General features: G+C 44.2%; 1 protein-coding gene across 2 annotated transcripts; it reads right to left on the bottom strand.

Moving 5' to 3' along the window:
• Positions 1-1,865: 1,865 nt before the first annotated feature.
• On the bottom strand, positions 1,866-51,840 carry LOC118788430 (tumor protein p53-inducible protein 11-like). 2 transcript variants are annotated; one of them, XM_036544424.1, is made up of 8 exons: positions 51,715-51,840; positions 41,333-41,452; positions 18,852-19,046; positions 9,796-9,854; positions 9,481-9,529; positions 8,438-8,534; positions 6,225-6,326; positions 1,866-5,792 (listed from the first exon to the last, which is right to left on the bottom strand). In XM_036544424.1, exons 3-8 carry the CDS (start codon positions 18,978-18,980, stop codon positions 5,659-5,661), a joined length of 570 nt encoding a protein of 189 aa, XP_036400317.1. In that variant the 5' UTR covers positions 18,981-19,046; positions 41,333-41,452; positions 51,715-51,840; the 3' UTR covers positions 1,866-5,658. The 2 variants fall into 2 exon arrangements, with proteins under 2 accessions (XP_036400317.1, XP_036400319.1); XM_036544426.1 differs by lacking the exons at positions 41,333-41,452; positions 51,715-51,840 and adding an exon at positions 20,079-20,149.
• Positions 51,841-53,808: the final 1,968 nt, after the last annotated feature.

Below are 53,808 nucleotides of genomic sequence, written 5' to 3'. Positions count from 1 at the left end.
TCAATACACTCCTCAGCAACACTGATCTCTGATCAGTCCTTAGCAAGTTAACTGTTTAGTAACTGCTCCCCTCACCCTCAGTCCCTGATCAGGGTTCAGCATTTATTAGGGAGGGTTACTGGGAGCTGTTTGTATGTTTACCCCCTCGGCCCCTCCTGCCACTGAAACCTGGGGCACCCACACACTGCTTCTTTTGTCCATCTCTGGCTCTGTCTCAAGCCTGTCCTTCCCCCTGGCTCCCACCACATGTGCCCTTGTGATTGGGCAGAGAGACTGAGGGGAAACTACCTTCCAGAATCAGATGGAAAACAAATAAACACAGTACACACTTGCCCAGTTCCCCCTATGGCCAATGGCTTATTTTTAGTCAAGCAAAAGCCACGAGTAATGAAGGGGTTGGCAACGCAGCTTTCTGCCTGCATAAGTGAGATCACATCATTGCCTCCTCACAACATGTTTAAAGTCAGAAAAAAAAGAAACGCACAGCTGCTTTCATTAAACGATGAAGCACATCAAAGTTTCCCCAGTGTAATGCCGTGTCTACACAAGCAGCAACACAGCGGCACCTGAGGCTGGCAGTGGCTTTTTTGTGTGTTAGCATCACCTTCACTCACACTTTAACTTGATTCCTGGACTAGTCTCTGCTGTCTCACATTCTAATATTGGATTGTTTCCATTTGCCGGGTTGACACATGGGTTAACAGCCCCAGCAGACATCAGGTGCTCTAAAAGATGTCTGTTTGTTCTTACATTGCTTTGAGGTGCAATTTGCAATAGAAGGATGATAGATGTGTACCCCTTTTTCACACCGCCTGTCTCGCTTTTATAAATATCTATCTAACAGCAAATAGTACTAGAGCAATTAGAGTACTAGAACTATTGGAGTACCTACAATGGTGTTTTATTTTCCTGCAAAAATCTTACAAAACTGCATGCAGAGAACACTGAACAACAGAGGCAGCACAGTTTGATTCTGTATACTGATGTGCAAGTGAATTACCTAACATGAAACCGTTCATTTCCTCCTGACAAGCAGAGTTGACCTTACGGTATTTCAAACAAACTTATCATTGTGGAACTCTGCTTGAATGCCAGTTGGGTCATGTCATTGCTATCAACTAGAATGAGCTGTAATTTGAACATGGCAGAAAAAGGAATGCACTGCAAATTATATACCCGTAGCCATTACATTTCATTAAGCTTCTATGTTTTTGTAGTTTTCAGACCTTCCACATGGGTAAATACATAAAGGCAGAGTAAGAGGAAGTTAACCACTGATGCTGGTGGTATTAGCTGTGGAAACCATAAAGTAGACAAAATCTGAAGGTGCTTTTAAACACTTAGAGTTGACACTACACTTGAATGTAGCCAGTATGAACATTGTGTAAAAAGCCAGAAAAGTTGTTATCTTTGCACAACACTGCCCCCATAGGTAAACGAGAGTATTACATGTCTATCAAACATTCAGTTCTCAGCTTTTGAGAAACTGTGCTCATTTGTGACTCATTGCAGAGTTTATCTTATTTTCGGTGGCATTTAACAGCTTGATGTACAAGTGTGTGATCAAACGCTGTTTACAAGTGAATGAAAATATCAGTTCACATATAAGACTTAACACAGGAAAGACAGAGAAGCTTCAAAAAAGAGAATATTTACTTCTTGGAATACATACACAATATTCCATTTGCTATTTCCAAAAGTAGGTAAGTACAATATGTCATTTAAATTATCTTCAAAAGCAAAGCCAAACAATGCAACTCTACAACAACCATTCTCCTTTCAAATAGAATATATACAGATACATTTAGAACAAACAAATAGCAGTTCAATAATTACAGCATTTATACAGTTTGATTTTTGTCCAGATACAGCTGGAAAGCTGGGGTTTTCCCAGCTGTACCATCAAAGTGGCTGCGATAGATGCTCTGAACACAGCTAACTCACAACATTCTCACAACATTGCTGTAACCGTGGAGTAGCGTTGTCAAACTGCTACAAAGTGATAGCAACGCTATGAAAAAGTTACAGCACACTTTAGCTAGGAAGAGACCCCAGAAACCAACAGAGATAGTGAAGGAGGGGAGGCAGGTTCAACACATAACAGCAGAGTGGAGAAACACTTTGTAGCTTCCATTTCATTTAACCCTTTTGCTAAAGCAGTGACATATCACCCCTGAGTACTGATGCCTTGTGAATACAGTTGAATGAATGGGTTTAGACAGACTTCTCTATGTGCTCTGGATCCACAGTCCCACTTTCCCTGTGAGTAGAGATGGTTTATGAATACAGTTGAAGGAATGGATTCAGACAGACTTCTCTATGCGCTTTTGACTCAGGGAAGACCATGAAGCCCCAACGCAGTTTCAAAACAAATTTTTATGGATATCTAAAGAAACCAAGGAACTGCTAAATTAAAGCTTTCCTGGAGACATGACGTGGAGGTTGGGACACACAAAGCAGTAAAGTAGTGCCAATTAAACGCCACACTCGAAGCAAGCCCTGAATTTCCCGTTTACGACAGGGGCGCTTGTTGTACAAACCAGAACATCTGCGCACTGCAGTAGGTGGAGGCAGCCAAAATAACTACTACTCCTCAACTGCTTTCCACTCCTCCTTCCAAAGAAGCCACTGAATGTAGTCATTTTAATAAGCCACCCATATCATAAAGAGACTCCAGATGCTCCAGTGGTTAGCGGATGGCTCCGCCGCTGGGCTTAAAAGCTGGCCCTGAGCTATGCAGGGCGCTGAGGTCCCTGAACGTGAAGAAGCTCACAGAGCAGAGTTTCCTCTTCAGCAGGGACAGAATCACCTCCCACCACAACAGCGATGAGAAACACCTTCCTTTAATTAGGTGTACGAGCCGAGCAAGGCCGCCTGCTACTTAACATTAGCTCCATATGAACAAATAAAACTACAGAATTTTGATAAAGCAAGTGACTTCATGGTTCTGTCTTCATGCCTGTCTCATCAGCTCCGAACCTGCATTCTCAGTAAAACACTTGTAACCAGTTTGGAGGTAGATAGCACATCACTTGCTCCTGGTGGCTGGATCTTGGGTGACTGGAGTCAAACTTTACACTTCAGCTCCTCTCATCAAGACTGCTACATTTCAGTAGTGGCTGTGGCTACGAGGAGGAATCAGTCTCTTACACTGGTGTGCGCATCATTTAGTGTCCAAACTATAAACCCTCCATCATGGCCCACTCTGTCTGTTGATCCTCTGCTTTAGTTTTGGTGGTTCAAGTTAATAAGAGATATGCTACTATTACGTACTTGAGAGACATAAATGCATGCTATCACCAAAACAGCAAATCTAAAGACCACCTTTCCATCTAAAAATTTGACAATTTAGGGATACAATGGGGTTACTGTACCCACAACGAAGGGAGTTTTTCATTTTGCACAGCCTCAAACAAATAAGAAGCTATTTTTCCCTGTGCTTTTCAAAACAACGCCAGCACCTATTTTGTACCACTATTTACATTCAGATGAACAAGTACAAAGGTAAATTTGTGCCGTCTTCTCTCGAGTTTTAAGGCAAGACGAAAGATATGTTGTGTCTGAAAGGTCTGCTACATTGATAAGTGTGTGAATGCTATACTGTAGTGAATAAAACAGTACAGTTCAATGTGCTACACCAGACATGCTCAGCGCTTCAAAGTACAATGTTACAATAAGGATCAAGCTTCAAAAGTTCCTCTATCTTGAACCATGCTACTCAAAGTGCATCTAACCACAGACACACACAAACACAATCCAAGCGAATGCTGAAGCCACGAAAGCATGCACAATTCCAGTCTGTATTCGAAGGGCAATTCAGGATCATTAGTTGGAACAGAACGTCAAGATATGTCTATAACATCATTTTCCATTTGCATTGCCGGACGAAATCTCGCAAGCACAAATTTCCCGTTTTACAGTTTACAGTCTCAAGCTGAAGACAGAGCCGTGCTCGTTCTATGTTTCTAAAACCAATGTTGGCGGCTGTAACCTTTCACGAAACATGTAATCCAATGGCTCTCGGCGGGTGGGCGTTTCGATTTGGTGAGATCGCTCCCACTTTTTTAAACCGACAGAGAAAAATCCGTGATGCCTGACCTCACAGGTATTCTCGCTCACCTTTCTCAGTCAGAATTTTTAGCGAGCGCTCTCTGCTTTAATCAGATACAGGTTGCTTATCTCAGCCTCTCGTCTTTGAAGAGAAGCATCTTTTCCAAAGAGATTTCCGTCAGGGTGATCGTCTCATCATATATTCTGGCTAGCTCAAAGGTGTGTGAAACACCTTGGGAAATGCGGGCACATCAAAGCCTTTGCAGAAATTCATACAAATAAATTCATTACAAGAAGTGCCTCAGTTCAATACACAAGAATGAAAAACAAACCATAGAAATATGATATTAAAAAACTAAAACACAAAATAAGAAGCCATTTGTTTCTGTTATGTATACATAGCACAAAAGTTTGAATTGTGGAAACAGGACTTTCACACTGGAGAAGAAAAAAAACTGAAATGAGACATGTTTGGGTGACAGACTCAATGAGCACATTTTGACCTAACATTACCCCACAAAGGGAGGTGGTCTAGGTTCAAGATACTAGTTTTCTGCATTACATCCTGAGACCACAAAGAAAACATATTTCTAACCTGTACGTTATGAATACTACTTACAAAGCTAGCTATTTCATAAGTATGAGCAGTCCCCAAATGTTCTGACTGTGAATTAAAGACTGATTCCCAAAGACAAACAAAAAACTTGTGGCACTGAAAAAAACAATCCTTTAAATGCCCTTGTTCTCTGTTGCACTAACATCTGTAATAACCAGCACAGAAATACACAACGTATATTGTACAATGAAAACAAACATTTGAATAGCAATAAATCATTGTTATTACAGAAAAAGGCTAGCAGGCAATTCATAACATCAACAGGATTTCATACTGCAGCACAACAAAACAGGGCTAGCACAAAAAAAAACCTTCAACAACAGCAAACTAGCTTGTGTGACATACAGCCACTGCAAAGTTGCAGTGCCTTACAATTTAAATCATACAATTAGTGCTAAGTGCATCAAGTAATGATAACAGATATACTAAAGCGACAAAGTAACACATAGCTAGTTTGGGCTGCATTGGCAGTGAGCTACAATGTTTTGTTTAGCTGACTACATCATCGGTGATGACCACTGAGTTGTGACAGACATGGACAGGGCACTCTTTGAATACAAAAGGCAACACAGTCAGACCAAGCTAGAGAAAGACAGTAGAGGTCCGGGAAGAAAACATTGGCAGTCTTAAAGTATGTATTTTAAGAAAGCCACATGTTCTTGCCCCTATCGCAAACGTGCACATCATATTATCTTCTACCTCCACAGAGAGTCCTACGTGCTGTGCAGAATCAACAAAAGCAAAGAGACCAGACACAAAGACTTGTGGTTACTAACTACATCAGCTTTCAAACTGATATTTGCAGTTCTGGTATCAGTGAGAAAGCAACTGTTAAGAGTCAATTTAAATAGAGCGTGATTTTAATTGGTCCCTGGGGGGGGTGATGGTCTGTGTGATGGTGGACATGCTGCTCGCTTTCCATCCAGCCTCTTTCCTCACTGCTGTTTCAAATCCATATCCCGTGACCCGTCCCACAATGCATCGGGAGAGCCTCAGATCTTTTTGGGCCGACGTCCTAGGTGGTAGTAGTAGGCAAGGGTGACGATGAGGAAGAGCACTTGACTGAGGAGGAGTAGGATGGCGGCATTAGACACAGAGCCAGTCTCCATAAGGATGATGGATGTCACTGCAACGACACAAACAGCATGTTTCCTTTAAATGTATTCAAATGTATTAAATGGGTTTAACTGTATTAACAGTCACAGGCAAGCAACATGCCGTAGGCCCATCCACATATTAATAGAGATGCTATCATGTTCTCTTTTTTTTAATCTAAACCAAACACAATGCCACGTTGATGGACTGCAGTAACTCCATGATAACTTACTTAAGACAGAGAGGTGCTGCCCTCTCTGCCTTTGTCTCTCACAATAGTACACAATTGTAGAGTACATTGTACTTCTAGGTCCCTGCCACCAGAGGGCACTGTGATTACAGGTAATAACAGCGCAACACGCAAGGACACACTGCGAATCAGTACAGAATTTTTTTCACAGCTTTGTAACAGTAAAAGGGGGCCTGAGGATTCTCCTCCCTGCACAACAGCCTTGGCACTCACCTAAAAACTGCACTCCGAAGTAGCAGGCTTCCGTCAGCAAGGTCCACTGAATGATGACCTTCTCAGCGGTGTACAGGCCATTCCACATGATTAGTGAGATGCCTGTGGAGAGAAGGAAGCAAAGGGGTCACACAGAGGGCCCTGTACTAAACTTTCTGCTAACTGCAGGGTTTCATATTTCATAGAAAAAAAGAGGATCATGTATCACAGCTGAAGATGTGGTCATGGTTCTTTATTTTCCTTGCAGTATCCTACCATAGGGAAAATTCCACAATATGGGAAATGAGGGGTGTCAGCTGGGGTGGCAAGGTCTTCTATGTAGCTGCCCCCCTCCACAAGTGTCCATATCCCTCCCAGAAGAAAGCTGAACAACCTGGCTCTCCACAGTGCCTTCATAGCGCCTTCTTGTAACTTCAATGCATCCCAAAAATGTCCGTCAGGACTGCTTATCATCTCGCAGTAAATTCACTTCATTCTATAGTGCATTTGTTCAGATGCCGTCACCATCGATTTTGGTTCGCCAACAGGTGTTCTTTTCCATTTGCTTCTCCAACCTGTTCTGCCATGCAGGAGGTTTCTTCGGTGGGCATGCCTGAATGGGAGGGCAAGCAGAATATACATACATACATTTCCCTCCTCCTTCCAAACGCCCCCCCTGCCACCCGCTGGGCGCCATCTGCCCAGAAGATTATCTCCACCTCTCCTTGGTGCGTAGCTCCGTCCTCTTGGCCATTGATTAAAGAGGCGCTGTCCAATCGGAGACCGTCTCACACCGGCTCACACCTTGCGGCTCGGCAGGAGCTCAGGACGTGGGTTTGGAAGCGCAGGAGACACTGCATGGATGCCACCCACCAGGCAGCACTGCATCTATAGATAGGAAGGGCGCTGTGCACGTGCAGCTGTACCCCAGGAGGCGTCCCCGTGGAACAGTCACAGCAAGGTCTGGCGCAGCTCCGGCACGGCAATGGCGTCTTTGCAAAAAATCACCCACGCCGCCTACAGCGTAGGAAGCACTGGAAAAGGCATCACTTGTGTATGAAATCAGTAAAAGTGCGCCTTCGCTTTTGTTTTTGCAACACTATTGTTTGAAAAAACTGCAAGTGATCAGGAAGACCTCCGCCGAGATGATGACTGCGAGCTCAGCTTCAGTTAGGGGGGGGGGGGCTGTTCCCTCTGATTCCATTGTGGCTTCGCACTCCCATAGGCTCTAGCCTCCCCCCCCCCCCCCCGTCCCTGGTGTGATAAGTGGTGCCTTCGGGCGTCACCCTCGTCCCATGCCGTCACAGCACTTCTTATTGCCCTAGCAAAGGCTACTGTAATAATCACTCGCATCTCCAATCCAATTTCTCACTCCTGTCCCCCGATGCAGGGAGCAGAAAGAGGGCACTGGGAATAATTGCAAGGCACACTCAGATTTCCGTTATGTGCCTTCGCGCTTGCCGAGGACATACAGAGCCCATTTTACAAATGATTAAACAAGGGAGCTGCATGCACTTGTATACATCTCCTCCTACGGCCTCTTCCAAACACAATCGCAGATCTGATCCTACTGCCATCCTGCTCTGATGCTGTTATCTCTGTCAAACGTACAGCAGTCCACCCAACCAGTCCAACCCAGTTCAGCCATCATTACACAAGAAGAATGAATATGCATTTCATCACCGATTTTCACTGCCTTGGAAGGGCTGAAAGAAGACTGTTGCATGATGATTAAATATTAAATCGTGCTGTAAAACATTAATGAATAATCGGATTCTCTGGTTCAGATTTTGATGTGATTTGGTCATTAATAAATGATTATAATCATTGTACTTAATGTTGTTTAGAAATAATGCGACTGGGGCAAGATTAGTGAATTATTTTATCTGTTACAGCAATCAGAGGTTCTTACAGATTCAGTGCTAAATGATTCCAGTTGAGCGGATCATACCTCTCCATTGTGCTCTAAGGGATACAGCAGGAACCAGAGCAAGAGTACACAGAGAATAGCAGGCATCAGAGCAGGAGTCCACAGAGAAAAGCGAGAACCAGAGCAGTACACATTAAATTGTAGGGATCAGAGCTGCGGTATACAGAGAACAACAGGAATCAGAGCAATAGTACACAGAAACCTGCAGGGATCAGAGCAGGGGGACACAAAGAACAGCAGAAATGTACTGGAATGTAGAGGCTCAGTTTAAAAATGGAACTGCGGATGGAATGGAACTACTTACTGAGCAGCGCTCCTCCAAACAGTCGAACAGAGACTCTTGTGGCAGAAAGTTGATCATCAAACACCACCTCATAGAGCTGGTTAGGGAGTGCCAGTGCCTGCAAGAAATGGAGCAACGATCAGACATTTAGGGTCACTTGGGATGTGTCTAGGGGGCACAGTTTCACGCAGTGTGCTTTTGAACTTCTTGTTCTCCTATAAGTAGAATGAAAAAAACAGTATGTTCCATAGTTTAAACCCTGTACAGGCAATCAAATTTAAGCGGTCCCTTAAACATTCAAATTAATTAGCAAACTGTACCAACTTTAAAATAATGCATGCTTGGAGGGGGACGAACAGGGGCAGTGCGCAGGGGTACCCCTACTCTTCTGCAGGATATCAGCGCTGCACTGGCATAGAATGTCCTGCTTTGGCCCCAGTTAGCGGCCTCTCTGTAACGCACGGCAGAGCAGAAAACATCTGTGTGGTGCGGAGCAGTCTAATTAGAGCCGGCCTGGACTCCCACTGCCTATCACAGCCCACATCCTCTCTCCTAAGCTCCGCGCTGGACTTCTGGGCCAATTAAGCCTACACGGCTAATGCAGAAGGCAGCCCTGTCTGACAAGGCTGACGGCCTTTCTCTTAACGCTGACATTCCGACTGCTCATCAGCATTGCCCATCGCAGCCAGCTGAACCGGGAGGAAAAGAAAAGCTCTTGATTCCCTACCGCTTCCAGCCAATGTGGGAATCTTTCAAAAAGGGGACAGAGGGTAAACACGTCTATAAATGCATATATTCTCGGTAATCATCACATCTAGTTCCATCTAGCCAAAGGCAGTAGCGATCAGAGAACGGCTGCCGCATTCAGATCCCTGGCAGAAGCAGTGCTGTTTTCCCCTAGCGCAAGGTAATTAAACAAAACTCCCTTCAACGAATGGATATGTCAGTTATAATGTACATACATAATGGGTAGGGAAATGGATAGTCTGAGTAAGGTTGGCTTAATGGCCTGTTCCTATCTTTATACGCTCCTGTACTCTTAATACAGCACCTCCGCTACTCACCATTAAAGCCATAAGTGTGAACATGACGGCTGAAAAGAGGATCCACATCCTGCAATGAGACACACTTTAGAGCAGAACAAAGCAATAGTTCTCTAAAAACAGCCGCAGACACAAATGTCACAGCAGCGTGTTGCCCAGAGCACAGTGAGCGCCTACATGCATAAGGGTAGACATTCCCCCATCCATTTTTTCCCACTTAATGTAGTCTCCAACGGGCCCTGTTGATGCCGTGACCTGAGAAATCGCTGCTCGGCACTCAGAATTGTCTCTGACCAGAGGTGTCACTGTTGCTTCAAACAGCAGGAGTCCTCTTACCTGAGCCCGACCGGCTCTCGCACGGCAAATTTCATTTCGTTGCCAAGCATTTGACTGATCTGCAAGACAAAAGGGGGTTTTCAAACTTTAAACAGCGCCGTGACTTACTTACTGCAAACTTCATTTTGAGAACAAAACCTTTCAAGACATATCGATTCACTATCCATCGATACACTATACACTGTACCTTTCTTCTTCAATACACTGTTCAACACAATATTGAACATTTTTAATTGTAAATAGGCTGTTGAACACAGAGATGAGAGTGAAAATTACTGAGATTTTTTTTTAATTAGAACAAGTTCATTTTTATCTGGGAGTATTCACAGATGGAGATTAACAGGAAACAGACATTCCATTAATTAGGTCTTCCAGCACTGTATGTATTAATAGAAACCTATATTTAGCCTCATAATTTCATTTAGTTACAAATTATGATCACTCATCCATTCTACCACCTTTGCCAATGGAATTTTGCGGAGAAATTAGTTTTGAGGTTGCAGTCTATCGGGGCAGTCAGGGTTGACATCACCGCTGCAAACGTCATGGGATTGCACTATCACATAATTGTGTCCAGAGTAACGGCAACATTTCTGAGCGCGCTGATGACAGTGTACTGTCTTATCAACCTGTATGCAGTTTCAAATCTGTACATCAATAGGTCTCCTTATAACACCACACAGCTGTATCGAGATAAGAAGCCGTGGCTGTCAGAGACATCAGATCAATGCATGCATCATCACATGGAATGAGATAAAGTGTGGACGCTGACAGCCATCAATGGGGAATTGGCATTGCATTTTGGTACAATCTGAAACACCAAAATGAAAAGAAAACTGATTTTACAGTGAATAATTCCATTGCGATCAGTCAGATAATCATTGAGGTAAATGTTTATTTAAAAAAGTTGACTAAACACAAGCACAAACTTTCCTGAGTCTTTGAAATAAATTAACAACGAGAGCACACGATTTTTCAAATAATGTTACCATCCCTGGACTGAGTTTCCAAAACCACTGTCTCTCTACAAAATCGTAATACCCTGGATATATACAGTATGTGACCTTTATTCCAGATCAATGAACGCCCAAGCCTTTCATTTTTCTGCATCTCTTCATTTCATAAACATTTGCATCCAAAAGCCTGCTGTCTCTGCCCCTCCCAAGGACAGGGACACTGATAATCACCCCCGTTTTCAAACGTGGTGACTCTACAGACAGGCAGACATACCACATCCTCCCTGCCATATATGAACACTAGCAGTAACTCCCACCAAATAACACCCTGAACAGGTAGGAATGCAAACCCTGTGAATAATGAAGGACAGCACAGCCAGACCACAATCTTACACAACAGCTATTAAAAAAGACACAACACAACTGGGCATCGAACTACATTTCCATATAAATGTGGACTTTTGCCCTTATCCATTTGCAATTTCCTTCCCAATACAAACCATATTCAAACAATGAATACTCACCAGAACAGTGATACACCTCATCAACTCCCTAAAAAGGCACAAGGTCAAAGGTCACCCAACTATACAGAACTACATCCCATTATAATGCAAATGTTCATCCTCCCCGCTCTCGTTCAGGAATAATTACAAAAACATCACTGCTCTTCCACGAAAAGCGATGGTGTCCCCAGAGACCTCTTGCTTTACCGAGCTTTCATTTCCGTACCTCTCCTCTCTGTCACTGTAATTCCTTCACCTTCCATTTAACCTATTCCATCAACCTATTCTTCTTAGTTGTCATTCTCCTCCTGTCCTGTTTCACTCTTCCCCGTCTTTCCATCTCTCTCATCATCTTCCTCTGCAACTCTCCGTACCTTTCTTTGTCATTTTTTTATCTCTTACTATCTTTCTTTCCCTGCAGGGGAAGGAACTCACCACATACAGTATGTCGTTCAGCCAAGTTGTTCCTATAGTCTACTCTTGTGTTATGAATTCTCTTATAAAAATGCAAAATAGGTAAATAAAAAAAGCATATAATTAGAATCGGAATCAAAACTAGTTTGCATATAAATTGAGACTTCTTCAGGGTTCCATTCTCCTTTGCTTTTCAATGACATTTTCAGAGTACTGTTAATGTAATGGCTTTTTTCCACCAATCTGTGTCCAGGTGCACTTTAGATGGGCCACTCTGTGATTGCTACTCACAGGTGGGTAGTGCTGAAAGCAGGTAGCTTAAGGCATGGCTGGTTATGTACATTATTAGTTGTTGTAGCCAGGGTGTGACTGCACTACATTTGGCTGACGTAGGCATGTTTGTCATACCATGATGAAAGAGGAGGGAAGTTTGGGAAAACTCCCATGTGATGCAGTGTGATCTGCCCCCAGCAGAATTTGTTTTTGGTAACTGGATCTGAAGAGAACATCAAAGTGAACATCGAAAATGCCCAGCCAGACAGAGACATTGATCGCTGAAAAGGAGTTCACCTCTGATGCCCTTTGGGAGCTAACTGCATGTAAATTTAATCTGATGGAAATGCAGTATATTTTTGGACTTGTACCCCCTGGGGTCATCAAAGTGTTGTTGAACATTGCTAATGGAAACTAGCGGTAAAGGGGAAATGAGTGCTTTTATTGTGACAATATTAAAATACCTATTCATGGGCTCCCCAGAAAAGAAAGTGGAAATATGGACAAAAACACTTTGGAAATGCATGCTTAGAGAAACATTTTCTGGGTTCCTCTGGCAGCAAGTACCATTCTACAGTCTTTCTGTGCGTCGGTGCACTGTACAAGCAAGTCAATGTGTTAGAAACACAAGAACACTGACATCGCTAGCAAATTAGCAAGAGGATAAGAGCAGCCTTTACTGTTTTTCACTTGGGCAATTTTCCATGACCTTCCATGGGTGGTGGGATAGTTGACCACTTCCCATGACTTTCCTGGGTGGCAATATTTTGAAGAATTTTCGAAGGACTGTGGAAACTCTGCTTGTTGTGGGGACTGAAATCAGTGAACCGCACCAACAGTTTGAACTGTTACCCTTCTACACCTGTAAGAGTAGCATAAGCTTTGTTGTCTGGCCTCCAGGGCACAGCACATGGGGCCAAGAGGGAATGCGGGACACCACGGCTAGGTTTTCTCAATGACTGCGCAGTAATGAGCTCCAGCCCATTTACTTCGACCTTGTGATCATGTTGTGAGCCAGCTCAGAGGGAAAACACATCGTGATCTCGGTCATTCTTCCCAATGCTTTGTCAGTAAGACGTGATTTTTTTTCATCAGCATTAGCATTCATCAGCACCGTCGTCCCAGACGTCTGCAAGGAGCCTTCACACAGAAACGACGCACAAGAGACAAAATATATTCTAATTTACCTCTGGTGAGATTGTGAGGATCTGTGACCTCAAGGGTCCTGCTGAACAGCATGTGACGAAGCCTGAGAGTAACGCTGACAGGAATGGCACGGAGAGAGGTGGGAGTTTGGGTCACAAACAAGACTGATTTACTGTTCACATTTCACAACATAAACAAACAGAAAATGACCTCAACTTCAACCCACTTCATGGGTAAGTAGATATGAGGACAGCACAGAACTAAGGGTTCTGGGACACGAGAGGCCAGGAGTGTTTGGCTTTAAGGACGTGCACGTCCCTACAACCCACCGTCACATTACACCCCTGCCTTATTTGTTGTGAGTGACTCCACTGTGGTCTACAGGGGAGCAAGGAAAGGGCTACACTTCCATAGGGAGGATATGATGTGTCAGTGGAGGGGATTCCAGGACTACAAACACTTTCCATCAGCCCAGTCAATCACTGGCCTTTAAAGCTAGCCGGCAGCCACTGGCACTGCCCCATACCTGGACAATGGCACCCTCTGTGCTATCCAGGCTCCAGTTACAGACGGCTCTTTTTATAGCTCTTCTGCCCTCTATTCCTCTTCTTGAGCAGCAATATGGGAGAGCCAGGATTGATTTTTAAACTATGACAAAATAGCTGGTCATAAAAATAATTCAATCTAAAAGACAAATTCATTACATTTGGTCTACCTCAGAGTCTGAGGCAGTGTAATAACAACATGAGGCAGGCTGGGAAAAAACTGATGTTCTGCTGGTATGGCAATTTAGACAATTAAGCACCAAATTCAACTGTTTCGCATCACTATGTCGATATCAAAAGCCCATAATGCTCTAATGTTTAAGATTTATTCAAAGGGGTTGTCACATACACTACTGTCCTCCCACAACCACAAAGTCTCATGTTCAAACACGTCCTTTTCTTTTAAGAAATGATGCCATCATGCCGTTCAAATGAGTGTTCCCTACGAGGTATTGATTCAGGTCCACATTAACACTCAGTTAATTTCCCCTGACTATTCCTCCCACTCACGGTAACTGTGCGTAAACAATACCCACCTGGTTCCAAGCAAAAAAAATCTTCCCGATATTGCATTATAAAACCAAGGACATAAGGATCCACTAAGACCCAACAGAGACCTCTAAATGTTGGCATAAACATTAACTTTAACAATATATTACATTTTTACATTGTAATATATTACATTTTACAATGTAATACATAATAATATTATATTTTAGTGCAGTGTCCCTGTGTCAGCACCTGTGTTTAAGCTTTCCAGGCTAAAAACAGTAATTAAATACACAGATCCTCACACACTGCTAATCCTCAGCATTCGCGCATGGTGAGCCGATCTCTCCCAGCAGGCTTTCCCATTTATTCAAATCCCAGTGCCTGCTGGGTAAAAATGCAGGACAGTTTTAATGGAGACAAAGAGGTCTGACATGGTTTCAGATGTGGCTGTTTGTTTGTATGCCCAAAGGACAGGGTTGGGTGTGCAAGAAAACAGTGCTAGGGTTATCATACTACTTCAAGAATGTACTTGGCTAATATTATTAAATTTATTGACAGATCTGTAGTCTAATGCATTCTGCTTTCAAATGTTTTTTTTTATTATGTTTATATCTATGTTACATATTCCTTAAAATGGTGACTATATGTTGTGTTGTACTTTAAATAAAAAGAGAATCACTCATTTCTAGATAGTGTCACCTATATGTTTAGAGTATTTGTCCACATTAAACACACATAAACAAGAGAATATGTCATGGCCCACTTTTTAAATTATGGATACTACCTCAGATAAGTGAAATGCAATTTGTGCCCACTGCCCATTAATTGGACCTCGGGTGTTTGCCAGGAATAATTCTGCAAATCTTATAAAAGCAACAAAATAGCACACAAAATGACAAGCATTACTGTTCATTTCGTGACTCATTCCAGAAAAAGGGCAGAGACAGATGCCCTAAGAAGTTACTCTTGCAAGATTCAAACCTAATGAGAATTACTCACTAATGATTGGCGGTAAACTGATTTGTTTTATAAATTGCTGTTGGGGAGCTAGAGGTTTCATTTTAAGACTTACTGATCTTTCGCCTTCCCATCATACAGCATGAGTCATTTCAGGGGCTGTTTTACACTGTTTTCCAATTATTCAGCACCAGCTACTCGGCAACAGTTTGTTATTAACCATCAACAGTGGACTGGTGGAATGGAAGGAAAAAGGACTACACATAACCCTGCTCGGGAGAGATTAAAGGAGAACGCTGCCACGATTTATTTTCAGGAGGAGAAGAATTTGGGATTGCAAAATAGAAATGTTTTTGAGGAGAGAGAATCTCTTTGCAGAAAAAAAATCTTTGCAGAAGGATTACTTCCACTAAAATCCTGCAGTGCTTCTGCAAGGAGCTGAAATTGTGTAAGCATTGGTTCTAGCTGCTCAGTTCAGGTCCACTGGGACTGCAGTATCAGCAGGGTTTTGTTCCCACCCAGGCATCCTGACAGACACTTAATGTTCGTCTAAACTCTGAGGAGTTTAGTTCAAGGGTTTAGGAGTGCTGGAACCAGAAACCTGCTGGAAAAAGCAATAATTAATATGCAGCAAACTGAACAATATGACAACAAGAACAACAATAATAACAACTACTATATTGCTCTCATAAGGAAATTAATGCTGATAGGTCAACTACTAAAACATAGGGCTGAATGACACAATACAACTGTGACTGAAGCTGACCTGTCTCGCAACCACATCAAAACGCAAAGGTTTATGCATAGCCCATAGGTCCAGTAATGCCAGACCAGGCAGGGGGATGACACAGCATAGGTAAAGAATGCTTCTCTAGGGTCCAGAGAGCAGGTCAAGAGGGATTTCAGTGCTGCTAGATAGCCAAATCACAGTGAAAAGGCCATACTCATTTAATTCTGCTGAATTCGCCCTTCTGAAATTTATCCTAAATTTACCCTCACTGGCCAATGAGATGAGACAGCTGCTCAAAGGGGTGGCTTTCTTCTTTTTAAGGGGGGCAATGACATCCATAACACTGGCCAGGAATTCCTCACAACCACCTTCCAAGCAACAAGAAAAATACCTCTATCCTGTGATGCTGTTTCATTCAGATTTAATGGGGAATCTCTAAACAGAAACCTCTGTAACTCTTTTCCCTGCGATTATACTGACAATACACAGTGTATACTTAATGGAGACAAAATCTTGTTGGGTTGTCTCTGCTCTCCAGCAGCGGAGGAAAAAAAATGGGTCTCATTTTCACTGCGGAAAACATTTCACAAAGGCACTGAGGATTTGCCAAGCACAGTCTCCCTGGTGCTGAGAAATGTACAGATCCACATTAAAAGGGGATGAGAAAGAGTCTGATGCAGAAAACTGTCTGAATGACAAAATGGCTGTGATTACCATGTCAACTGCTGAGATACCTTTCAGCTGGATGTCAGCCTTTTCCCGTCGAACAAATGTGAGTGAAAGCATCTGAAAAATTTAAAGCAGGAAACTCTCCTCATAAGCAGTCAATGTGCATGGACAGCCAACCATGACTGTTGCTTCTGATCAATTATTGAGGAGCCAGTGCAATGTGTCTTGAATATACCACAGTTAGAAGAAAAAACTCCAAAATCTGGGTTTAGGAATAAGAGATAGTTCAGCACATATTTTTCAGCCCCAGGGGATAGAGTTTGTTATGGTTGAAGTCAAGCACACCAAGTATTTCAATCAGAAATCACTCATATTTTGCTAAAGCAATTCTGTAACTTCATTTAGCTGCTCTTTGAAACTTACGCTCTGATAGCAAATCCCACACCTGGCTTCAGAAACAAAATATTCTCATAAATCAATATTTCAGTGCTGCTTATGTGAGTGTGGGTTCTTGGCTCCCTTGTCTGGCTCTTTCATCTATTAATAAGGTCTGCTTTGATGGCTTTGTCATCTTAATTCCTTTTTTCACACACACGGAATAATCCAGTCCTGTAAGAACTAACATTACATTACTTCCAAAACATTAAATAAGCGCATATGCTTCTTTGTTGCGTGCTGTCCTTAATATTCGTTGCTAATTGTAGCAGTGGGCACCATGTGCAGTGGTTTTCCTGTGGCTACCTGCTGCAAACTCACTTCGACATGGTGGATCAATCACACCCCATGGCAACCCACTGCAGTGGCTCCAACGCAAAAAAAAAAAAAAAAAAACTGGGGTGGCTGAGAACAGAGTGAAATGAATTCTGGGTTTCAGAGGCATGGAGGAACCTGATTCATCTCGTCTCAAAGAGACGTGTGGGGGTGTCTGCGAGCGGTGGGTAGAGAGATGGAGACGGGCTTCAGCGGGCTCTGTGTTTACTGCATCCACGGATGCCGCGTGCAGGATAGGGGCGGGAGGTGGGGGGATCAATGCCATGGCAGCGAGCCAATCACCCACGCGGAGCCGCAGAGCAACAACCAATCACTGTCAGAGAAGGGCAGGCTGCAGCACTTTATGTCTGCCTGCTTCTGGGGGGCAGGCATTGTCACTATAACGGCAGCGTATTAGCAAATATAAGTTTAACCCAATTAAAACCATGGTTTTAGCATGATGGCATCTTAATAACTCCAGGTTCCATTGCGTCTAGTTGCCAAGGTCAGTGGGAGCAGTTGTATATGACTCCTCAGAACAAGTCCTTGCAGATACTGATCAATTTTATAACGACCCAACACATGCACACGCACAGCTTTTCCTGCCTACCACACCTCCACTCAGCTGCAATTGACTGACTGATGCACAGAAAAGACAAGAACAACCATTTAGTTACACCCAGCCACTTGTGGGCTGTTCTTTGAAGGTGCTGCTAATGGAGCAATTAGCGTTCACAGCAAATAATCACATGCACATCCCTTAAGTTTGATTAGGTGTGGGACTAGAGCGTAAACTGCAAACAACAAATCCACAAGTCCACACACTACCCTTACGTTCCCAGGTGATTTTGTCAGCACACACAAACGACATTTTGATCCCAGGGGATCTTTGTTAAGATTGCAGTGTTGTCTGTGTTATCTGTATGTGCATATAAACACAAACGAGAGAATCAGAGCAGTGGGACTCTATTAGGGGTTTTCAGCATGTGGAGGTACAGTACCAGTCAAAAGTTTGGACACACCTGATTAAGATAATGAGGAACATGCATTCAAAGACATTTTGGTCTCAAGACTTATGCTTAAATGCTTGAAATTTGTTTCTTAGACAGATATAAATAGTGAAGTTGATACCTATGTATGTATTTCTTTCAAAAAAAAAAAAAAGAATCGTAAAAAATACTTTTTCCTACTTTGAAGAATCTAAAATATAAGACAGTTTTGATTTGTGTAACACTTTTTTGGTCTGCATAGTTCCATTAGTGTTATTTCATAGATTTGATGTCATTACTATTACTCAAAATGTGGGAAATAGTAAAAATAACAAAAAATCCTACTATGAGAAGGTGTGTCCAAACTTTTGACTGGTACCGTACCTTGCTCAGTAGGGGGTGAGGCTGACTTAAAAGCTGCAGGTGTTTCAGGGGATGTGCTGATCTATCAAGGACCTTAGGGATGCTCTGGAAACTTTGCTCTCCTGCTTTGTGCGGAGTTAGAGCAGGAATTGCTTTAATGTAATGAGTGCTGAGAAGGACAAATATGCTCAAGGTAAACACCCCTGGGGGGCCGCTCAAACAGAGACAAAGCCATGGAAAAACGAAGCACGTCCCCGAGCAGCACTGACCTTCGACCGGTGCACCTCCCCATCGTCGTCCTCGCCGCCCACTCCCAGTATCTTGCGGGTCTTGAGGCGGCTCACCAGGTCGGTCTGGCTGTGCTTCTTCATGAGTGGGGGGTGGGGCTTGGAGGCCATGGCTGCTGAGGAAGTGGGGAGGAGGAGGAGGAGGAGGAAGAGGAGGAGGAGGGCAGCGATGTCAGCCTGCAAGAGAGGAGGAAAGAGGGCTGCGGTGAGAAAGGGGGGGGTAGGTGAGAAGACCTCGCCGCTACCGTGCAGGGAGAGAGACGCGTGTTTTTGCGCCGAGCTCGATCGGAGGTGGGCGGAAATCCCCGCCGCTCGCGTTTCGGCAGGTTCCCCAGAAGCGCACGTGGTTTCCCTACCACAGCTGTGCACATCGGCTCTGTGGTTGCTGAGGGAGACTCTCGACACAATGCAGTCAGAAACTACAACAGGGGGAGCCGGGGAAGAAGTGCCCAGAATTCACACACATAGAGCTCTGTAGAGCACAGTGTGTTCAGATATGTAGTGCTGGCTCTGTTCTCCAGCATAGCACCCAGAGATTCTAGACACACAAGCTACGAGGCTGAAGGGATGCGGATATTCAGCAAAAGCTTAGCTACAGCATCCCCCTGTCTCCTCCTCTGAGGCCCTGAAACGCAAGCTCCTTCTCAACCAATGAGACTCTCCATCTCCACTTCTTTCCCCCGAGAACTAACACTCCTCTCAATTCCCTTCAGCTCAGCCCAGCTCGTCTTCATCTCCAGCCTTCTGCACTACACATTCACATCCATTCAATCAACCTCAGTTTCCAGGCTCGCTCGTCTCTCAGCTGACAGTGCAACACCATCATTCTGAAGCAGGGAGCTGCGCATGCTTTCTGAGCTGTAGGACCCACGGTAAAAACACAGAGCGATACCCCTCTTCCCCAGCCAACAGAAAGACATTTCCATTCGCCGGAACATTGATGTGTTGATGCATCAGCCCCCCCCCAATACCACAAGGCTGAACACAGACACATTTCAGATTCCCCGTAGCTTCTTTCACAGGCATTCGATTCCTGCCCACGGCCTAGGGCCAAACGCGTTCCATTGCTGCAGAGCAACTAATAATCACAGGAGCTGAATCAATCATTTCATAACCGCGAAGCTGATTGCCTTTCACCGTGCGCGCACTGCTGGCCGCATCCTGCAAAAGACATGGCTTCCGATGTCAGAGACAACGATAATCATCTACCGCAAACAAGGCCCGAGTCCCGTGGAGTCGTGCCTGAGATGAAACGGCTCCGGTGCAGCGGAGCACCGAGCCTGCACTCAGCGTGAGTGTTTTAAGGAGAACCCCTCTGCAGATGCGGCTCTGGAGAGCGCGCGAGAGAACATCTCCTCCTCCGTCTCCTACCTGACCAGCTTCATACCGCGGAGCCGCTGCGCTAAGAACATTACAGATTAAAACAAGTCACAGCTAGCCCACGCGTGTAATCCGCACATCAAAGGGCAGGCTGATTACGGCTGGGCGGAACGCTCAGCGCATTTGTGGGGGGGGTGGTTGGCAGTGAGGTGGGGGGGGGTAACCTGCGGGCTGACTGGGAAATGAAAGGCGAGATTAGCGCTCTCGTGCCATTTGTGTCATTCACATGCGGGCCTCACATGACGAGTCACCCGCGAGGCAGCAGAAGGAAAGGCAACAATGTTTTGCTGATTGAACGGCTGATTTTTCATTGGGGAGAGTCATTAAATGTTCATCAGCTGAGGTCACTGCATTTTCCAGACACAACTGCCCAGCGAAAAGGTCCAGGGTTTCCCATTCATGGACATGCATTTCAAGTGTTGAAAAGTGATTAACGCTATTCACATGGCATTTGTGGTCCCAGGAATGGCTCTTGGCTGCTGGTGCCAGGCTGTGAGCATGGCATGACAGCTCTGATTGATTGCCTAGCAGCTAATGAGTACAGCTGGACAGACGGGGTCACAGAGGCCCACTGTGAGCTCAGCCAATCAGCCTTCACTGTAATGTGCCGCGACAACCAACGCAGCCAATGACGGTAACCCACTGCCCCTCCCTCTCTTCAAGCCCACATGAGGATCTTCCAAACCAAACAAATCTTCAGCCTCTCAATGTAATGAACTATACAGAGTGTGACAGAAGGTATGAGTGGCAAGAGAGAGTACAGAAAGCTAGACATTTCAATAAAAGAAACAAAGGCAGTGAGTGACAGAAAATTTAACAACACTTCTGATTACCTGGCGGCAGGGCTGGCAATGAGATTCACACCGAGGCAAGTTCAGAGAAATACAATTATCACGGCACCAGAGGCGGCCTGCGGCTACAGGCATCCAACAACCCAAACCATTTCTGTGACTGCACGCCTTGCTTAACTGACCCTCCAGAGCACACAGGTCAGCTGACCAGAAACAAAACCCATCCGATCACAGCATGGACAGCGTCGCGGTGACGCAGTGATGCGGTGATGCGGTGGGGGGTTCCTACGGGCGGCACGTGACTCCCATCTCCTGTGGTGGCTCTACAGAGTCACGCCTCGCATAAACAAGGCCCCGGGCCAGCACAGGCTCCACATCCCGCCGTTCAATTATTGATGGTGTGTGACAGCTGCCCCCGCGAATTACCAGTGTGATCGCGTCACCGGCGCTCTCAGATTCACAGACATGTGCGGGGGGGGCGGTGGGGTGGGGGGGCCCGATCACCTGGAGATATGCGCAGCAACTACGTGTCATCTCTAGGCAATAGCACCGGATCATCATGACCACGAGCTTCTTCAGAAGCGACAAGAAGTAAACAGATCCTTGGATTCTTATCCACCTCAAAGTAGGAAGAGCAATGCACGGGCACAGAGAGAACGCATCAAACCAGGGCCCAATAACTAGCAGTCAGCTTAAATGAATCAATTCAGAATGAATAAGGTATAGTATATCACTGAGCTCCCAATGCGGCCCCCTTCCCAGCTTACTCGTCTCTGGACTTAATTTCATCTGATGAAGACAGAGGGGAAGGCTGTTCGTTGTCAGAAGTGACAGGCTCACAGCGTAGCGGGCGGAATCTGAGCAGCAGTGCAGATGCAATCTCCTCCACAGCCACTCTCTCTTGTGAGGGTACAGCACAGGATGTGGTCAGTTGTGAGGGGAGATAGCCTGGAGAACATAGGAAAACTATTAGCATTTATCTGTGCAGAGGACAACTGGGGAGACTCTGTACAGTAAGGAGATTGACTTTTTCCTTACAAGTGAAAGGTTAGCGGGCCTTGCTCGAACTGGCGACGCAACTGCCCCTCAGATAAAACACCTTATGAAAGGGGATGAAACAGGAAGATCAATGTTACAGCTGTCAGTGAGTGAGCACTGCTCAAATTTCTTTTCTATTTTTCTTTGAAGATGACTGCTTGATCGAGGAGAGGTACTGCATGATCAGAACCTAGACAAAAATCAACCTTCCTACCATCAAAGCACATACACGTTTCATCTGTATTAAAGAAAAATGGCATGAAATTCACTAGAATGATCTCTGCTGTAAAATGTGGAGCACAAGACAAAAACCTACAACTGAATTTTTACAGAAACCACTCTTCCAGTTTGACTTCCGGAATTTACCAAAGCCAGTGGCGCTCCAACAAAAAGGGAGCAAAACATATTCCTTTCTCTCAAAACACAGTCACTCCTTTTTCTCTTTTGTTCCTTCGATCACAAAGAAAGGAAAAGATGTTTGACCCGAGGGCAGGGCCACGTTTCAGCGGAGGGAACACGTGAGAAGCCGTGCGTCATGCATGGCATCAGCAGGACCCAGCTCCCTCGTGCTCAGCACAGGGTTACGTCTTTGAAAAAGACAGGGGACCGCTGCGGCAGACGCGTAACGCTGGATTCATCAGCGGGAAGGGGCCCTAGAGGACGTACTCCCCTGCTGTGTGGCGGGTGCTGGACTGTTCAGTTGGACTGTAGTGTGGTGCATGCAAGATTTGCGTGTGAGTGTAGCATAGTGATAAGGAGCAGGGCTCGTAACCGAAAGGCTGCTGCTGCACCCTTGGGCATTCACTGTGGGGTACTTAACCCACAATTTCCTCAGTAAATACCCAGCTGTATGAATGAGTAACGTAAAAATTATAACCTCATAATTAATATAAAATAATATAACATAACCTTACAATTAATATAAAAATGATAAAATTATAGTCCTTTTATAAAATAATTATAATAAAAATTATATAAGTCACCCTGGATAAGAGCATCTGCTAAATGACAATAATGTAATGTAAAATAATCTAAAGTATGAAGGGGCATGAAGAGAGGCAGATGGCCTCCAATTGGCTAACAAACATTCAGCATTACTGAATGACCAATCCATAACAGCGAGTTCTCAGACCTACAGGCTCAGCTGGGTTGAACTGAACGGACTGGGCTCACTTCAACCAGGATGTCCTAAAAGCAATGGTAATGTTGGAATGACGTTGGATAAATGGTTATAATTCAGCTTGACTGCAGGCACGGTCAGCAGTGGGTTGTTACCACTGTTGCACATGTGGCAATTTCCCGCATTGTCATATCCTGGATAGCTCCAACCAAGATCCTACCTCCACCTCCCACCTTTATATTAAAGCAGATCTTTTCAATTCGCACAAATCACGCTCATAGATAGAGCACAAAGGGAGGAACCCCGCACCCCCGACATTTATTCCAGTACCTGATCGATTTCCTTACAGCACGGGGGAAAACAAATCAGACAATCAAAGACGTGAAATAAGTCTTTCCAGCCATGACATTCCCTGCTAGCTGCATCCTATGCGTGCCTTGTGTCCACCTGACACGTTTACAGCTTATCGGCCCCAGACGGATCCTTATTTATGCGGGAACTACTTCTACCCCCAGATGTCAAATGACCCACATGCGACTGATTCATCCCGAAGCTGCTGGATGGACACTGCAGGAAAGTAGTGCAGGTTCTGCTCTCGGCAGTTCTTATAGCTGTGGTGATCACTGAAACTGAACCGAACGACGGCCGGCTGACCTATGCCGTGCTAAACTGCGGCTGTGAAATAAAAAAAAAATAAAAAAAAAACAAGAGGAATCATCCACGGTTTAGTCGACATGTGACAAAGCGGTAACTCCTCCCTTGGGGCGATGCCGATTTTAACTTTCGCATCAGTCTCAACTCCTATGCCTCTGGGTGACTAAAATGATGCAGATGCGGTCGCCTGGCAACCCCCAATGGCACGATTTTAGCGCTTCGGCATTATTGAAAGTAGACTTGACGATAATGTTTATCTGAAGGCTGCTCTCCGGTGCTCCATTATAAGTGATGTGTTAACACAATCAGGCCAGGCACTTCTGCTCTCAAATAAAGTTAGACGCTTTCATTTTTCTCTTTCGGAAGCCTCTGAGGGGCCATATGGCTTAGAGCCTGCCTGTTTTTCACTCTCGTGGACACAAGCCAATTTTGGGACCTTAAACAACCCGCTTAAAAACATTAGCCCGAGTGGCGTGCCATTCAATCACATGGCAAAGAGCCTGCGACACTCGTGAAGCTTCTCTTTCATTTGGGGTGCTATCTTGAAGGAGGAAGACAACCTTTATGAGCTGAACAGAAGAAGCATGGAATGGACTGTACAACCATAGCGCTTCTGTCCATCAGCCTTTCAAATACTGTTGGATGGTGTCAACACAAAAAAGGCAGGTTCCACTTTTGGCCAGCTGTAGACAAGGCTTGGTGGAAAGCAGGTAGACCAAGACAGACCATTTCCCACCCAACTAGCTCGCTAGCTGTCCAACTGCTAGTTTTTCATCTGGCAAGACAGCTGTTGCACTGATTGCTGGCTAGTTTACCGGTGGGAGTGAAGTGGGGTGGCGTTTCTGTACCTCAAGGAAATGTTGGACTATGCTGTCCGCTGGGGCCATAAGCTGATGGGAAGAGGTTAAGTAAGCCTCATTATTAGGATCCATCAACAGCCACCCCACTCCCCTTACTCGGGGCTGACAATGCTTCTTGACTATGGAGGGCACATCTTGCTTGGTGCAGAAAGGTGGAGAGAGAGTGAAGGAGAAGGAAAGTGGAAGACAGAGTGAAAGTGAAAGAGATAGGAGAGGAGGGAGGGAGTGAGAGAAGATAAAGTGAGTAAGAAAGAGAGAGTGAGTGTAATGAAAGGGGAGAGGCAGTGAGCGAGTGTGTGAGGAAAAGAGGAGAGACAGTGATGATACCAGGGCCTCCAGCCTTGTTTTCCAATATGGTATTGACTGATAAAGTCTGTTCTCTTTTTAATTTCAGAGGGTACTGAACGCGCCTTGGTTCAGGATCAAATCTTCTTAGCCTGGAGAGCAAAACAAAAATATGCATGATTCTGTAAAGTTAAAAAAAAATCTGCAAATGAGTGAATCAAACGAAAGAAGAAAAACACACAGAATCTCACTGCCTCACTGCTCTGGGACCAGGGGCGTAGACTGAATACAAGAAACAAAAATTTTTGAGCATGATGTGGCAACTGATGATATCAGAAAAGATGTCACAGGAAATAGGTGGGGGACAATTATGAGAACATGTTGACTGGAATGGGTTGACCTTTCATACCACCATACGGTACAATCACAGGTAGGGATTCTGATGTAATCCTAAGAAGGACTGCAACATGTACTAAACCATGGTTTGTATACATTTTGAAAGGCATGCATGTTTTCACAGCTTGAAATCCACATTATTTGAAAAGACAGAGGCACGATCCTTCAACCGAGGGAAACACATCCACAGTCAGGTTTGAATGAAGACGGCAGCCTTTCTGATGGCTTCTGCTAAAGAGAGCTGCCTTGACTTGTGTTTGTGATTCCAGAGGACCTTGAAAACACCATACACATTTCTGACTGTAATGAGAAATGTGACTTAGAGATGTGCTTACTTGGTACATGTGCTCCGTTGGTAATTCACTGAGAAATGCTGCACTTACTTGTACATGTAACATGATTACAAAAGGAAGATTGCCTCGCACCTGGCCACTTAACCTTTGAGGAAGTCAGTTTTTTTTCTTTTCACCAAATAGCCCCCACACTCATGAGTAACAGTGAAGTGCCCACACTGAATGTTAACATCCAGAACTCAATCACCAATGTTCCGACTATAGTACATTTGGAACTTCAAGGGTTATATTCAATTCAGGTCTTAACTGTATTACTGGCTTGCTGTATTTTCTGGGATCCGCCTGGGGGGAGCAGCAACTGATTAGCTGGGGAGGGACGTGAGCTGTGACTCAATATCGCTTGCCGAATGCCTCAGTTGTGCGTTTCCGTGGGACCCCAGACTGTCTCCGGCACGCTATTTACTCATGCTAGGTAAACAGTAATTTCCCCATCTGCAGAAGGCAGAGAATACTCTAATTTTTCAACATCTTAATATTCAAAAACATCCACCCCGTTCACTGACATTAACTGCCTAGTTTTTGCAATGGCGTTTTTTTTCCCACACATCAAAGACAAGGATAATGACATGGCCCTGGAAAGTATCACAGCTATTAGTGTTCTAATAGGAGCCAATGACACTGCATTGGAGCCAATGACACTGCATTAAACAGGAGACATACCTCCTTGGTTTAAGCAATGAAGAGGATGTTAACATCCTCACATTAATCCTTAAAAGCCCCCTCAGTCTTGCCTGACGCTGCGCTTCATTCCCCTGCACCTCACACCGACCCAACAGTGTAAATTCAGGCGGATGTCACTTTTCACCAGCCAATCTGCTACATGGTTACTGTCCAACAGAGATATGAGGGAACAGGTGAAAATGAACACTGTATCCTGTTTCGGTCGATCGCTTGGTAACCCTTCCATTCCCCCCTCGGTTCCCTTCAGAAGCCGCTTAATCTGCCCATTAATTCCCTCCTGCCCGTGAAGTGTGAACGCTGCTGTCGAGCGAGACGGGCTTGAATTTGAATTTGCGACGTGCAAGATTTGCGCAAGGCCCCCGCTGTGGGATGACAGAACCGAGCAGAGATACTACAGCCGAGCTCTGGCTGCCAGCCGATCCCGATCCTGCGTGTCACTCCAACGTTCCCCGGGGCCCGCACCACACCATGGTAACAGTTTATTCTGCGTGTCAGCTCCGAAAGGTCACCGCTGATCTGGGTGGATTAGAGGTCATGTATATTCTGCAGACTGCGAGCTGACAGAATTATGTGACGGTGGTTCATGTTTGGTGGGGGGGGACCATAAATAGCCTCAGCTGAGACATGTGGGGTGCAGTGTTACAGTGCTGAAAACCCTGGAAATAAAGACGTTGACCACACAGCGCTCCCGTTTTTTTGGTACAACGATCTCCTTTCTACGTGTGATTGACTTTTGATCACGCAAGGCTGACAGCGGTCACACTGTAGGCGCTGGAGGTTGGAGGAGTTGAAAATCAAACACTTGTTAACCGGACCACATCCTCTGTATTGAACTGAGCCCGCAACTGATGAGCGTGCGGGACTCGGGTGCGAACTGACTGTTTTTGATTGCCACGGCTCCATGCGCGATTTCAAGGTCTGTCACATCGGCTCGTCTTGAGTGGCAGGTAATTAAAGCGGTCTGTACCACACAAGGGGGTGATAGGGGGTACTGCTGTGCTCCTGCGGCTCCTCCACATCAACTAATAGCACAACTACTGACAGCTCAACGGCAGTGCAGCAGCAGCACGATGACAGCACAACAACAATGCAATGATGTCACGGTAGCCTTACGCGACCAGCCATGAATTTCCAGAAGGTCCAACTGCAAGCCGTGAACTGTAGTTGTCCCTCACTGTGAAACTTTTCCACACGGCGCCAGTTTCCCGAGCAGACAGCCCGAGATTGAGGAGAGTGACCTTCCGAGGCAGAAACGCAGATCCCCCTAACACTTCTCCTTCTGTGACGCTGACACGAGCCTTCGGTCGTGAAATGAGTTTTCTCCGCCGTTACTCAAGGAGGAGAATCAAAACCGTTTCAAAGGGCAGGCTTTTTCACGTCTCCGAAAGGTAATGCTCCTTGGGGATCTACCTTATAATGGTTAGAGCTCTCAAACCAACAACTCAGAAAATAGACGCATTCATGTCCAAGTCAATGACTCGTCGGCTCGTATTCTGCATGGCATGATCCTGCACTTCAGAATACAATTAGAAACCAAAGACCTTGCTGAATGTAAATAGCAAAAGGTATCTTTTCCACTCAGTATGGAATCTCTCAGTGTCAGACAGCTGTCATGGTAGTGTATGTAATGAGAAGGAGTGCAAGGTGCACAGAGAAACAAAATGGAGGTGACGTTTCCAAAAACTCAGAGGTACTTCATCGCCAGCACACGGTGGAGGAGAAGCGAGCTGAAAACAACAGGAAGCACCTCTGCACACAGTGAAAAATGTAACCCCTGCTCTGCCCTACAGAACCAACACAACACGCCTCCTACCGCCTCGCACAACCACCACGAGGACACAGCTCCTGCTGCCGCCTTGCAGAGCCAACACAACACGCCTCCTACCTCTGCCTTGCAGACTGACACAGCTCCCAACATCCTTCATACACAACGGACACAAGAACTCCTCTCAGCTGCCCGCTTTTTCTTGAAGACTCTTAAAAGCACGATTCAATCGCACACAAAACTAAGAAATACACGGTTGTATAATCATCCACATTATGCTACTGATTTCATGGTTCATGCATGAACAGTATTTGGTAGAATTGGGAAACAATCATGATTGTTATAAAGCACTAGTGACCAATGTATTATTTGATTATATTATCCTTACATTCCAAAGGGTGAAAATGTGTCTCATCAAAAAGTGAATAAAAATGAACTCAGAAAAAACTAAAATATCAAATATTATTGCAAAAAAATCGTGTCGTGTTACAGTATCAATTAAATTGTCAGGGGGATGACATAATGTCTGAAATATTCTCATCAGTTTAACAAAAAAAAAGTGATACATATCGGCTGATTTTACATGTAATACTTTACAAGTAACTTCTGATCTGTTACGATCCTCTAACAGCAATATTGAAATGTTGACCATCACCGATGCAAAGGAAGTGTGTGTGTGTGTGTGTGTGTGTGTGTGTGTGTGTGAGTGTGTGAGTGTGTGAGTGTGTGAGTGCGTGCGAGAGAGAGAAAAAGAGAGAGTTCCAGTGAAAAACACTTCCGTTGACATTTAAAAGCACCAGAACCCAGAAATGTAAAAGTCCCACAGTGGGTTGAGGACATACTGCTATGCTCTCTGGAGTGAGATCTGGCAGAGGGTCACAGCCAAATATTTTTATTGCAGTTTCCAGCTTTCATGTTCCAACACAGTGTATATTTTATATGATCACTGTAAGGTAAAGTATTTCTACATTTTCTGCAAAACACTGGAGTGCCCTTTTAGGTTCAACACAGTACAGAGAGGTGTGACAGAGGTTGTGTCTGAACTGCCCTCTCTGGCTTTTCCACTGGCAGAAAGGATGAAAGAATTACATTGCTCTCCTCTGCCCTCTCACTGCAAAATCCCATAAGATCCTCACACAAACGTCACTAAACAACTCGTAACGAGATTTTTTTTCCCCTTGCAAATGGCTCAAAGCTAGCAGAAGTGTGGGAACGGGCTCGTTGTCCCGATTTCCACCTTCACGCATGTCACATCCAACATGCTCATTTCTTTATCACGCTGACGCCCCCGCCCCCACAGCTTACTCCCAGCTGTGTGCGACTCTGTTTAATTCCCTCCACAGCGAGAATCCATTCCCACGTAGTCGTTTCCATCCAAATAACAACATGCAAAGGATAAAACGGCCAAAATTCATCCAAAGATGCAGCGGTTTTTCTGGGGTGTGCCAGATGCACACCTCTCAAAAGAGAGGGGAACTTCAGGGCTGGGCTCACATGACATATTTCCCCGGTCAGAGGGGCAATGTGAGCTGCGGACAACGCAGGTGATCTGTCTCACTTTCATCCCATAGCAAAGCACCCATTTTTTTTTTTTTTTAAATTCAGGCTGCCACCGGGATTGGTTGGGGTGACAGAGCAGGCAGAGGTCCCCTGAAGACAGGGTGACGGGGTGCCCCTTGGCATGCGTGACACTGTCACATAACTATCTCTCCACCTCACCTACACATGGCAGGGGAAATAAAAGTCAGTCAGTTTATACTTCTCTTTGCACATGTGATTTGCAATAAAAGGATTGTGGCAACGCATCTTCCTCTTAGTATGAGGGGAGTGTCCCAATTACCTGTGGGATACAAAGCGTGTCAGATGAGCTGTAGCACATACACACACACACAGACACACACAAATGTTTGCTCATAAACACACTTAATCAAGCATGCAGACTTATGCACACACGCACACATGCACGCATGCCCACACACGCACACACACAAACGCACGCTAATAAACACAGCTAATCAAACATGCAGACTTACGCACGCATGCACACGCGCACACACACATGCTTCCCCCCTGCAGCGCTACCTGCAGAATCTCAGGACCCAGACACGTGGAACGGTTAAGAGTCTCCACACTTATTTTACATAGCACCTCTTCACACATTAAGAACAGTACAGTCAGGATGGAGGAGGGAGATTATTGGCGAAAAAACACATTTTAGCAATGGCTGGGAGAAATCACTAAGGCAGATTAAAACATCAAAGGAGCCTTGTTTGCGGAGATGAGGCCAGGGTCGAGGGGAGGGGAAGTGGATTGATGAACAACTCTTGGGCTCCAGAGACAACAGGATGGCGGGCAGCATCCTTCAGCAATTAAATCATTTACAAAACAGAAGCACTTCCGTTCGGTCCCATTTGCGGTTCAATCCCTCATCTCCTCCACAGTTGTTCACCTACAGCTGGCTGGCTGATTTTCCTCTCTGTTCCTCTCAGTGGCCCAGCTCAGGATACGGTGCTCAAATCAAATACAAAGCGCCAAGCTTCACCACAGCGGAGCTCAGACAAGACGATCTAATATTGCAGCTTTGTAAAAACGTGGGCTGTTGACTCATCCAATATCCTGCACTATTTCAGATCAGTTGCAGTGGGCGGTGCAGACAGCCACACCTGCACCCCCAGATACAATGGGGATTTTAACAGAGGAGGCACAGTGAACATGCAACAAAATAATCCTGCTCATTTTCCTCTGATCTGAATACAACTGCTATCACCTAATGGATCATTCTGCATGGAATCAGCTAAACCTTGTTGCGACCTTCTTGAATGATCTTGGCAGCAACATTTTTATCAATGGGTTGATCACCCAAGGCTACATTGCCCTGGCCAAATTTCCATCGTTCCATTTCGTTCATTTCCATCCATTCATCTTTTTTAATTTGTTTATTTAGCAGATTACATGTTTGCATATTATCTGTATATCTGTACAGACGGGTGTTTTCTGAAGAAATTCAACACCTTGCTCAACCTGGGCACTGAGCCTGCAACCTTTGAATGACAAGCTAAGCTATTTAAACACTATGCCACAGACACCACTTAATTCGCTGTCATTCTTTACATTTCCAAGCTTAATTTACAATCAACACATGATGTAAGAAGTCTTGGTGTCATATTAAATCCTCATTTACAAGCCTCATTTGATGACCTTTGCTGCTGATCATTCCATAGCAACTGAATCCTGATTTGGCATCACTATTTGTTCGATGCCATCTTCACAGGCTTTGAACATCAGCAGTATTACGCCATAAGTTAATGCAGCTGACCGACAGGGTAGCACCTGCATTTTTCCATGTTAAGAGCACAGCAGGATTGCAAGTGCATTTGAGATTTTGGACATGTTCTGATTGTATTGCATTGACCCCCCCCCCCCCCCCCCCCCCCCCTTACAGGGTTAGGCAGAGATATTATAGTGAGCAAAGAAATGCTGCTCCCTCGAGCAGCTGCTGATGCCCCACTCTCTACTATCCTGAATGACTAAGGACCAGAGACCTCTGAACATGTGTGGCTGCTTGCTGACAGCCCATCCAGTGGGTGCTGCTGCTTATGCAACGAGAGTGTGATTATCACAACCGCTGAGCATCTTCTCCTCCGCAGCTGACAGCTAATCTCAGCTCACACTGGCGGAGTTCAACACCGGCCTGGGCAAACCAAACCGCAAGTAAAACAAGGTCTTATGGCTTGGACAGTGTGTTCCTTTCAAAAAAAGAGCAGTAAGCGCTCCTTGGCTTCCTCTGACATTCAAAGGCATTTTCTGTGATTTTATTTTTTACCACCCAGAGCAACCTTCAGGATCACCCTCAGGTGGGAGAACGTGCGCTGCAAAAACCAATCAGGGGCAGCTACCCATGTGTCTTTTCTCCTTGAGATCTATGGGGGTTGAGTGAAAACACAAGGCTAGTGAGGTTTAACCCCCAACATCACTGTGCATTTCCCAGCTGCAGGCCTATTGCTCCACTGCAGCTTTACCCATAATCCTCAGGCAACCCTTTTTCTGGAGCAGCAGCGGTCAGAGATCTCGAATCAGGAATTGAACCGGTTATTTTGACAGTAGTCAGAAAGTGGCAGTGTCACAGCTCTATGCTATATTCATGGGTTTAATGACCTGACAAAAGTTAGATACTAGTATATTATATCTGTCAGCATAAAGTGTCTAAACTACCACGGACCTGGTGTCGGGATAACCTTGGTGTGAAAAGACCAACTCCCTGAAGGTGCTGACACCATGAGGTCACAGATTCAGAGCCTCGGGTGTGACACTGCTGTCAGAGAGAGATGCCCCATAATACTCAATCTGCTTAGGATGAGATCATCAGCTAAAATAATGGCCAGACATGACAACAGACACGTATTCCTGTCCTGACATTCTCCGCTTCTCTCCACAATTTCATTTCTCAGAGGTACTCGGATTCACTGCTCTCATTTATAACCAATTAAAAAACATTGCCCATTCGTTGTTTCTATTGTCTGTTAAGCTAATGGTAGAACATCATGTGAATGCCAACTACTTTAGGGTGTTGGACTGGGGCTGAAGTGGGGACCCATGTGGTTACATACAGTAAGAGCCACACAGTTTCCTGTGTGGTTGTTCAGCTTTGTCTCGTTCAATTCTACAGCGCAGTTGGATTTTACTCCATCAATAATTTACAGTTAAACCCTCACTGAACACAAAGCCATTAAGATAGGCATCACTTGACATAGTGCTCACAGTGCTCCCTCCGTCACATTTCTCAGGGGGGAGTGGGGGGGCTCTAAACACGAGGCACACCCATACTCAATTACCAAACAACGGCAGTTAAAATTCATTCATACGCCCCTGCATTAATGCTCACGGTCTCTCATATCCCACGACCAATACGTACAGCACGGGGTTCTGTATGCGGTCATTCATTACCCCCCCCCCCCCCCCCCCCCCCCCCTCCTCTCCCCTCCAGCAGAGCCGTACAATGTTTACAGTGCCTAGTGCCCATTCTTAAGCTCATGGGGGTAATGGAGCAGGTAGAGAATAGGAATGAGAAGCGGAAGCAGAGACAGGACGGCTCACAGCTGGCACTCAGGAATGACTCGGGCGCTCTTGAGCGCAGCCATTTAACACTTGGAGGACTGAACGCTTTGGTGTGAAATGGGCTGTAAACAAGGGCTCACGCAGCCGTAAGGGCAACGGGGCTCCAGTTTTGTTACTACCAAATCTCACTCTGTTTTGATTACCGCCGTATTTGGTGCTCCTCGTCCGACGATTTACAGGAAATTTACACTGAACGAGAACCCTGTCTCTGGGCTGAGCCTGCCTCTGGGCCGTCGCCCGTCCGTTTAAAGAATGTGAATGTGTGAAGACAGAGTAAAGATCTGAAACAGCATTAGATGAGAGACAGGGAGAAAAAAAAGTATCCACCTATTTTAGGCTTACTGACTGTGCATCAATGCTTCCTGTGAGGTGCACACAGAAGCAGCAGGCAGGTTTATTCTTAGAGCGCCTACTACCGCAAAACCCCCCACAGCAGAAAGTGGGACAAACGTAAAAAGGCTGAACAAATACCCGACTAGCGGCCATTTGTGAAATTATTCATGTGAGGATGCAGTTCTTCGGGGCAGGAGATCGAACATGCTGCGGGAGAGCAGATGAATCACGAACGCCATTCATCTCTTCCTCCTTGGAGCTCTCACAGCGTTGCACCCAGGCTGCTGGCGGCACTGTTGACAGCACATTGTAGGAAACCCTTTAACACTACATGCGTTCTTGGGCTGTTGTTGAAGTCAACATGCATCGTGCTGCGTTTTGAATAACTTCAACACAAGCCTGGAAGGAATGCCAGTTTCGAGTGTCCTTAATTATGTACATTTGTGAGACTTCAGGGCAAGACTTAGGGTCTGTGGTAGATAAATAAGATAATAAAAGTTGCTGTTGAAGTGAATAATGGGGCCACTGACCCTGTAATATTCGCATCAATAGCAACTTAGAACTTAAAAATATGGTTTTTGTGTGCTTTCTGTACCTTCTGCAGCTCAAAACCAAATCAATACATGTATTTTGTCGAGTTACTACATGAGAAAATTTTAACACACACAATGAGGGGGCATATATTTTGCTTAATATTTTTTATATTTTATATGCATGCGTATGTACTTCTAGATTCTGATATGCTATGTTTGCCAGACATACCAGAGTGCTGTCTAATGACCGATATATGCAGCCTTCCCCTTATGTACAGAAATCCACAAGAAACAGCATAATGTGGCAACCAATTAATCCTGGAGTGATAACAGCAGACAGGAAGGAATACAATCCTTGCAAACAAATGACAGTTTTTCAGTTCTACATGGTGATCATTCCTTTCGGTGTTGAGAACACATAAATGTCTATACAGAGCACACTATGCGTAAATGATTGTACAACATGTCAGCTGAAAATCCACATGCTTGCATTGCCTCCTGCTTCTCCTTTGCTCTCTTGTAGGCAACATCCCTATGACAGTGCATGCCCTGAACTGACATCAGCATGGCCTCCCAGAAATGCTTATCAGCTAAAAGTCATTTTTTTCAAGAGATGGAGAGATAACTTTTTAGGTAATGCAAAGCATTTTAGAACAACCAACATAACAGCTAACCATTAACGTACGAAATAACTGCATTACTAATTGAAAGTTATTACCTTGTTGCAGTCATTCATTGATTTATGATGTATGTTATCACTGAAAGGCAATTATGATAATGTGAGTTATGGTGTTTGCTTCACTACCCCGGCCAGCCACTGGAGCCACTGACAATTTTACTCCCAACAAAATAAAACTCCAGCTCCTTCTGTATTAAAATCCTTCAACACAACAAACATTGAGGGTGCTCTGCTACCTTGTGAGACTGATTAAAAACAGCAAGTCGATAGTACATTTGGAAGATGACTTGCCACCTAATAAACAGAGGAATATGTAATTAGCTAAAGATGGAGTTCTTCACATTTTTTTAGAAAAGATCCCAGGCACGGTTTAAGTGCCGTTACATTATTTAAACATCAAAGAATTAGACTCGCAATAGGGCAGAACAACAAATGTTGCTTGGGGAGGCACAGAGAGACTTGCACAGCCTCAAACTAACTAATCTAAAAAACAAAAGTCAGAAGATTGTTGCCGCCGATGTTTCAAGGTATGAAATACCCCTTCGGCAAGGGAAAAAAAAAAAATTCTTAAAATATGACACAAAACTTTTGGAAACCAGTGTGTGAGTCATCGCTTTGATCCAAAAAAAGATAACTTGCATTTGGGGGGGGAAAAAAAGAGATTAACCAGCAAAAAAAAATGATTTAAAAAAACAAATAAGGGTTTTATTTTCCCTTGCTGGTCCCTTTCAATATTTAACAAGGTCTATATGATTTCAATTAGTGTGCACCGGAACATTTCAATGCAGGGCGCTGAAAAAATAATGAATCGCTTTCTGTTGGGATCTGACAGGCGATGAGCGCGGGGGCGGGAGCGCCGCGCTCTGAAACAATCCTGCAGCTCTTGCCGCCCGTGTTCTGGACCCCGTTTCAGCGAACGCGTTTCAGCGAACGCGCTGAGTTTACGCGGGCTTCCCCTTTTCCAGCGCCCCTGCAGGCCTCTGAGCCCAGCAGTGCAGCAAAACAGTGTTTAATAACACAACAAAACCGTTCTCGAAAGACAGGTTTTTTTGGGAGACTGTGGCCTCAGATGGCATCAGGGAGGCAGGCGAGTTGACAAAACAGCCGCGATGCTGTTGCGTCGTTGAGAGGTGCGCGGCGCGTGACTGCGGCCCCCCCGGCTTTACAGAAGGCCGAATTATGAAAGCCTTCATAGCTCTGCAGCTTGTACCGCAGATCTGATTAAGCCCCCCCCCCTCAAGGCTAATTACGGCGTGAGGAAGGAGAGCTTGTGTGGCAGAGCAGGTCCGCGCAGCCCGGCGACTCGGGAGATTTGGAAACGCAACAGAATCTCTTCTTTGTGCCCTAATCCATGTCAAGGAAAATCGATCTGATTTTGACTTAAAGGCTACCCGCCTCTTGCAATTGTGGTCTATGCGCAGTTGGTTTGCATCTCATTTATGGTGTGTTGGTGCTGCAAGCCCAAGGTAATACCTAAGCAAAGCAAATTTACATGGTTGTAGCGCACGCAAACTGGACCTCACCTCCAACACAGGCTCTCCTTCGATCGCAAAAACATGACTAATGTGCAGCATCTGAATCCAGGATAACTAGTTTAAATACGGTGCCTAAAAACAAGCCCCAATAATAGGTATTCCAGACAGTATAATGGTTTTTCTACAAGGAGGCGGGAGAGAGAGAGACTTGCTTCAATGGCATGGGGATGCACCTTTTCCCCTGACTGTAAGGTTACCTCTCTGCATTGGACTTGTGATTCTTCCAGTTATCTGCAGTTTAGCCACTGTGGAGAGGTGATAAATGTAAACAAAATTATGTGGAATATGCACACCCAGTGCCTTCTTCCCTATGCTCATTATGCCTTCCCTAAATTGTGTGCAGTTCTCCTGTAGATTGTGAGGTCATGGTGCACACTAGAAATGATAACAGAGGTGATAAAAATCACCATGCTGTGTTCAGCACTAGTTCCCAGCTATTTAAATGTATATACTTAAATATACAAAAGTGTATATTACTGAAATGCGTATATTGTCTATACTTAAGACCATGGTTTCATGTCTTTTATATTCCATTGCGCTGCAGCTGCAAATTAATTTTTAACTTAATTTTTTCAGCAGTCACACCATTTATGGTGACAGTGATGATGAACAGCTTGTTTGAAACACTTATTTGCAGCACAGATAACATCCCTTTTGTCATACTCTCCCAGAGTCTGCATACCGCAAACAGAATATTTTTCTTTTACTGAGAACAGCGAGTGTATGCTGTCTCTCCTACTGAGAACAGCAAGCGTCTATGCCAGACTCTAGAAGGAAAACAATGTACCAAAGAAAATACCATCTCAGCCTTGTGCTTTAAAAAAAAAGCAACACTGATTTCATACAAACGCTGAACGAAACACAGCTTTAACAGGCCTGTAACACTTTGTGCAGGGTGTTATGGATGGCACTTAAAATATTTACTTGCCAGGAAAATTTTATTCACCATAAGCACTTGTTTAGAAACAGTTATAGAAGCCCCTCGTGGAGTTTTCGCAGCAAAAACACACCAACTAAATGTCTAAGGTTTAAAGGAACTTGATAGATTATGTAGGAAACTCCCCTTCCCCCACGGATTGTTTTTTTATAACAACAGGAAACTGTAATTTCCTTGACATCTCCCAAAGCCTTGTCAAATCCCGTTGCTCAATTCCTAACAGTTTATTGTAGTCATGAGCCATCTTGAAAATGTATGTAACGACACTGCAGACAACACCAGCCTCACTGGGAAAAGGACCTCAGAACTGGATGAGCGTGTCGAGTTTAAATGCGGTGGTAATATGCGCCTCCACCTTAATCAAGGGGGTTGGAGTCTGCCTATTGTACAGCTGTCATTGTTCATAATTGGTTCTGATCTATGGGATTATTCAGAAGATGCTGAGTGCTTAAACTGTGTTATTAAGCAGGTAGCCAAGTTGTAAGCATGCATCTGCATACATCTGCATATATCTGGCCTCATCTGCATATATTTTGAATGATTCACAGAACAAATCATGCAACATAATATTTGGTCAAGTACATTAGCAACCTTAAAGGCTAATTAGAATTACTCTCCTGCAAAAATTAACCAAATGAAACTGGTTGGATTAACAAAAATTTTCTGTGCTCAGTATGTCCAACCAAGCATGTTCTCTGTATTTTTTAAATTAATTTATTGACCATATTTGGACAACTAAATCCCTATCATAATGTATACATGTGATTTGACATAACTATGTACGGTGTATATTAAATGGCAATATCTAAGTGAATACTGAAATGTTTTGGATAATCCTTGGTGCCATTTTGTTTAATGTGGACAGGATGCATGTATCATTATGCATTTCAGAGGAAACTGAAGATCCGCAGACAGTGAAGAGGCCAGGATGATACACTCCAGTCCCCTGAGGAGATTGTGTAACTTCTCTCAGCTGAATGCGCAGCGATGTGATTGGGGAGCTCGGCAGAGTGATGATAGCAGAGCTGCATTGCCTGGGAATGCCAATGACTACCCCTCTGTTCATGCCGCACTCAGGAGCCAACAGGCAGCGCAAATGCACTTTTCATTTCCACTCCATCATCAGAGAGCTCTTAACCTCTGAGGAGACTGGCTTCACACAGCCAGCACATACACACGGACCAGGCATGGTCATACATGTTGCATACGTGTGTGTGTCTGCAAACACAGACGCTACACATGCACAGACGTGCACAAACATACACACACACACACACACACACAAAAGCACGTACACATATACTCACACACGGATAGCCAGCACTGTGCAGGTAACCACATGAAACACTCCTTCTCTCCAAACTTAAAAGCACTTCTGTTGTTGGAGAGGCAAGGAAATGCTCCTTGTAGAAACCTCTTCGCATGTGTACTACACAGAGTGCAGTATTTCCATCCATTCCAATCAAAGTGTTCACTGATGTCATCTCTATTAAATGGCTTGCAAAACAGCTCCACGGCAGGTTTCAGAAGACAGCTGAACAGTATCCATTCTGCATGTTTTTGCAAGGGAAGTTACTGTTTATGCTCTTCCTTTCTCTGTCTGGAGACAATAGCAGTTGATGTGTGCATGTTAAGCACTTCTTTCCAGCAACAGAAGGCACATCATGGCACCTTCTCACCGGCCTCACTCTCTTGAAATAACATTCGAAAACACCAGACTATGAACACTCATATTAAGACATGTCACGGAAAAGAGTCTGGCCGCATTATGGTGATGCCTAGTAGTAGGACTCTAACTGCAGATTGTGTCTTCCCTTTTCAGATGGGCAGGAAAGAGGGTACAATAGACTCCCTGTGCATGAGCATCGCCCAACTGAAAGAGAGAACTTATGCAGAAGAGCGCAGTAGAACGTGCTAGCAGTTAGCACTGCAGAGTGAGTACAGAGGGCAGCTGTCTCTCTGTTGTTTTTTTCTTCCTTTAGCCTGGGGGTTGGGGAGGAAGAAGCATAAAAATAATGGTATGAGTGGGGCTTCCGAGCTAAATGAAGTCAGACTGTAAAGAAACAGACCTGAATGTACAAGAAAAGGACGATCCAGTATTAACAATGGGGGCACATGTGTTGAACTGACTGCTATTAAATATTGCAACAGTGGCACAAAAAAAAAAAAAAACAACTGCAACTCGTGGAACTTTATGGAGGTATAATACATACAGTACCTCCATCACACTCACCATATTTCAAAGCAATCTGTACATCAGATTGGTTCTTTTATTCTTCGGCAATCACTTCAAATCCATCTATAACAGTATTAGACATCTTGCTCGGACAGACTGACAGACACAGATGTGCCTAATGTGGAAGAGGTAAGAATGAAATGATGGTTGAAAGCACAAAGCAGCACTAGAACAGTAGAATTCAGCATGACTGGAACTGACCTTTCAGTACCCAAGAGAAAGTGTGGAATGTTTCAAACTACAGGCTCCACCCTCTACCAGCACTCCAAGATGCTGGTCCATAAGCAAAAAAAGCCCTGAGCCTCCACTAGAACACAAGTACAAAGCCCACATAAACCTACAGATCATATCCACGCAAAACCTGCGATGCCTGGAGCAGAGTGAAAGAGGACACGCCGTGCAGTGTAACCACAGAAGCGAAGTCAGTCAATCCAGACTCAATCAGGCCTGCATTATCACAGAAGAAGGAGCCATCTCATCTTACAGCATTATCAATACAGGTCTCATCCACTCTCATGGAACAGAAAAAAGAAGCTGGAGACTCCCGGAAGGAGCACTATGGGACCCTCCCTGGGAATGTCAGCAGTGTGCCTTCCACCAAAAACAAGAAAAATCTGCCACCACTGATTGAGTGGAATTAATGTCCAATAGTGACCCGTAGTACAACATCACTGCGAAATAAAACTGAGAGCATTGGGGTATGAATCACAAAAAATGACTCACTCACACACATACGATAACTTACCCTATTAACTGTGAGGAAAATACAAATTATTTGTGTCATTCTTCCAGACCATCAACACAAAATGTGAACCAAAACTATGCCAAATGAATGCATACTCACACGCATACAAGATGAGCAGAGCTGGCAGTGGATGTTTGTAATAACCTTATCATTCTGCAAAAGCATCAAATGAAGCCTAATGTCTACATAACAAGCTTGGAATGAAATCTCATTTTCCTAAAAAAAAAAAGTACTAAGTTCAGAGCCTCTTAATTAGACACTTGATAGTATAATCGGCACACTCTGTGACATCGCTACATCAGTAGGGGTTGTTGAGCAGTGGTTGAGTTATGGATAATGGATGAGATTTTTACGTACATTGTGAGTGATGGAAGGGCCTTTCACTCTGAGGTCTGCTACTCATCCTGCAGGGGAGCTGGTTTACTGGTTTATAAGACTGCAGCCCGGTGACAGTTACTGCATCGCACAGCCCTGGTTCAACAGATGTTTTTCTGGAGGAGACCTACTGACGCTGCCCCTTATAGGTCCGTCTCAGGTTAGACGGTCAAATCTCCATCTCCGCTGGCTCTGCAGGTCACATAACCCTCTCTTACGGGTCACGCACTCCATCACCCTCATCAACACCGCTGATTTGCTAACACTCCGGCAAAAATGAGTAAGCCTTCTGAACACAGCTCTATTTGTCGGCTGCTGCGCTGCAGCGGGTGTCGTGAGCAACCACACAGAGAGACTGTGCCCCCGTTATGAGGACAGAACATGTGGGAACGTCTGACAGTTTATCCAGAGCTGTTTGACACACTCAAAGTGCTGCTGTGAGCATGTATACCAAAGCTTTACTCCTATCAATCACTCCCTTACCATAAGGCACTATTAATGCTGTCAAAGTCTATCACACACGAGAACATACTTCTACCATAGAAAATAGTGATTTACAATGCCCACAATCTACTTAGCCACTGTTCACTGAAACAGACATCTGAAGTAATGCTTGCCAGTTAAAAGAAACAAAATCATTTTAAATACGTACTTAGATAAGTGTATTTGTGAATCCAGATGTTGGGGTCCACATCTAAATCCTGACCCCAATCGCTGGTTCTCCGATCAGTCCGGCAGTCCTGTTTCCTGGGCAGTAGCAACCTGTGGAAAACTGAAAAAGAGAGAGAAGACAATTAGAGTGCAGGAGCTGAGACAGCTCAACACACAGGAACTCAACACACAGGAGAGAGCTCAACACACAGGTGAGAGGGGGCTACAACTGCCCTAGGGGCAGAGATTCCATGAATTCAACAGCTGAAAAAGGTCCTTATCAAAATCCTGCTCACAGCTACCTTGACAGCCAGTCTCAGTGTCCAAGTGGCATGGGATGGGACTGGAAGAAAACCAGCACTCCCCACCTTCAACAGTGTGGCCACCAATCACTGACTTGAACACGTCAGCTAATCACTGGCAATCGTAAAGACTGTCATGAAAAGCTGACAGGTAAAGGCAAGCACAAACATGTATGCATGTAAAACACCTGCACACCTGGGATCACAACACCATGACAAATGAGACTGCTGACAACTCTGAGGAAAGCCACTGCAGCTGTGTGGGTTTAACTCTGCTCTCTTCAACTGCCTTTAATTCTATTACCTCCAGTTAGTCCAACAGCTTCATCTGACATAACAAGCACACAACAAGCATGAACCCCATCGCTGTCCCTCCACATCTGGCTGTGTAATTTGTGTTCCATCATGTCCTCGCAGTAATAAGATGATATCGATGCCATCCGCAATGAGACTGAAACACCCTCATCTGGATTTGCGTATGGTGCGTGCAGGTGTCTGATCACCCAACCATCAGATCAATCATCATAAGCGTCTTCCTTTTTGTCCAAGTTCTCAGTAATCACACACCCTCAATCTAATTTGGGCTGTTGACATTACAATGTTTTCCAATACGAAACTAAAATGACAAAACTCAGGCTTTGTAATGCAGCTCTAATTTGGTTCAGTGTAATCAAGCTTCAGGAAGGGAAGAAAAAAGTAAATGACATGCTGGCTGCATACACAGTGCTGTAATCTGGAGGCTGGGAAGCCAACTCTCATTTCCCATTTCGCTTGGAATTAAAACTAATAAGGAGAAAATAAGGTTAAATGCATCACAGCAGAATGCGAAACCATGCATTTTCTCAAAGTCAACTGAGAGCGGGTCAGCCAGTTAAGGCACTTGTTCTGACCAAAGGCTGGGCCCAAAAGCTCACACCCAGGGGGTTGAGTCTGATGTCTGATCTCTGTCACCAACAATGATTGGGAGTCCTTCGCACAGTAGGCTATACCGTTGTTGTTTGTGGTTAGATCGTACTGGTATCATTAGACAATACTGGTATTATATCCCAACTCATTCAATGTTTAAACGTTGTGGTGCACATTTCTGCGGGACCATATTTTGACCAACTGCAATCCATCACAACAGCGTTCAAAGGACTCTCACCACAGTTCAGTTTCTGCAGCCTATCTGAAGCTCCTAACACCTCTGAAACACAAAGACATCTGAGCGTTCTGTGTGGTCATCCCTCCCTTCCCTCTTGTTGTCTCATTCTTCAGAAACCTAGTGCACTCACTGCCCTTTCTCCCTACAGTCCAAATAAACACAGATTACATCACGGAGAGACGTTACATAAGACTGCATGTTATGCCACAGAGATCTCCATACATTTTGACAGGAGACAGACGCAAATTGCTTCGTCTGGGACGAAGGGGTAACTCGTTTTAACCCCGGCAAAGATGGACGGATATGCCAGCAGCGAATGGTTAAGATAATCAAGTTTCTGATTTTGTGGCTATGAATCATCAAGATGGACCATCAATAGGTCAGGCCACCGAGGGGTCAGCCATGAGTCACTGGCTGCTTTTGGCAAAAACTTGGAATGCTACTGTACACACAAGCAACACTACTGTTTCCCGCTCCCATTTTGTGCAGTCTCTTGCTAGGGCTGCAGCTAACGGCCATTTTGATAGTCGAATAATCTATCGATTATTGAAACGAATAATCAACTATTCGGATTATGAATCGCACAATTACTGAATGGCTCTTGTTTATCTATCGGCTTTTAAATTTAGCTTGAAGTTGTTTTAGGAATATGCTAACTAACAATAGAGACAACAAAGATGAGAACTTCATTCAAAAGTACGTCTTTTAATGAATGGTTACTAGGACTAATTTAATGAGGGCAGTGCAACGATGCTGGTCAACGATTACTAACTGAAAACTATGTGAAGCTTAATAACGCTAATGAAAACATAACGAACCATGTAACGTAACACAGGTGCAGCGTAGCATAAAAATAAGTTATGTGAGAAAGAGTTAAGAGTGAAATGCTGCCACACTTTTGAAGTCTTTGGTCGTGAAGGTGTTGCCATTTCTGTTGTTCACTCTAGTAAAGCAACGTAGCTTAGGCTACATGTCTGAGCATTCCGAGTCAGCACAAAAAACACGTCACCAACTAATCGACAATTAAATTCGTTGGCAACTAATTTGATCATCAATTTTAGTCGACTACGTCGATTATTCATTGCTCCCCTATCTCTTGCACTGTTACCTTTCCAAATCCGCCGAAAGTCCTGTTACAGGTTAGTTTGCACTTCAATTATTTTCAGAATGTGCCCACCTCGGCCACTCGTTGGCAACTGTCCGTGAAATTGCATTAATAATGCAGTCTGTGAGGCAAATCAATAATAATAATACCTCTATGTCTTCAGGGCATATCAAGCGTGCAGATACTCAATCAAGGCAACAGAGGTAATTTCTAAAAAAGCGATCTTCAGAATCACACCAGAAGTAAACAGGAGGCCATCTTTGCAGCGTTCGCTCTGAGCCCGGAGTATATCGCACACCGCCGACCTGCTGACCCCTGGAAGCCTGAGAAAATGAAATTCACAAGGAGCTGCAGAAAAGCACCTTCCACTCAAGCGGCCGGCGGGATACCAGGAAATTCAGCTTCCGAGAAGGGCAGAGGGAGGGCAGTGGTTTCTCACACCGCCCCCCCCCCCCACCCCCCCCCCCCCCCCCCCCCACCGCTCTCCCCACCCAGCCCCCCTCCCCTCTTCCAAATTCCAGCCAATGAAAACAGATGGCAGAAAATCTCTGGACGTTTCAGGGACGCGCTTATCTCTGGCCCGACATGGGTGGAACCTCGAATGTCCAATTTGCGCCCCAACATCAGAGTCCAGCGGGGGGCTTCATGCCACATTTCAGCTCTGCCTTTTCGCTCGGCCCGAAACACAGCATGGGGCTTGCTGCAATGTAGACAGCGATTAAAAGAATTGCAGAGAAATTCTGCCATGTCCACTTCAGCAAAACATGCCATGCTACGGAAGCAGTCTTTCCACTAAAGGTGGGATCCTTTTATTTAACAGCGATGAAATATACTGCATACATTAATTCATGGGCAATAGCATGACAAAAATAGAAGATGTACAACCAAAGGGCAGATTAAATAGATTTTTTTAGAATTCTTTTGTCCAGTTGGACTCTCAATAAGCAAATCCATAAACAGAGGGAATGTGGGAAAACACATATGCAAGTGGTAATTGTAAATTATGTAAATTATGTAAGACTGTGAGTGATAAAATACACATTTTTCTCCTTTTAATATGAAAAGATGCCTATGTACACACCAGATATGTGAATGAGATCAGAGGGTGAAATAGAGTGAATTTTAGTCTGCACTTAAATACTCTTACTGCTAAAGAGGAGCTGGTTTTAGACATTACACAAAGTAGCATGTTTCCTTTTATCCTAAATGATAATGATTCCCTATGATTTTATTTGATGCTTTGCAATTCGATACAAATTGGTACAACTAATTAAGCATGAAATGCAATAAATGCGAAAAGGCACTTCTTTTGAAAATTTGAAAAACCTTATCATTAGTAATCACCACAATATTGGACATTATTGCCATTACTGTTGCATAATTTCTGCCCCAATAATAGCTGTTAGGAGTTTCCAATGAGGTTTTCGCAATTACTGTTGAAACACGGAGCATGAAAGCTGATGGGAACATCAGACTAATGGCACAGACCCTGCAGTGAGTCACCTGCTTCCAAGCTACAACGTTTGCTCTTGTGACCAACCTATGAGTTGTGAATAAATTTCTGGCAAGCCGTAAAATTTTCAATAACAACAACAGCAACAAAAAATGCATTCCTCATCAGTTTCACGACCCAGACTTACAAAAATGACTGGGAACAGTCTTGAAAGAAGCAACACGATGAGCTGTGGCAAGCAAGACCACAAGAGTTTACCTGACCATCCACAGACACCTACCACCACAAACAAAGGAAGTATTATCACTAAAACAAGAAACAGACAGATGGCTCTGTAGAAAAGGCAGAACAGTTGAGGTAACAGTTATGCTCTCAGTTTCAAACCCTCTGAGCGAGACAGCTTGGTAAACATCGCCGCATCCTTATGTGCTGACACATACTGAAACTTTCCAAATTCAAAACTTCTTTGTTAAGCAAGACCAATTCACACATTACTTAAGCAGAAATTACTGGCCAACTCATTACATACTTATTTTGCATAACTTTGAAAGAGTGGCAAACTTTATCTTACATGTGACGTGAATTTATTTTAACTGACATAAATATTGTGGCAGAAACACAATTTGGAGAGCTACAGCAATCCGAAAGATAAAAAAAATCTGCAGAACTAAAATAAAATCTTGTGTTCTGGTATTCCCTCAAAAATAACAGGAAAAAAGAGACGTCCTGTCTCACTGAGTTACATCTCTGCCAGAGGATGACTCCTGACCACGTTTACCAACAGCTTAAGTTAGTTCCGCTATTTCACCTAAATGTACTTTTAAGCAGCACAGGGTCAATAATGTCTAAAACATTTGGGTACTTTCCGAGTAGCTCTTTACATAAAGCGGGAACCAGTATTGCACATCACACCGGACTGAAGAGATGATACATGGGTTGAGACAACATGAAAGTTCAACATTAATTGTGAATCTTCACGTTCTAGGATCAGCATATTTGCATCCGATAGCAGCAGGATGGAAGGTATTCGTTCATCCAGCTTGCAGAAAGGTTTCCTCAGTGAATTGAAAGCTGAATGTTTTTGCTAATTTTGTCGGATCATATGGCACTGTACCCTTTCTGAAGTAGCTATTTGCAGTCAGATAATGGTTTCGATACCAAGGACGTTGAAACATGTCCTCAGATTGCATGTTTGAATTGCATTTTGAATTATAGATACCAGGTGCATAACTAGCGCAGTAGGAGAAATTCCACCAATGGGTAGTTTTCACTTGTACAAATCTCTCTTAAATGCTTGGATGTCTCGGATCAGACCTCCAGCAGTGGTGTAATAAAAAGTTATTGTAACTTTGTGAACAATCATTTTCCAATCTCATTACACTATGAGTCGAGATTTGGGAGCTATTTGTGAACAGTAATGCAAACTAGCAAAAAAAGAGAAAAAGTGATTAGAGAGCCTTATGAAAAATTAAAACCCAGGCAACATCCATAGCTGAAAAAAACATGTGAAAACTCCAAATAAACACTTCCTGAGAATCATTTTCAATTGCTTTACTTTTTCCAGGTAACTTTAAAGTTGCTAAAAAATCAAGCTCCAGCTAGATATACATAAATGACGACTGTAAGGTAAACCAGTGATCATTTTTCCACAGAAAAACAACTGAGTCCTTTAAAGAACACATTGGAAAAGTGTTGTGGGGAAGCCTCACTGTATTGCTGCAGAAGTTTTCAAATAACTGCTGAATGAAAAAGCAGGATGCAGCGGGCTGACCTGCTGCCCACAGTATACCAGCAAGAGGAAGTAAAGGACCTTCCCCCCTCCCAGGCAATACTCCCTCCTCCGAAATGTGTCCCAGGAGAGAAATCAAAACGACCACCCCCCGGGCCACCAAAATAGGCAGCCACGCAATTCCCACACTCATTTTACCGTGTCGGTCCTTGTCACAAACTGCACCCCTGAGACAACCAGAAGAGACTTGTGTGAGGAGCAGAGAGAAACAACCCATCACCCCCTCAAGGGCTGTCATGCTGACAGACATCAATAGCGCATCCAACATTTGAGACTTAAAAATCAAACCTACATATTTTGTATGTTATGTGCATACATGAAACTGAATGTGTGTGCGCGTGTGTGTGGGGGGGACATTTCTGTGACAAGGTGTTGTTGTTAAAATACAGCTGGACCGCTTTAGATTGTTAACAGAAAGCGGGCCACCCTCCGTTTCCACATTCTTGGTGTGTGTCCCTCCCATCTCCACGCAGCCCCCAGCTCCTCAGGGGGCAGGAAGCCGTCTTTCGCCACCGGTGCATCCTCCCACACGAGCCCATTTACAGGAACACGCGGCGCCGTGGTAACGCCGCTTGCACCGCTGCTCGGAAGATGGCTGCCTGTTTCTGTTTGTTGTTCATCCGAAGCCTCATTTCCAGGCCCGGCGAGGGGCGCCGTAGGGGGAACGCGCCGCCTCTGTTTGTGTTGGCACCGAAGGCGCGCGCGGTGACATTTGCCTTTTTCGCTGAAACCCACAGAAGCACTTTGTGAGTCATCGCCGCGCGGATGTCAAGGAATGTGTCGCTTGGGGTGGGAAGCCGTCAGCGCCGCGGCAGGTCAAACGGAACGCCCGCCGCTGGAGCACCGGGCCCAGAAAGGCCCTCCCCTCTGCCCCGCTCTCGCTCCGAGAAACAGAGCGTTTTATATCACACCCCCCCCCCCATTAAAATCCAGTCCCCGCTCCCCCCTCGAGTGCCACTGAGGGAAATTAAAGTGCAAAGTGCATTACTGGCTGTGGGTGTGCCCTGCAAATTACACCAGAATCTGGCAATTAAAATCAACCTGAGGGTGCTTTAACTGCAATTACACCATTACTGGCTCATCTCTGTACTACCTCCACTTGTCAACAGTGCTCAGAATGAGAGGATGTGAGTCCCTTCTGGGGTGGTTTTGACATCAATGCTGTTCTAATTTTTTCCACCTACAGTACCACTATAACAAAGTGTTTAGCTGTGTGTTACAAGCACATCCAAATCAACCTTGTGAGGACTATTGACTTGTTATGCACTAAGAGAGCACAGCACTTGTTATGTTTGACAAAACTTTCCACTAGATTCATTTTCGATTGCTTATTGGCTTTCCTCTGTTATTTCAGGTTCAACACGGTGCATGAAATGTACAATGTATGGTCAAATGCTGATCATATTTCAGGGCGCTCTTTAAGAGATCCCATGAGAGGAGGCGAGAAGGGGAGGTGGCTCAGCCTCTGATAACGCTGCAACTGTATGCGGAGAGAGGACCGGAGAACTTAATCACCTCCTAGCCAGGTCCAGCGATTTTCTGCAACCACCTTGGTCAGACACCCTTGCTGGTCACCATGGTAACAGGGAAATCTGACCCTACCAATCTTCCCTTTTCTTTGACTTTTTGAGGACCAACACACACGCGCAAGCCGGCTTATACATGCCACATTGATTCCTGATTACAAGGTTCGGAATTACCCTTCAAACTGACTGTGGGGGAGTTTCACTGCCCAAACATTAGAGTAATTATAGCAACTGACACAGCAGCCAGTGCGATTACAGGGGTCACACAATTATACAAACAAGTTACAGACTAGTGCCCTTTCAGCTGGCAGAAAAATTCACAACAGATCGTAACATCTATGAAAGATAAGATGTAATGACACTGTCCAGCATGGATTTCACAGCCTGTGTCCAGTTGACAGCGCTTAATGAATTTCTTAAACTGCCCCACTTTTTCATTGTGATGGCTATTTCAATCACTCACTCCGTTATCCTCGTGTGACTGAGGAGGACCAGAAAACAGAGACAGTAATTAGGCGGAGGTTACAAGGCCATGCTATTACACATTACTGATCCGACACAGTTTCAGTGAAAAACGTGTTGCCGGCAATGAGCTGCACGCAACATTCTGGAACACTGCCCGCCCTGTCTTTTTGAGAACTCTTCAGGCCCAGGTCTACTCAGTACCTGCTTTTAAGATTTGTCACCGATTGGCCGAGAGCCATCCCGCTGGCAGAAAGGACCACCACACTGGCATTCACGGGGGGCCCAGTGTCTGATCCACACACATAATCTCCTGCTCAGACAGGGATCACGTCACTCAAATCTTTGTGCAGAGGACAGGAACGCCATTGGTTTACACTGTGGGCATCTCAGCCATCAGCACGCATTACGGCTCATGACACAGACCAGCTCAGCGATTCATTGGACCGCTTGGTTCCTAATAAGGAGCTACAGCAAGGATGGTTCAAAGAGAAAACAAAAGAGAGGTGTTTGGTTAGGCATACGTATTGAACACGCATACATATTGAAAAAGCATCCATGCGAGGTATATGGACTTATGTCTTTGTTATGCCCAGGTACAAAATGTTATTAATACCTGCTGACATTTTCCCAGAAAACTTCTGAAGTTAAGCTCCACTTCTGTTTACCCATATACTAAATAAATAGTCCTACATTATCTTAAATACGTTAAGCTAACGATTTTTTTTTTCTCTCATAACAGCACCAATGGCCATTTAAAACAGAGGAGCACAGAGTACAAAATGAGAGAAGAAATGTAAAAAATATATATATATTAAATAAAAATATATATATGAAAATGTTCAAATAACATTGAAATAAGCTTGGAACCAAGGACTAATTACAGTGAAATGCGCACAATAAACAGAGGGAGTGGGCTGGTAACAGTGGGCATAACACAAGAATATGGTTCGTGATGAAAATGGCTGAGAACATGGAGTGCTTCCTTAACTGGGCAAATTTCCTCACAGTCTCGCACATAATCTGCAGGGAAAACACATTCTTTCTGGTACCAGTACTTAATCGGTGCTATGTAGTGTGAGCGTGTCCTTCTGCCAACAATATTCTCAGCCAGTGAACAACGATGAAACTGGCCCGTTTTGGAGAATTTGCTGTTCAAAGGAGCAATGTTTTCAGCAATGTTTTGTGCTGGTGCACAATTGGGATGCTCAGTGAAAAGGAGATTAAACCATGTGGCGGTTCAGAAAAACACCCATATAATATTGTGCATTTAAAAATTACAGTTTATGAAATGCACTGAAATTAAAAGTTCAACCAGTCACACTGTATTTCTATTAAGGTTGACAATCAAAGAGCAGCGTATTCACTTCAAATGACTGAATCATATTCTCAGGAGGAAATGAGAGGACATCTATTGCTCACACAGAGCACAGAAGTTTGCCAGTCAGACTGCTCAGTGTGATCACCATACTTTCACAAGACCCAGCAAAACAGCTCCCTGCTAAAGATTATGCATGATTTTTCCACTCAGTCACCAACAAAACCAAAAAAATTGCTTTTGAGTTTAACTGCATCTAAAGTATAAACTATTAAAAGCATTTCTGTATTTAAGCTTTATGCACAAATGCTGATATTTCATTGCATGCACATGCACACGCACACTATTACGTGGAAAGTACTGTATTTCTGGTTAGTTGACTTTGCCCCCCGATTACTTTATTGCATATTACATCAGACTGAATTAACAAATAGTTATTCAGCAGCGTGTACAGGCATTAACACCACCATCGACACGTTTGTGTCGTTGTATTTATAATTCAACAAGTAAGAGCACTAATCAAACAAAAGAGGCTATCGTAGTGTGTACTGGTATACTTTTAAGAAATCAGCAGTTTTGAATGAAATTCAGCTTTGATTAGATCCAAATCGCCTTCTAGACGAGACAGAACATAGACCGCAAGTGCCGAATGCGTCTCTCAATTGCTTATAAATCGTCAACACGTTACCGAATGGGTTCAGTATAATACGATACACAGAGTCCAAGAGACTGCATTTTACGCCTTAATTCAGTAACAATCCATTTATTATTTCACCAGAACAGGCAAATCATTAACCGCGTGTAACAAGCCTATTTCTTGTTTACTCGCAACTAAATAACTCGTGACAGTTCCAGGATGTAACACATAGCCATACTTCTATAATGTTTTATTCTGAAATCAGAATTCTTTCTATTTATCCAATGACAATAAGTCGTACCTTAAATCACATATGAAGAATCCTGCTATCAAAATGTGTACAAGAGACAGGTATGTTTTATAAAGATCAAATCGAACAGTTTCCACCAAATAACATCAGCTACAAGTTAGTTTCAAAATTTCAACTTTTATCTTTTATTTCCTTGCATGCATATTTACAAATATTTAATCTTCAACAATGAAAGAGGAACAAAGGCTGAACAGGTAACGAATTTTTAAGTGGCTGCAAAAACACACGCAAGTCAGTGGTAGCCTTCCCAACACACTTATATCTTCTTTTGAAACTGTCAGAACCCCAAAACGCAAGCAACCGCATTCGCATTTCAAAGATAAGAAAAAACTCTTACCAAAATGCTTAAATCATACTCTCCCGATTCTGGCCAGTTTCCCCTCGTTTATTGCAAGTCTGTGACAGCTTTGTGGTTCAAGTATTTACATCGCTGTCCTTTGGTTTAACAAACACAGCCGACAATCCCTCAGAACATACACGTTTACCGTAATATTTGAAATAGACAGAAACAACATCGTAGCACGGGTACCGTAATATGTAGATTATACACAACCAATAATTTGTTGCGGCCGAGCGTTTTCATTAAAGCGTCTCAGTGTTCAGTCTCTCAGTAGATTTAATGACATCCAATTCATTCACAATATAAGAGCACGTATAGCAAGACCATTTAAATGCAATCCTTGAGCACGGCAGTTCAGATTTAATGCCTCTTTGATTTTTCAAGAGCAAGGAGAAAGGTTGATATAAACTCAATTAATCTATTAATAGTTAATATATTAGGTGTAATGCAACTCTCCAGGTATTCACAACAATTCTGAAATATAGGTTTATTCACTTCTGAGGGATAAATGCTAGAGTACCAGAGGGGTTAACATTCCCCTTCAGTCTGATGGGAGGGGGAAACCTCTAAATAAATTATTTTTCTCCTTGGAGCATATTTGTCATAAGCAGTGGCTAAAAATACACCACTGCATAATGTTTCACTGTTAAGCAAAGTGAGTTTTCGGGTGCATATGCTTGTGCTGTGTTGGTGGGCCAGTAAGGAAGAAGTGGGAACCATTGGATCTGTGCAGTGATGTGTTAAGTATGTGCCGTACAGCTCTAAAGATGAAATGTCAGGCTCTCGTGTCTCACAGCTGACAACGATCCACCCAATTGTCTGTATTCTTCCCTCTTGAGCACAAATGACATGTGGTGAACATTCTGGCTGATAATGGTCATCCAGGCTTTTGTTTCAAATAAGTGGTAAGATATTGCCCCTCTATACACACATATACACACATGCACTGTAATGAATTTTGATTTGATATCCATGAAATGAGCTATTTAGATGCATGTTGCTGTCATCACTAGCATGTAGCGTCTTTTTCACACCAGCAGCGATGATTTCGAATGTGTAACGTTGCTGTAGAAATGACGTTTACACAGGGAAGAGGGGAAGGGCATGGTGATTGTGCAGTGAGAACCGTGTTTAATTTTCACCCACACAGACATTCAGACTGACACCATTTTTCATGCAATTCCCTCAGCCCTCTGTGGGCAGTCAGTCCTCAGTATCCCAGGGGGGCCTTCAGCACACTGTTCACACAGGCCCACACTAACCAATCACAAACTCACATAGACCCACACTAACCAATCACAGACTCACATAGACCCACACTAACCAATGACAGTCTCACATAGACCCACACTAACCAATCAGAAACTCACACAGACACATGTTAACCAATCGCAATATCACATAGACCTGTGCTCAACAATCACAAGCTCACATACACCCCTGCTAACTAGTCACACCCTCACATGGACCCACGTAAATCAATCGCAACTGCACATTTACCCACACTAACCAACCACGTAGTGATTTCCCTAAATTCCACAGGTCATTTTAACCCCTCTCATTTCATATCTTATCCCTAAGTTAATTTTCACAAAATATACACTCTCACACATGGTGGCACAACAAAACAGTTTTGTATTGCAAAGACTTTTCATATACTTTGAGCTGCATATCATATATATATCATATATTCAGACTCCTGGAGGAAAGCCAGGGTTCTAATTGTGAGCAAATACTGTCAAAATATTAATAAATCAGCCTAACCTAAGGAATTGCATTTGTCCCTTGAAATCATTTTCATATTTAGACAGGAGAGGGAGATTGTATCAAAAGAGGAGAAATTTTAAGGAGAGGAGAAAATGAGAAATCAGTTCATTTCTAAGAAAAAAATGCCTCCACACCCTTAGAGGAAGGCTATTAAACATGTTTAATGGCACAGCAAACAATCCCAACAGGACAAGGAATGACAGCAGGAGCAGGCGTATCTCTGAGACAGCTGCAGCTTCACTGAACGGAGCCTGATCCCTCCATAGCAACTGCTACAGCCGAGTGCCCATCACAGTCATTCTGTGCCCCGTACTGCTCAAAACC

The sequence above is a fragment of the Megalops cyprinoides genome, chromosome 13 (genome assembly GCF_013368585.1).
Source record: "Megalops cyprinoides isolate fMegCyp1 chromosome 13, fMegCyp1.pri, whole genome shotgun sequence".
NCBI classification, from domain to species: domain Eukaryota; kingdom Metazoa; phylum Chordata; class Actinopteri; order Elopiformes; family Megalopidae; genus Megalops; species Megalops cyprinoides.
Note: the sequence above shows the minus strand (reverse complement) of the source record. Positions and strands in the feature narration are given on the sequence as shown.

Excerpts from the sequence above, each read along its gene's own strand:
- LOC118788430 (XM_036544424.1), bottom strand. The coding sequence starts at position 18,980 with ATGGCCTCCAAGCCCCACCCCCCACTCATGAAGAAGCACAGCCAGACC. Across the intron at positions 9,855-18,851 it reads GGGAGGTGCACCGGTCGAAG|ATCAGTCAAATGCTTGGCAA; the intron begins GTCAGTGCTGCT and ends TTTGTCTTGCAG. Across the intron at positions 9,530-9,795 it reads CGAGAGCCGGTCGGGCTCAG|GATGTGGATCCTCTTTTCAG; the intron begins GTAAGAGGACTC and ends GTCTCATTGCAG.